Source organism: Colobus angolensis, unplaced genomic scaffold, assembly GCF_000951035.1.
Source record: "Colobus angolensis palliatus isolate OR3802 unplaced genomic scaffold, Cang.pa_1.0 Scaffold68, whole genome shotgun sequence".
Lineage (NCBI taxonomy): Eukaryota > Metazoa > Chordata > Mammalia > Primates > Cercopithecidae > Colobus > Colobus angolensis.
In genome coordinates this window covers 7,988,954-8,059,326 of record NW_012120487.1, presented here as the reverse complement: position 1 = coordinate 8,059,326, position 70,373 = coordinate 7,988,954, and the positions used below count along the sequence as shown (strand labels likewise).

The following is a 70,373-nucleotide window of genomic DNA, read 5'->3' as shown; positions in this document are numbered from 1 at the left end:
CCAAGATGCCACCATTTGTGAGTTGTTTTTTTTTTCTTTTTTTTGCTTTCTGTGTTTTTAAAACTCTTCTGCTTCTCTGTGTATCAGATGTCTCCCAAAGGATAGGCAAATCATTCATACCAATGCTTGCCATTAGGGAGGGGGAGGGGAGTTGAGAGTGGGTGGGGAGTGAGATCAGGTCATTTCTAGGAGGGAAACAGGGTCAGGAATACGCAGGGAGGCTTAACCTTTGTACTACAGGGATTTCTGCTGTGGGCATGTGTAGGTCTTCCAAAGGTAACCAAGAAAACAATAAAAGCCATGCTATTTATTGAGCTCCCATTGCATGCCAGACATTAGCAAAGGCGGCAGGATCTAACAGAAGCAAGCAGGCAGGTCCCTGACTTCATGGGAGTGGTCTGGCGATGCCAGGGGAGTGAGGGAAAGGGTCACTCAGTCTTCAGTGCTTACACACGTGGCTGCTTTGGGGAGTCGCCGTGTCTCCTAGTCTGATGTGGACCCTTTCATGTGCTGCCCCAGCCTCTGTTTGTCCCCATTCTTCGCACACTGTCATCCAGTGGCCTGTGTCTTCCACACCTGGGGGAGTGGGCATCTTAAGGACAGAGACCGTGTCCCAGTTATCTTGGTTCCCCAGTACCCAGCATAGAACCTGGTTCCTGACCTCAGAGGCCCCTCGGAACTGTCTAATGAATGGAGGAGCGGCCTTGGCTTCAAGGGCTCACGGAGCTGTGAGAATCGGGTAACAGTGGACACTGGGGACCCTCAGGAAGATGGCAGGACTCAAGCAGGGAGGAAGATTGTGAGCCAGGGGCCAAAGTCTTCTCTGTTGGAGGTGGGCAGAGCTGGAGGGGAATGGGGGGCATCATCAGGAGGCTGCAGTGCTAAGCGAGGAAGCTCCCGCCTCATGGCAGTTTGAGGCGTGGAAGAGAACAGCCTCTGCGCAGGAGGGTTTCCAGGGAGACTGAATCGGGGCAGCCAGGCAGGTGGTCAGGCTGTGAGCAAGGGATGCTGCAAACCAAGAGGCTCCTTTTTGTACCTGAGCCAGACTGCACCCACCCGATGACAGCTGTCTCTGGCTGTGTGCCCTTAGGGAGACTGCTTAAGTTCTCCGAGTATCACTATGCTCATTCAACAGCATTCGTTTTTCAAACATTTATGGAATGCCAGCTCTATGCCGGCCAGATCTCAACAGCTAGACCAGGAATGATAGCTACCTCATCATTGCACTCCAGGCACGGTCTCATTATCCTCACAAGGCCCATTTTACAGATAAGGAAACTGAGCTCAAAGAAGTTAAGTAACTAGCCCGGGGTCATCACTGCTGGGGAATGCTAGAGCTGAGAAGCAAACCTAGATCAGACTGGTAAAGCCCTAGGTCCCATCACACCCCCTCCAAAGAGGGGAATTGGACCCAGGCATGCTTCTGTCAAGCACAGAATGGGACCTGGCCCTTGGCCCCTTGCACTTGGAGACATTCAACCCTTGTTGGTTTTTTTCTCTCCATCCCTAATCTTTGTTTTCCAGGACATCATCCCCTTTGGCAACAACCCCATCTTCCGCTACCTCTTTGGCTGGATGGTGCCTCCCAAGATCTCCCTCCTGAAGCTGACCCAGGGTGAGACCCTGCGCAAGCTGTACGAGCAGCACCACGTGGTGCAGGACATGCTGGTGCCCATGAAGTGCCTGCAGCAGGCCCTGCACACCTTCCAAAACGACATCCACGTGAGTGGGGGAGGGCAGGGAGGGCGCACCAGGTGTGTTCCCTTGGAATCCATGGTCTCCTCCCCTGAACCGTGTGACCGACCTTGGGCACACCTGCCCTCTGGGTGTTTTCCCAACTTTAAGATGCGGTTCTTGTCCCTGTGCCTGCTGAGGCCTCGGCCCACTCAGTGATGGCCCCCCTGGGAGAGGAGTCATAGGGTCTGGCATCGAGTACCCCCATGACCTGCTCTGATTGTGTCCTCCAGGGTGGTGGAGTCAGGGTGTTCTCAGCCAGGGCTGGGGGGTGGGGAGCGAATCTGAGGGCACCTGAGGGGGTGCTGAGAATGCTGCAAAGCCTTCATTTGGGTGGGTATGAGTGGGCCAGCCATGAACCTGTCACCTGTTGGAGAAAAAGCACCAATACCCACCTCCCTGGTCTACCCAGGTCTACCCCATCTGGCTGTGTCCGTTCATCCTGCCCAGCCAGCCAGGCCTGGTGCACCCCAAGGGAAATGAGGCAGAGCTCTACATCGACATTGGAGCATATGGGGAGCCACGTGTGAAACACTTTGAAGCCAGGTCCTGCATGAGGCAGTTGGAGAAGTTTGTCCGCAGCGTGCATGGGTGAGTGGCCCAGAGTATAGTATGGTCCCTCTAGCTGACAGCCCCAGGGTACTGCTCCAGGGGAATGAGGCCAGCTCTGTGGAGAACCAGGAGCCCCAGGCCTATTAACTGGTTCCTTAGGGCCCCTGGAGCTATGGCAGCCTCTGGGTCAGGAGGTAAGCTGTGAAAGATGGGCAGCGGGTGGGCTTGCAGGACTACTTGCCCTCTTCTTCCTGCACCCCCGCCTCCAGTGAACACATCACACCCTCCCAGCTGCTCCAGCCAGAAACCTGGGAGTCACCCCACTTCTCCCCATGGGACAGATGATGGGTGTGGGCTTAGCTGTGTCCAGGGGCGACTGCTCCAGATGGAAAGGCCAAAGCTAAGGAGAGATGGATTCCTGACTATGAAAACCACGGAGAGGCCCAGGACAGAGGATTGCCCAGAAAACAGCCTGGATAAACTATTGAGTAGAACCTGGACAAAGCCAGGAAAAAAGAATACCATATGATTCCTTTCGTATAACATTCCCAAAAACACACACGAATCCATACTGATAGAAAGCGCATCAGTAGTTGCCTGGGGATGGCAGAGGGGGACGGATAACTGAGGGGCCCGGGGAAAGTTTGGGCTGCTGGTTGTAGCCACGATCTGGACCGCAGTGACTGGAGTCCTTGGTTGCATGCATGTGTCGAACTCATCCAGTTGTATACTTTATGTCCAGTTTATTGAAAGTCAGTAACAGATGAAAGGAAAACAGCCCCACTGCTCCATTAGGGTGTGCCTGTGGCCAAGCAGAGGGGCAGAAGCCCAGCAGTCTGAGCTCTACTGCTGACTGCCTCGACTGCTAAGCTACCTAACCCCCAAGCCCCAATTCCCTACCTGCAAAAGGGGGATAAGAATACCTGCACCATCTTCTTCATCAGGTTAAGGCGGTTAAACCAGAGAAATCCTCCAAAAGCTCTTTCTGGGCTGCAGAGTGAGCAGTTGGGTTTCTCTCACACCTTGTGCTCCATGCGCCTCCTGGCGTCCTCACCCACTTCTCTGCCTCTGCAGCTTCCAGATGCTGTATGCTGACTGCTACATGAACCGGGAGGAGTTCTGGGAGATGTTTGATGGCTCCTTGTATCACAAGCTGCGAGAGAAGCTCGGTTGCCAGGATGCCTTCCCCGAGGTGTACGACAAGATCTGCAAGGCCGCCAGGCACTGAACTGGAGCCCGCCTGGAGAGACAGACACGTGTGAGTGGTCAGGCATCTTCCCTTCACTCAAGCTTGGCTGCTTTCCCAGATCCACGCTTTCAGAGAGAAACCCCTCCAGAAATCCCACCCTGACAGCCCAACACCACCTTCCTCCTGGCTTCTAGGAGCAGCCCAGTGGAATGGAAAGAATGTGGGATTTGGAGTCAGACAAGCCTGAGTCCAGTTCCCCGTTTAGAACTCATTAGCTGTGTGACTCTGGGTGAGTCCCTTAACCCCTCTGAGCCCGGGTCTCTTCATCAGTTGAAGGGGATAGTAATAGCTACCTGCAGGCTGTTGTCATCTGAGTTGAGCACCGGTCACATTGAAGGTGCTGGGTAAGTGGTAGCTCTTGTTGCTTCCCGTTCAGCATCACACCTGCAGTGGAGTCTGAAAAGGCTCCACATTAGGTCACCTGTGCACAGCCATGGCTGGAATGATGAAGGGGATGCCCTGGAGTTGCCCTGCCATCGCCTCTATCAGGCAGACAAGGTCCTCACAGGAGACGGACAGTTCTTCCCCACCCTGGGATCTCAGGAGGGCAGCCACAGGGCGGGGAGGCCCAAGATGCGCCGTGCCAAAGCCAGGTCCGAGGCCAAAGTTCTCCCTGCCATCCTTGGTGCCATCCTGCCCCTTCCTCCTTAATGCCTGGGCCTGCAGACCCACCCCAGCCACCACTGAGTCCGCTTGGAGAGCCCTGTGTTCCTGGAGAAAGCATTCCCGGGTTGGATCCTGCCCCAGCCTCAGCCTGGGACACCTAGGTGGAGAGAGGGCTCTCTGCTCCGATTTGGATCCAGGGGACCTGGGCTCATTCTTCTTGGCTCACCAACCCTGCAGGCCTCATCTTGTCCCAAAACCCACTTTGTCATGGTGGGAATGGGTCCATGCTGCTCTGCAGCATGAGGGCTGGGGAGTGGACAGCATCAGGTGGGAATATGGAGTCCACTCTCATGTTTCTGTAGGATTCTCACTGTGGGGCTGGAAGAAAAGAGCATCGACTTGATTTCTCCAACCACTCATCCCTCTTTTTTTCTTTCTCCCACCACTCCCCACCCCAGCTATAGTTAATTTCAGTGCCTTACAAATCCTAAGCTCAGAGAAAAGTTCCATTTCCGTTCCAGAGGGAAGGGAACCTGCCTAGGTCCTTCCCTGGCTTGTTATAACACAAAGCTTGGTTGTTTATGCAACTCTATCTTAAGAACTGCCCAGCCTCAGCTCAAAACCCGAATCTGAGAAGGAATTGTGTCACGTAAGGGAAACTGGAATTAAGGGAGCTGAGCCAGTCATGGTTGTGGCTTGTGAGTCAGGAGACCTAGGTTTCAGCCCCTCTCTACTGTCAGCGAGCTGTACAAGGTGGGCAAGTCATTGTCCTTTGAGCTGCAGTTTCCTCATCTGTCACATCGCTACAGACAAGACCTCCCTGGAACCCTTCTGATTGTCTTAGACACTGTGGTTGCAAAACCCACGGAAAGCCTCATTTGTGTGGAAAGTCAGAGGAAAAATAAATGATCCAGTGGACACTTGGGGATTATCTGTCATTCAAGATCCTTCCTTCAACCCCAAGACCAGCTCTCATCTCATTTTCAGAAAGGCTCATACCTGGCTTGCAGGGAAGCATCCGTCTTGTCATTCCAGGTGCCAGAATCCTCTTAGAGTCACGCTTTGACTGAAGGGTGTTCACCCATCCCACCCAAGGCTTGGCATACTGCCAGTGTCTTAGCAGGGTCCTGTGAGGGCTGGGGGCATCCAGGCACTCAGAAGGCAAAGGAACCACCCTACCCATTTGGCCTCTGGAGGGGGCAGAAGAAAGAAACAAACCCCATCCTCTATTTTACAAAGCATGTGAATTCTGGCATTAGCTCTCATAGGAGACCCATGTGCTTCCTCGCTCAGTGCAAAACTGATGATTCTACTTGCTGTAGATGAGTGGTTAACACGAGCTAGTTAATCAAACAGTGCCATTATTTCGCCAGTGAAGCCTCCAACCCTAAGCGCCTGGGACTGTAGCCAGAGATGCCAGCAGCCTTTGTCGCCCTTAATCATATAACCAAAATCCAGACCTTATCCACAACCCGGGGCTTGGAAGGGTAGGTATTTTGGAATCACACCCTCAGGTTATGTTGCTCCAGTAAAATCTTGCCTGGAAAGAGGCAGTCTTCTTAGCATGGTGAGCTGAGTTCATGGCTTTTTTTTTGTAGCCAGTCCTGTCCCTGGCCAGCCATGTGATGGTTTTGGGTGGAGTTAAACCTGATGCCAGTGGGCAGTGCATGTGGAAAGTATCAGAGTAAGCCCCTCCCCTCCAGAGCCCCGAGTTTCTTGGCTGCATGAAGGTTTTCTGTAGAATCAGAATTGTAGCCAGTTTCTTTGGCCAGAAGGATGAATTGGATGTTACTGAAAGGGAGGGGTGGAGATGGGTGTGGCAGTGTATGGTGTGTGATTTTCATTTTCTTCTTTGGTCATGGGGGCCAAAGAGAAAGGCATGAGTCTCCCCTGTCAAGCTCTTACAGCCACAGGCACTGTGTCTACTGTCTGGAAGACATGTCCCCGTGGCTGTGGGGCTGCTGCTTCTGTTAAAATAAAAGTGGCCTGGAAGCTGGTGTTTGTCGTTTCTTGCTTGGGGGACCAAAATGTGGAGTCAAAGCTGGGCTCGGGTGCAGGCTGTGCCATTCCCCAACTCAGCTGCCCTCACTGAATCCATGAGCCCATGGTCACGGGCTGGAAGAACATGCAGAAACTGATAGGTTTATTTCTATCACTGTCAGAGTGTGATGGGAGTAAGTGTTGAAAGGGTCCCTCTCTGCAGGGTGGCAAGCAGACCAGTGAGAAGGCCCCCATTGCAGTCCAAGTGAGAGATGATGGTGGCTCTGTTAGGGTGGAGGCCTGGCTTTGTCACTTGGTTGTGACCAATTAATTTTAGCAAGTTAATCCTGTTGAGACTATTGTCCTCATCTACAAACTGGTGGACCCACTAGCTGTCCACTAAAATGCATTCGTCCATTCTTTGGACACATAGCTAGACTACCTTTCCCAGCCTTCCTTACAGCCAGTTGTGTCCTTGTGTTAAGAGTTTTCCAGTGGAATGTAAACAGAAGTCATAAAAACCTGTATGAGGTCTCCTGGCTCTCCCCTTCCCTTCACTCAGTGCAAATGACAACCAGGCCATAGGTGGTTGGAGAGTCTTATGTCAGAAGGAACCTGGATTCCTGAGTCACTGCAGGAGAAGCACTTGTGGCCAGAAATTCAAGACCAAGCTGAGCAACATAGTGAGACCCTGTCTAAAAATCAGCTAAGTATAGTGGCAAGTATCTGTAGGCCCAGCTACTCTGGAGGCTGAGGCAGGAGGATTGCTTCAGCCCAGAAACGAGGCTGAAGTGAGCTATGATCATGCTACTGCACTCCAGCTGGGGTGACACAGAGCAAGACCCTGTCTCAATCAATCAATCAATCAATAAGGCATTATCTGGTTGGCTGAGCTTATGCTCTAGACTGGACAATCTGTATGTTGCTGTTCCCAGTTCCAAATCTGAATCTTAGCAGCAGCTGCCTTACAAGCCTCAAGCCATGAAACTGGCATCAAGACCTATGAGAAGCAAGAGGGCCACCTGAGGGGCCTTGGCTTGGTTTACCAACCTCCTCACAGGAGGGTGTCAACAATCTGTTCACTACCTGACCTCATGGAAGCTGAAAGTAGAAGAGAACTCACATGCGTATCCTTGGAACTTCTAGTTACCCCACTGGCAGACCTGAAGTCTGATCCCCCTGGGGGAGGGGTGAGAAAGGTGTTTGTGGGAGGGGGTCAGTGGTGTGCTGGATATGGCTTGTACCAGCTTACAAGGGCCATGATACATATCTCCTTCCACTTCCATGGACATTGGCAACCTGAAATCACCCACAGGGGGAGCATTTACACCACAGAAATTAGCAGCACTACGAATCAGGACTTGTTCTATCAATCAGTGTTCTCCAGAGAAACAGAACCAATAGGAGATACACACACACAGGCACACATCCCTTAACAACGAGGATAAGTTCTAAGAAATCCATCATTAGGTGATTTCATTATTGTGTGAATATCACACAGTGTAGTTACACAAACCTAAATGGTACAGCCTACTACACACCTAGCTATATGGGAGAGTTTATTGCTCCTAGGCTACAGACCTGTACAACATGGTACAGTACTGAATACTATAAGCAATTATAACACAATGGCGGCCGGGCGCGGTGGCTCAAGCCTGTAATCCCAGCACTTTGGGAGGCTGAGACGGGCGGATCACGAGGTCAGGAGATCGAGACCATACTGGCTAACACAGTGAAACCCCGTCTCTACTAAAAAAAAACCACAAAATACTAGCCGGGCGAGGTGGCGGGCGCCTGTAGTCCCAGCTACTCGGGAGGCTGAGGCAGGAGAATGGCTAAACCCGGGAGGTGGAGCTTGCAGTGAGCTGAGATCCGGCCACTGCACTCCAGCCTGGGCGACAGAGCGAGACTCCATCTCAAAAAAATAAATAAATAAATAAAAATAAAATAACACAATGGTAAGTACTTGTATATCTAAACATAGAAAAGGTACAGTAAAAATATGGCATTATAATCTTATGGGTCCACCATTGTATATGCAGTCTGTCATTGACCAAAATGTTATATATCACATGACTATAGAAAGGCAGACACATGCACAGACAGAGAAACAGACTTATAAAGTATTGGTTCATGTGATTATGGAGGCTAGGAAGTCCCAAGATCTACAGTAGGCAAGCTAGATACCCAGGAAAGCCAATGATGTAGTTCCAGTTTGAGTCCAAAGGGCTGAGAACTAGGAGAGCCAATGGTGTAAGTTCCAGTCCAAAAGCTGGTAGGCTTAAGACCCAAGAAGAGCCCACTTTTCAGTTCAGGTCTGAAGGCAGGAAAAGCCTGATGTCCCAGCTTAAGCACTCAGGCAGGAGGAGTTTCCTCTCATTCAGTCCTTTTGTTCTGCTGGTGTCTTCAGTTGATTGGATGAGGCCTACCTGCTTTAGGAAGGGCAGCCTGCTTTGCTCAGTCTGATTCAATGTTAATCTCATCCAGAAACACCCTCACAGATACACCTGAAGTAATATTTGGTCACATGTCTGGGCACCCCATAGCCCTGTGAAATTGGCACATAGAATTAACGATCATAGGAGGGCTTTCTTTTGTTTTGAGAGACAGACATTTACCAACACACCACTTAACAGAGACCTCCCCTATTGAGCCCTCCAAATCCAAGCTTAGCAGGAAAGGTGGCTCCTGCACCCTGGCTCTGGCCTCAGTACATTCGCCTCTCAGGCTTCTGAACCTTAGGCATCTCTGGGATCATCCCCCGCTCCCTTGTTAATCATTCTCATTACTGGTGAACCCCCCATTCCCTGGCTAATGCTGCAGTAGGTCCAGGAAGAGGGAGTAGATCAGCTGAACCTGGGAACAGGTGTAAACTGCTTCTGAGAAGGAGGAGCTCCAAGGGTCAAGTTGGAGAAGGTGAAACTGCCTTCAGGGCCAAAAGACTATGGCAGGGCCCGAGTGGGACCTGGGCTTGCTCAGGCCCAGGGCAGGCATCGAGCAGCCGACAGCGATGAGGATGGCAGGACCTGAACTTTGAACAAAGGGAGCTTCCCAGAGCTGGCCTGGCTGGTGTGCTGAGGGATGTTGTGAAATCAAGGTAAAAAGCCAAAGACAGTACGGTACAGCGTTCACAATGGTCAGAACCATCACTCTTACATATTGATAAGAACCTAACACAGCAAATGAAGTCCCATTCTATTAATGTTTACTAAAGCAACCACGCCATGCAACCTATGTAAACTTGTTCCTCCTGTGGGCCTCAGTTTCTCCTTGTAAAGTGAGCAGCTATGCCAGTCGTGCTTCACCTTGCCAGGACATTGCAGATGACCAGCTGCCCATGCCTACTAGCTGTTCTTTAGAACCTGGTTGCAGCAGGACTGCCTATGTGTGACACCCACTCATTGTTACATTACCTGTGGTCCATGTTGCAAGGTGGTGCTGAAGGCATAGTAAGAACCTGGATGTTAAGTCTGGTGGCATGGCTTGTAAAAGGCTATTTTTGGTCTGCTCAGGGCTTCCCACAACCTGGCAGCATCTCACACTGGAGTGGGAGAGATCACTACCCTCCTGAGCAACCAGGGAGGTGCTAGAACCTGCTGTTACTTTTTTAAGTTGTATGTGCTAGAGGGTTCAACCCAGTCACCTGCAGGACCATTTCAAGAGATGGAACTAGAATCTGGTGGTTATTAAATATTTATTCATTTAATTTTTGGCTGTGGAGCTTTTTTCCCCAAACAGAACCTTTTAGGGAAAGTCCAGTATATAACAAACATGGAGATACTTTGAGTCAAGCTGGGTGGGGCCAGGAGTCCAGCCCTTGTGGCCACGCCCTCGTGCCCTCCTTCCCCAGGGATTGCTGGAGGCCCCAGCAGAGCCCAGTTAACAACCTGCAGAACTCCATGTCCTCTTATGGCCCTGCCCAGGCAGGAGGGCAAGGGTCACAACAAGCCAGATTTCAGCTCAACATCCAAAGGACTCTTTTACAATCATAGCTGCCCTGCACTGGGAAGGGCTGTCTTGGGGGTGTGCAAGGAGAGCCTGGACAGACAGATGGAGTTACTGTCGCAGAGCAGAGCAGAGCAGTGGTCACCAAATGAGGTTCCCAAGCCCAGGGTGTAACAGGATGATCCATCGGGATGCCTGAAAAAATGTTAGTGTTTGTCTTGGTTTGGGTTTCCCTAGAAGCCAACCCTAAGACAAAGATTTGAGTGCAAGCAGTTTATTTGGGAGGTGTAGTAACACCAGCAGGGGAGTAGGGAAGGGATGACAGCCAATAATGGGTTCATTCTCAAGCAGGTTACCAGTGGTGGCCACTACAGTGTAACTGCACTCGGAAAACTGGAAAACAATGTAAAACATGCGTTTCAAAGGTACATCCCACAAGGGGTGAGGGAGCTGGTATTTATAACCAACTTCCCTTAGTGAGGGTAGCTCCAGAGGGGTGTGGAGTCCCTGGCACTTCTAGCCCTCCATAGGCAGCACAGCTGGCTCTGGCAGCCAGAGAGCCTTTTGCTCCATTATAGATGAATGTCCCTCCCCAGCACACATTATTTTTGTAACACACATGAACTCATTCTTATCTCATGGCAAAATATTTAAAAGAATTGCCTAATTTAAAGTTGTGGCCAGGGGCCAGATGCAGTGGCTCACACCTGTAATCCCAGCATTTTGGGAGGCCGAGGCTGGTAGATCACTTGAGGCCAGGAGTTCGAGACCAGTCAAAAACCCCATCTCTACTAAAAATACAAACATAATCGGTCATGGTGGCTCATGCCTGTAGTCCCAGCTGCTTGCGGGGTTGAGGCATGAGAATCGCTAGAACCCGGGAGGCAGAGATTGCAGTGAGCTGAGATCCCACCGCTACACTCAAGCCTGAGCTACAGAGCAAGACTTTGTCTCAAAAAACAAACCTTGTGGCCAGGCTTGTTGACTCACGCCTATAATCCCAGCACTTTAGGAGCCAAGGTGGGAAAACAGCTTGAGCCCAGGAATTCCACACCAAGCTAGGCAACATAGCAAGATGCTATCTCTAAAACAACAAAAACATTAGCCAGGTGTGGTGGTGCAGCCTATAGTCCCAGCTACTTGAGAGGCTTAGAGATGTGAGCATCGCTTGAGCTCCTCGACCAGGAGGTCGAGGCTATAGTTAGCCATGATGACGCCACTGTACCCCAGCCTGGGCTGGACACAGCAAGACCTGTCTCAATAAATAAATAAATAAAGTTGTTACACAGGTTTCTCTTATAAAAAGGCAAGCGTCACAAATTTACTGACCTTTTTTGTTGTTTTTTTTGTTTGTTTGTTTTTTTGACACAGAGTCTTGCTATATGTTGCCCAGGCTGGAGTGTAGTGGCTTGATCTCTGCTCACTGCAACCTCCACTTCCCAGGTTTAAGCAATTCTCCTACTTCAGCCTCCCGAGTAGCTGGGATTACAAGTGTCTGCCACTACGCCTAATATTTTTTTTGTATTTTTAGTAGAGACGGAATTTCACCATATTGGCCAGGCTGGTCTGACCTCAGGTAATCTGCCCGCCTTGGCCGCCCAAAGTGCTGGGATTACAGGCATGAGCCGCTGCACCCGGCCTTGCTGACCTTCTCTACAGTGACAGTGACTGTCTGTAATATAATAGCTGATAGAGATACTTGAACAAATGTACTTGTTTTGTAAGGTAAACAGTCTCTTTTTAAAAGTTTTATTGCATATATTTTAACTTGTTTAATTGCTTTTTATTTTTATTTGCAATTTATTCTACAGAAACGTTGCAATGGTAGTACAGCAGTCCCTCTCACTCACCTTCCCCTGACGTTAACATCTTTTTTTTTTTGAGATGGAGTCTCGCTCTGTTGCCCAGGCTGGAGTGCAATGGCCCGATCTCAGCCCACTGTAACCTCTGCCTCCCGGGTTCAAGCAATTCTCCTGTCTCAGCCTCCTGGGTAGCTGGGACTATAGGCGCCCACCACCATGCTCTGCTAACATTTTTGTATTTTTAGTAGAGGCAGGATTTTGCATGTTGGCCAGGCTGACCTCAAACTCCTGACCTCAGGTGATTTGCCCACCGTGGCCTCCCAAAGTGCTGGGATTACAGGCGTGAGCCACTGCACCCAGCCTGATGTTAACATCTTCTACATGAACTAAGATAGTTGTACCATCTTACATTTCCACCAGCAGTATACAAGAGTTCCACATCCTCACCAACACTTGGTATGGTCAGTCTTTTCAATTTTAGCCATCCTAATAGGTGGGTAGTAGTATCTCATTATGGTTTTAATTTGCATTTCCTTAATGCCTAATGACATTGAGTTTATTTTCATGTACTTATTTGCCATCCATATATCTTCTTGGTAAAGTGTCTGTTACATCTTTTATACATTTTTTATTTTGCTGTTTCTTATTATTGAGATATATATGAACTCACATATATTCTGGATATAAGTCCTTTATTACAGTGGTCCCCAGCCTTTTTAGCACTAGGAGCTGGTTTCATGGAAGACAGTTTTTCCACAGACCAGGGTAGGGAGGGGTGGCGGGGGAGGATGGTTTCAGGATGAACCTGTTCCACCTCAGATCATCAGGCATTAGTTATATTCTCATAAGGAGCGTGCAACCTAGATCCCTCACATGTGCAGTTCACAATAGGGTTCGGCTCCTGTGAGAATCTAATGCCGCCACTGATCTGACGGGAGGCGGAGCTCACCCACTGCTCACCTCCTACTGTGTGGCCTGGTTCCTGATAATCCCGGGGAAAGAGGGCACAGGGGCTGGCCCCGAGGGCTGGACTCCCGGCCTCACCCAGCTTGATTCAAAGTGGCTACGTGTTTGTTATATATTGGACTTTCCCTAAAAGCTTTTGTTTGGAAAAAAAAGAAGAAAGAGCTCCTCAGCCCCCAAAAATAAATGAATAAATGTTTCATAACCACCAAATTCCAGTTCAGTTTCTAGACGTGGTCCTGTGGGTGATTGGGTTGAACATTCCAGCACATAAATCTTAAAAAAGCAACATCAGGTTCTAGCACCTCTCTGGTTGCTTACGAGGGCAGCAGTTTTTCCCACTCTTAACCTCTAGGCTGTATGCCTTCAGCACCCTCTTGCAACATGGACCACAAGTAACATAACAATAAGTGGGCATCAAACGTAGGCAGTCGTGTGGCAACCAGGTTCTGAGGATCAGCTACTGGCGTGGGCAGCTGGTCATCTGCAATACCTTGGCAAGGTGAATAAAGACGGCTTTACTTCTTCAAAAACATTTGTTTTGACACTGGTGAATAACTGCTTTTTGTAAGACATTCGCGCACTGAAGAAAGTGTTTCAAGTATTTTTTATCATGTGAGCTTTGTGGATGAAGCTGTGGTATGCCAGTCTCCTCTAGGGACAACCTGCTCCCCCGTTCTCTATGACATAAAACAGTGAGGGAAGGGTACCCACAAGGGCTGACTCAGGGGTGAAGCCAATGTTCCCCATGGCTGGACATTGCCTGAGGTCAGCAGTTTCCTCATCAGTGAGGCCCTGCTAAGCTTCCAGAGGCATCCTGGGATGGCAATGGGGTGTTCCTGGAGAGTCCTAGAATTGCCGGGTAATACATGCTACACTCTCCCACCACTTTCTGAACTTTAATAAACAAGGAGCCAAGCACTCTGGCTTTAGAATAGAAAGGGTCACACGAGTGTCAACCACGTCCTATCCCTTCAGTCCATCTGCTCTCTGGCCCCCATGTTCATGTCACTGACTGAGTTGAGTTCTCAGGATAATTGATCTCCTGCAACAAAAGATACCTGTCCCCAGCTGTCCTGGAAGACACTGTGACCTTCAGGTATGCAGCTCTGGCAAAGGTGATCCCCATACATCTCTCCCTTCTCCCAGGCCCATGTGTCCTTTCTCTGACACCCCACTCCCACACCCATGCCTCACCCCCAGATTTGTCTTCAGGCCTTTGGGCTCTCCAGTCACTGTGGGCGGTCCTTCACATGTGGCTTTAAGAAGTAGGATCTGAATTGTAATCCACAGTTGGAGGGCACTTCCCCTTAGTAAATGGTGTGATCCTTTCCCTTTAAAAAGACAGAAAAAATTAAAAATGGAAGTGATCCCTTGGAAGGGAGTGGGCTCCTCATCCCTGGAGGGACACCCATAGGGGATGAACAGGGACCTGTTGGTTCTGCTTCACAGGAGGTCCTACATTCGTGAGAGGCCAAAATTGATGACCTCTAGACCTTTCCAACAAAACAGCCTGATTCTAAGGATAGGATTCCAGCGATTCATACCCAGTTCAGCTCATTAAAGCACCCAAGTTGGCTTGTAAGAACTTCAGGCACAAAATCATAGTGCCTGGAAGATTATCTGACCCAACCCTGAGAGGAAGAAAAAGGACCAGAGAGAGGAGGGAACTTACCTGAGGTCACCTGAAGGCCAGCATCAGGGCTGGAATGTAAGCCCTGACCTCAGTCCCACTTTCCCTCCACTGCTCCAATTCTTTCCCATGAGTGGAAACCCGGAGGACTCAACCTCCCATCCCATGAGCCCTTTGGAAGATGGCACCTCCATAAGAACCCCTTGCTGTGTGTGTCAAACAGCATCCGCCAGCCCTTACATTACACACTTGATATATCTGTTTGTTGTCTGTCCTCCCCAACAAGATGTGAACTCCATGAATGCAGGACTTGGACTTCTTCATTGGTATTTCCCCTATGCCTAGATCATTACCCGTGCTTAACAAATATTTGTCAAAGGAGGGAGGACTCACCAGGGGAAGAAAGGTCTTTCCCACCATCCAGTGGGTCTCCACGCCTCCTGTCTCTCCATTCCTCACCATGTTCATGGCCCCTGGCCCGGCCCCATGCCTCATTTCTCATCTCTACCATTGAGGCAGCCTCCTTGTCCCTATCCCCGCAACAGTCCATAATGCCATAAGTATGTTTATTAAACACAAGAATTACTTCCCATTAAAATCCTTCTGGATATCTGGGAAAAAAATTTGCAAAACACATATCTGATAAAGGTCTTATGCTTAGAATATCTAAAGAACTCAAAGCTGAATATAAGAAACCAAGCAGCCCATTTGTTTAAAATGTGCAAAAGATTTGAAAACACTTTACCAAAAGAAGACATCAGAGGACACATATGAAAAGATCCTCAACATCTTGTCACTGAAGAAATGCAAATTCAAACCATAATGAAATATACTATTAGAATGGCTTAAATTAGAAAAGAAAAAACCCTGACAATACCAAGTGCTGACAAGGATGCAGAACCCTTAGACCCCTCATACATTGCTGGTGGGAGTGCAAAATGGAGCAGCCATTTCAAGATAGTTCAGCAGCTTCTTGCAAAGTCACACACACACCCACCAAATGACCTAGAAATCCTACTCCTAGAGATTTACCAGAGAAAAATAAAAACGTATGTCTACGTGAAGACCTGTATGTAACTGTAGCAGCTTTATTAAAAATTCCCCAAACTGTAAACAATCCAAATGTCCCTCAACTTAGGAATGGATAAACAAACTGTGTCACAACCATACAGTGCAATCCAACTCAGCATTAAAAAGGAACAAACTATGGATACACACAACAACAGCATGGCTGAATCTCAAGAGCACTGTGTAACATGAAAGAAAAAGATACAAAATTCTACATACAGATGATTCCATTTATATGACATTCTGGAAAAGGCAAAACTCCAGGGATGGTAGATTTGCCAGGGATGGCAGTAGGAGGAGTAGACTGACTACAGATAGCATAAGGGGGATAGGAATATTCTACATCTTGCCTGAGGTGATATGTATGACAACTACATGCATTTGTCAAAACTCATAGAATTAGGCTGGGTATGGTGGCTCATGCCTGTAGTCCCAGCACTCTGGGAGGCTGAGGTGGGTGGATTGCTTGAGCTCAGGTGTTCAAGAACAGCCTGGGCAGAATGGCAAAAACACGTCTCTACAAAAAATTTAAAAATTACCTGGGTGCAGTGGTGCACACCTGTAGTCCCAGTACTTGGGAGGCTGAGGTGGGAGGATTGCTTGAGCCCAGAAGGTCGAGGCTGCCATAAGTCATGTTCATGCCACTGTGCTCTAGCTTAGGTGACAGAGTGTTGACACTATCTCAAAAAACAAGAAAAAACCTCCTAGAATTGTATACCTAAAGAGAATGAATTTTACTGCATGTGAGTTATACTATAATAAGTTCAACTTTAGGCTGGGCACGGTGGCTCACGCCTGTAATCCTAGCACTTTGGGAGGCCAAGGCAGGTGGATCACCTGAGGTCAAAAGTTTGAGACCAGCCTGGCCAACATAGTGAAACCCGTCTCTATTACAAACACAAAAGTTAGCCGGGCGTGGTGGGAGGTGCCTGTAATCCCAGCTACTCGGGAGGCTGAGGCAAAAGAATCACTTGAACCCAGGAGGAAGAGGTTGGAGTGAGCCGAGATCATGAGATCCAGCCTGAGCAACAGAGCAAAATAAAACTCTGTGTCAAAAATAAATAAATAAATAAATAAATAAATAAATTCAACTTTAAAAAAATTATGTGGCTTTTCACATACAAGATAAAGTCCAAGCAGCTTAGCTATGCATTCCAGCCCTCTAAGGACTGACCAAATCACCTCTCCTGCCTTATTATCCACTATTCCCCTCTACACACACCACACATCATTCAAAATGCACCATTTAGTATTGCCCAGATATGTCCTGAACTTTTTGCTTCCTTTCCTTCACTCATGCTATTCCCTCTGTCCTAAATATTTTTCTTCTCCCTGGAAGAAGAAAACCCTTGAAGAAACAACACAGTTTGGAGCCAGATGGACCAGAGACCCAATCCTATTTTGTGACTGTACTAGACAGAGAGCAAAAATGGCCCAGGCCTCCATAGCTCCTTGTATTGGTGGCCTTTCCAATGCGTTGCAGCCTCTCCCATCAAGAGGTGGAGTCTACTCCCTATGCACCCCCACCCTGCTTGAATCTGGGCTGGCCATGAACTTGCTTTGGCCAACAGAATGTGGTAGGAATAATGGTGTGGCTGGGCTGCAAAAGGCCTTGCACACTTCCTCTCTCAAACCCCAGCCTCCTTCATAGAGGCAAGCCTGGGCTACACTGCTGAAGGCTGGAGTCTGTGTGGAAGAGAATCTAGTTGTTCCATCCAAGATCATCCCAGACCAGCCAGCCCCCAGCCAACCCATAGACTCATGAACAATAACAAATGGCTATTGTTTTAAGCCACTGAGTTTCTGGGTGGTTTGTTATGTAGCAATAGCTAACTGCTACAGTCAGTAACTCGCTGTGGCCCTGGGAAAGTTACTCAGCTTCCTCATCTATATAATAAAGGCAGTTATTACATACCTCACAGGGCTTTGTGATGCTCATGAGAGATGATTTTTTTTTAATTGAGATGGAGTCTCATTCTGTTGTCTAGGCTGGAGTACAGTGGCGAGATGTCAGCTCAAGCGATTCAACTTCCACTGCTGGATTCAAGTGATTCTCCTGCCTCAGCCTCCTGAGTAGTTGAGACTACAGGCACCCGCCACTGCACCCGGCTAATTTTTGTATTTTTAGTAAAGACGTGCTTTCACCATGTTGTCCAGGCTGGTCTCAAACTCCTCAGGTGATCGGCCTGCCTCAGCCTCCCAAAGTGCTGGGATTACATGCATGAACCACTGCTCCCGGATGAGAGATGTTTATACAGAGCTGAGTACAGTGCCTGGCACACAGTCAACCTTTGATTAACGGTTGTTACCCCTTTCCAAGCCCAACTCTTATCCAGCTTTTCAGAACCAGATCAAATGCCACTTCTTCCAAGCAGCCCTCCCTGCTTGGACAGCTCCAAATTCAATGTAGTATTTGCCTCCTCTGAACTCCCATAGTATTTCTTCTTTCCCACTCCAATATAGTCTATCTTCAACTATAAGCAATTTGGAAAAAACAGCCATAGCCTTAAACATAGGTATCCAGTATAAATGTATACTCAATGCCAGAAAAAGATGAAATGATCTGCATAGATTAGGGACAGAAAGTCTGTTCTGCCTCCCAGGCCTCTGCTCCTTCCAACCATTACACACAGACCCCTTCAAGGGTGATCCCAGCAGACTTCCTTGCACGTTCTTCATGCTCAGTAAATGTATCCTGAATGGAATCAGCCAAATTGGGGGTGGCATTTTCCCCCTTGGGGGCAATGAAAACATGCAGGAGGGTTTTGGGGTCTTCCCAAAGACTGGGGACCACTACTTCCCAACCAGTGGGCAGGCACCTGGAATGCTAACCGTCCCGCCACTAGGCAGGAGAATCTGGCACCATGAAGAAGAGGCACCTCACTCCCCCCCACATGCCAGCAGTGCCCTGCTGTGTGGTGCTGGGCTATGGGGAAAGAGTTGGATGGCAAGTCTTCCACATAGACCCTGGCCTGTGAGACAGGCTTCATTGTGCCCATTCTACAGCTAAGAAAAGAGAGTTGTGCTTAGTAGCCCAGGGTCACACAGCTAAGAGATGCCAAAGTGGAGACTTTAACCTGCATCTTCTCCCGATGTTCACCAACTCGTTGGAGCCTCAAACGGGCCATGTCAGGGTGAAAAGTCCATGCTGATCTGAAGGCCATCAAGCAGATAACACAGAGCGGAGTCCAGGCTACCTATGGGGACATGGGCTATGAATGCTGACGTCATTTAGGGAACAAAATATTCAACAGGAAGGTCACATGACTTGTCGATAGCACATGGCTTGTAAACAACAGAACCGCAGTCCCCTACCTCAATATAGGACACATTTTTGGGGGGTCTATTGCAATATTTTATAACCCCCTAAAGGTTTCCTACCTAGGCAACTGTTAATTCAGATATGAGAAGGCAAAGGCGAGTCCCATCCCAACATTACATCTTCCAAGTGGCGTTTTCCAAAGATTTCCTGCCACGTCAACTGCACTTTGAAGAACACTTACCGGCTGCTTGATTTGCGGGTATTCGTCAGCAAAGACACCAGACTCCTCCATCAAGACTCGGCTGATCCCACCCCACCTGATCCACCTGGCTTTGTTCTTCCATATCCCCTGCGAGAGCCCACCCTCCCGCTGCTCAGCCATTCCTGATCAGGCCAGGCTCGTTTACCCCTCACACCCAGACTGGCTGCCTGGAATATCCTCCAACTCTCCAGGCCACCTTTCAGGTTGGACATGCCCACATGCTCATGGCACCTGGCTGAGCCCTCCTTCATGTACCTGATGCTAAATCAATCCTTCCCTTCTGCCCCGTTTGCCTGAGACCTTCTGTGTTCTGACCCCTAGCAAATATCCACTAAAGTCAATTAAATCATCAACCCTTTTTCTCCCCCACCCCCTACCCCATCCAAGGCCAACGTTTCTCCCTGTGCTCAGGGGATCACCCCTCCAGCCCAAGCAAAGAGCATGTTCCACCACCTCACAAGGAATCTCCCGCTCCTTCCCTGCCCATCAGCCCAGAAATATGCTCAAGTTTCTACCCCATCCACCTCTACCAGAAATAGAGAGCGGAATAAGGAGAGAGAGGGGGACAGAGGGAAGGCAGGAGGGAAGGCAGGCAGGCAGGAAGGAAGGAAGGAAGGAAAGTGGGGGAGGGAGGGGGGAAGGGAGAGAGGGAAGGAAGGAGAAATGAAAAAGTAGGGCCTTCTCTCCCAACTGCCTTCTCTTGGAGCGAAGCCCAGTTTCCCCTGGTGCCACACAGTCTCAATGGCAAACAACTGACTTCCGTGTCCCAGAGTAAACGTGCAGAGGGGGTTGAGGGGAGAAGGAGGGGACTCCATATGCTGAACTTCCTCAGTCCCTCTTTCCTACCCAAACTTCCAAATCTCTCACCAAAACAGCATGCACAAAGGGTAAAAGGAAAGTGATCAAATAAGGTCAGGTGGAGTAAGGGCAGGAAGATGGGTCATGGTGAAGGCCAACTATGCCTCAGCTTCCCTGGGTTGAAAGAGCCTTCCCTTCTGCTCTCATCTTCCAGAAAGCTTCGGGGGAAAGAGTGGGCAAAGTGTTCTGGACAGAGAGAGAGAAGTCCTGGGCTCCATCTGCCCTCATCTCTAGGGAGGTGGGTGAGTGCCCCCCCACCATGAAGCTGGAGCCACTCTGGACCAGACTGCAGTCTGGTTCTCTTCTGCAGTGTCCTAGGAACCAGCAAGGTGCCTGGCACACAGTAGGTGCACAATCAAGTTTTGAGAAATATATGCATCAATGCCGTTTACTAACAGTGACTTTGGAAAATCACTTTTTCTCTTCAAACTTCGATACTCTCAACTGAGAAGCATTGAAAGTAATCCCTACCCTTTAAAGCTATTGTATGCAATAAGTACATACAAAATCACTTTGTCCAACCAGGCACAGTGGCTCATGCCTGTAATCCCAGGACTTTGGGAGGCCGAGACGGGCAGATCACTTGAGGCCAGGAGTTTGAGAACAGCCTGGCAACATGGTGAAACCTCCTGTACAAAAATTACAAAAATTAGCTGGGCATGGTGGCACGCACCTGTAGTTCCAGCTGCTTAGAAGCCTGAGGTGGGAGGACTGCTTGAGCCCAGGAGGTCAAGGCTGCAGTGAGCCAAGATCGCGCCACTGCACTCCAGCCTGGGTGACAGGGCAAGCCTCTGTCTAAAAAAAGAAAAAACAAAGCAAAACGAAAACAACAACAACAGAAAACCCCATCACTTTGTCCATTTTAAAGATAGTCCAAGAATACAAAAATGTATTACTATCATTACAGAGAATAGGCATTTATGATTTCCATTTCAGATTTCTGGACAAAGAATATGCCTTTTAGCTTCAAATACCAAAAATGCAGTATGCATGTTGGAGCACTTAGGAGAAGGTGTACTCATGGCTGCCATTTCCTTTGAACTTTATTAAAAATGAAAGATAATTAACAGATGGATCGACAGGTAGAAAGATAGGTCATAAAGCAAAAAGAGTAAAACATTAGTGGTACAGGTTGAGCTTCCCTTATCTGAAAATCCAAAATCCAAATGCTCCAAAATCTGAAACTTTTTGAGCACTGACATGATGCCACATGGTGAAACCCCATCTACAACAAATACAAAATTAGCTGGGCGTGGTGGCACATGCTGTAGTCCCAGCTACTTGGAAGGCTGAGGTGGGAGGATTGCTTGAGCCTGGGAGGTCAAGGCCGCAGTGAGCCACGATTGTGCCACTGCACTCCAGCCTCTAGCCTAACCCTGTGTCAAAAAAAAAAAAAAAAATTCATGGTTATTATAATTTCTTCATGTCATGAATTTTATTGTTTACCATGATTAAATACTCATCTTTGTTCCACTTACCATTTTTGCCTTGAATTCAATTTTGCTTAGTGTTTGTGTTACTACTCTTCCCTCTCATTGTTGGTTACATTTATCTGATATATCATAGCCAGATGTATTTTTACATGCAAGTCTTTCCCTTTTTTTTTTTTTTTTTTTGAGATGGAGTTTCGCTCTTGTCACCCTGGCTGGAGTGCAATGGCACAATCTTGGCTCGCTGCACCCTCTGCCTCCCAGATTCAAGTGATTCTCCTGCCTCAGCCTCCTGAGTAGCTGGGATTACAGGCGTGTGCCACCACGCCTGGCTAATTTTTGCATTTTTAGTAGAGACAGGGTTTCACCACGTTGGCCAGGCTGGTCTCAAACTCCTGACCTCAGGTGATTCACCCACCTCAGCCTCTCAAAGTGCTGGGATTACAGGCATGAGCCACTGCACCCAGCCATGTCTTCCCCTTTCTTAAGCTCTCCATGTTAATTCATTTTTCATTTGACTGGAGTATATCCTTCAGTAATATTTTCAGAAAACATGCATTTCATATACATTCCAATATTTGTGCATCTCTCATTTGCTTTGCACATGAATGACTGGTTGGCTACATAGAGGACTCTACATAGTCCCAATTCTTTTCCTTGAGAATTATATAAACAGTGTTTTCTATCATTTATGTTTCAGAAGAGAAGTATGAAATATGCCTGATTGTCTTTTATTTAGATTGCAGATTCAGTGTCATTTTAGATATGATACTAGCAAGATTTTTGTTTTACCTTTGAAACCCAGAATTTCACCACACTTTTCATGGACTGGATGGGTATATTAACCTCTCTCCCTCCTGAAACCTCACTAAAACAAAGTAAAGGAATAAAAATGTTAAAGCATATACCCACAAGGGCAAAAAGAATAGAAGAAGCAGCAGGAAGAAAAAATATTTTGGAAGTTGAAAAGCAGATGGAAGAATGGTGACTAACCTAGTAGACCTAAGAAAGCTAAACCCCAAATCAGTAGAGGGTAAAGCTAAGAATCCCCCGACTCCAAAAGACTAAGGAATTGGCAGCACCAGGTACCTCTGGAAGTGGGAATGAAGATGAAACCGAAAACAGGGATCGGTCTGTATAATATCAGTTTGATAATCTGTATAATATCAGTTTCTCTCCCCCACTGTCTGCAGCCAGATGAGTGCCCTTCATTTAGCCTGGAAGAAGATTGGAGATTTATTCTCTGGAGACAGATTCTTTGTTCAGGATGGCACCAGCCATAGTTGAAATCATGAGTACCATATTTAAAACAGGGAATTGGGCTGGGCACAGTGGCTCACGCCTGTAATCCCAGCACTTTGGGAGGCCAAGGCAGGCAGATCACCTGAGGTCAGGAGTTCGAGACCAGCCTGACAAACGTGTAGAAACCCTGTCTCTACTAAAAATACCAAATTAGCCGGGCATGGTGGCACATGCCTGTAACCCCAGCTACTCAGGAGGCTGAGGCAGGAGAATCACTTGAACCCAGAAGGCGAAGGTTGTGGTGAGCTGAGATCACGCCATTGCACTCCATCCTGGGCAACAAGAACAAAACTCTGTCTCAAAACAAACAAACAGGGAATTAAATAGAAGTTTAATCACTAAATATTGAGAACTGTAGCCTCTTCCCTTCGACTTAGATTCTAGAGCTTGGACAGCCAAGCTTACACCCCCCAGAGAAGCTTGCTCTGGCCAAGGCCAAGAGGAAAGCTCTAACATTAGTGACATTGGGAGTTCACCCAGTGAAAACACCCAGCTTGATCACTCTGTGGTGGAGTCCATAATCAACAAGTACCCCAGAGCCTTCAGAAGGATTTACAGCTGGACAGGGATGCAGAGCCGAGGATCACCAGGCATTTGAGGAAAAACCTCTGATATGGAAGACTGAGGCCAAAATGAACATATAGAAAAATGAGGTTTGGAAAAAAATGGGGACAATGTCAAGCAAATAGTCTTAATATCTTCAAAAAGAAGATATTAATCTTTAATCTTTTGAAGATATTTGTCTTAATATCTTCGAAAGATGAGGAAGCACCGCCTTCGTGAAACCAGAGCATATTGTTATCAAAGGAACATTCAGAAAACAAAAACTAACTCTTAAAACTTAAAAATATGAATGCAAAAACGAAATTTTCAGTGAGGGAATGGCAGACTATTTCTGCTCACCTGAAAACAATCAGTAGCTCAGAAGCACTCAAGACAGAACCAAGCAGAGGGCAGGTTTTTCAAATGAATCAGTCAGTGAAAAAGTGCATAAAGAAATCCTTCACACCTGTGATTGATCTTCTGGGCCTCCTGGCATAATTCTCCTGAGCCAGGAGCCCAAGTAGAGTAAGGGCGTCATGGACGATGCCGAACTTGAGCCTCAGAGAGAATCATGCCCCAACCTAACAGTCTGACACCCATGGGGACCTGCTGGTTGATTTCAGTTTGGCAGCATTCATAAGACTTAGGCCTCACCAGGTCTCCCAGGGTATAAATTCTTCTGTTTTTACAGATGGGAAAACTGAGGTCTGGAAGACAAAGGGTAACTCTTGGTTGGAGATGGATCTAAAAGGGGAACTCATATTCTGTGTAGGTTATCTCATGCACTCTTGTCCGGTATTTGTACCATTTTTTCTGATTATAAAACAATATATGCTTATTTTGAAAAACTCAAACATTTCAACAAGGTAGAATATGAAAGAATCTGGTAACCCTGCCCTCCACACATAATCATGGCCAACAGTGTGGTGCTTAGTCCTCCATATTATGCTATCTACACACATGTCAATGGATTTTAAAGTGGGATCATTATTCCTCTACCTTAAAATATATTTATATGTATCTTACTCTTTCAGATGAAGCTTATAATCAATTTATCCAGTTTCCCCCTCCGGCCCCATCAACCTCTTTAGGATTTGACTTAATATGTGGACATCACTGGGAAGATTTAATATTTTTCCAGTATCATGTCTTTTCATCCAGTTATTCAGGCATTCTTTAACATCCATTAATGAAGATTTCTATTTTTCTTCATTTATGCCTTAAATATACCAAATTAAGTTTATCCAAAATGTATTTTATCATTTGTGTTGCTAATAAGAATGGGATCTTAGTAAAAAGAACCCTCAAAAATAAAATCAAAAAAAAAAAAAGAAGAAGAAAAGAAAGAAAGAAAAGAATGGGATATTGGCTAGGTGCAGTGGCTCACCTGTAATCCCAACACTCTGGGAGGCCAAGGCAGGAGGATCACTTGAGCCCAGGAGTTTGAGACCAGCCTGGGCAACACAGTGACACCCCGTCTCTCTACAAAAAATAGAAAAATTAGCCAGGTGTGGTGGCACATGCCTGTAGTCCCAGCTACTCAGGAGGCTTAGGCAGGATGGTCTATTGAGCCTGGGAGGTGGAGGTTACAATGAGCCATGATCGTGCCACTGCAGCCCTGGGTGGCAGAGCAAGACCCTGTCTAAAAGAAAGAATGGGATCCTTTTTTTGCCTCAATTAATTTTCCATTTGTTATGGCTGCAGTATAAGAGGAAAATATTCATTTATACACTTGTTGCCTGTCTTTGCCTTAGCTCTACAGTTTTAAAATTAACTCTCTTGGAAATTTTTAGTAAATACACATATCATTATCAATTGTAATAACGTTGCTCTTCCTTACCAATGTTTTCTATTTCTTATTTATTTTTCCTGTCTTACTGCTTTTGCTACAACCTCCAAAACAATGTTAAATAATGCCAGTGACACAAGCATCCCTATCTTGTTCTTGACTTCATTGAGAAACCTCTAGTTAGTCAATGTTTTTGGCCTTCTCTTTCAAAGCCCTCATCCTCCTCAAGCCTCAAAGGACCTGCTATTTCTCCCCCAGTCTCTATATAAAAATCTCTATCTTACTAGAGGTTTTTGCTTGGGTCTTTGGTGACAGAGGGTGATTTAAGTAATTGTAGTTTCTCTTTCTGGATGTCGTGCATTTGAAGCCTCTGCAAAGAACTTTTTCCTTATATAAATAAGTACAACGGAATTCTGCCAAGGCAGGAGCAGCTGCTAAGGGAAAAGGAAGCTAGCATGTGCAACATGCCTCCAAAACAGCATCGACAGGGGCAGTGTACATTCACCTGTGTCATTCATTCAGTCCTCATAATGGATTCTGAAGGTGATTATTAGTTTACCCTCATTTTTCAGATGAGGGAGGTCTTCTCCGAGCAACTTGCCCCAAGTCACACAGCTAAGTGGCAGACATGGAATTCTAAGCCAGGGTTAGAAATCCTGTAATTCTCACTGACCTGAGTGTTGGATGTGTTAACAGTGGTGAAGGAGAATGCTGAACACAGGAGAAAGACAGATGTCCAGAGGGAGAACACAGATGTCCAGGGGGAGGTCCTGTGGGGATGGGGCACCCTTCCCTTCCTTAGAGTGTTTTGCTAAGCAAACGGCATATAGACTGGACTTTGCAAAAGAGCAGCTGGGAGGAGTGGCCCTGCAGGAGTCTGGGCATGGTACTTGCCCTAGCACCCCCAGATCCTCACATGGGTGTTGATAAAAGGACATTGCCCATGAAGGGGAAGGACCAGATTCTAGTGCCAGCTCTGTCACTCACCAGCTGTGTGACTTTAGGCAAGTTGTCCTCCTCTTTTCCTCTCTCTGGTTCTGGTTTTAACACCCCTAAAATAAGGCTAACTACCTTGACTAGAAAGGGGAAGAAAATGCTTTTGCACCCCAAAAGTATTTCATTTCATATGATTTACCATTGAACAAGGCAGATGAATATATGCATTTATCTCTACTTCCTTCTGCAACCCACTAAACGTATAAAGGAATTTTTTAAACATAGACAAACAGGAGGGGGGCTTCAAGATGGCTGACTAGAGGTGCCGAGCACTTGCCTCCTCCACAAAGAAGGACCGAAACAGCAAGTAGATAACCACACGTTGAATATAGCAAATGAGAGAACATGGAATTCAGCATAGAATATCTGAGGCATGGAAGGAGAAGGAAGTGGAGCAGCTGGCCTGGCCGGGATCAGCTCAGAGCCAGGAAGAAGTCCCCAGTGTGGAGAAAGCGTGAGCAAGAGATCCCCCGTGGTCCACATTCCCCCCACAGGCTCCTGCAATCCTACCCACAGGAGAGCGCTCAGGCCTTGCAGGCCCTGAGACTAATACAGGGGACTTCTGGGGGGTCCATGTGACAGCATTGCAAACTGCCAAGAGGGAGTTTGCACTGGTCCCACCTATCCCCTGATACCCAAGCAGTTGCAGCACAGCACCATTTTGAGAGCTCAGTCCCCACCAGTCTACATCCTGCTCTGGAGCCCTACAGATCCTGTATCTCCAAATTCCTGGGGCCCTGCTGACATCCCCTCATGTCCACTCAGAGAGCTGCAGTGTTCCAATGCCAGCTGGACCCAGCAGTGCAGACAGATCCCCAGCATTCTAGCCCATGCAGTGTCCTATGCCCTGGGGAATGGGCAGGGCAGTGCACTAAATAAGCTGACCTGGGGCAAAGAAAGCTGAAGTTTGTGCTCCCCAGAGCCTGAGAGCTAGCTGCCTGGAACCATTGCCACTAACAGCAACCCTACCTCTTCCAGTGGCAGAGCTGCTGCACACCTGCACACGGTTCCAGGGCCTGAGGACAGGCCCACCCTACCTGAACTCTGGTGCCTAAATGTGCCATTTTGGGGCCTAAGGATCCACCCACCCCACTTGCCACTGCCAGAGCCCATGTACACTGTCAGGGAGCCCTTAGACAGGCCCACTCTACCTGTAGCCACTGCAACCAGGGCTTGTGCATGTTGTCCAGGGACCTTGAGGTAGACTAATGCACCTACCCACTGCTCATGCATGCATCTCCCAGGGGCCCAGGTACCTGCCTACTCAGCCTGCCATCACCACTGCTGGCACACACACACCACCCGGGAGCCTGGGACTAGCCCCTCTTGCCCACCACTGCCACTGCTGGCACCCACACGAACCACTCAGGGGCTAGAGTAGAAGTGTGGCCCATTGACACTACTGTCACCACCGATGCCACGCATATCACCCAGGGGCCCAAGGACCCACTGGCTCAGGCCACCACTGCCAACACCAGCACCCAAACACACCACCTGGAGGCCTGAGGACCAGCCCACCCAGACCTGCCTCTATCAGCACTCACATATGTTAACTAGGGGCCCAAGGACTGACACACCCAGCCCACTCTGCCACCACTGGTTCCTGAGGACTAGCCCACCTGGCACCCCCACCCCCAGCAAAGCCTTGCCATAGCCTCTCCTAACAACCGCAGCCTAAGCCACTAAGAAACCCAAAGACACCACTGATGCTGATTATAGCTGAAGAAATCATACAGAAACTACATTACTGCATCCACACAGAATCAAAGCCAAAGTACTGTACCCAACCAACACTATATATACATCTACAGGTAAGAGTAATTCCCTATGAAAGACAGTCATAAAATTGGAAAAAGTGACTGTTATACTAGATGCACACATATGAACACAGGGACACAAGAAACATGAACAAGCAAGGAAACATCATACCTCCAAGGAATACAATATTTCTCCAGTAACAGACCCCAAACAAAAGGAAATCTATGAAATGCCCAAAAAATAATTTAAAATAATGATATTTTAAAAATCAATGAGATATAAGAGAAAACAGATAAAAAATACAAAGAAGTCAGGAAAATAATTGATGATCTGAATGAGATTCAACAAAAAGATATCACTAAAAAGGAACCAAACAGAAATCCTAGAACTGAACAATTCAATACAGGAAATTAAAAATACAATCAAGAACTTCAATAATACACTACATCAAGCAGAAGAAAGAATTTTTGAACTTGAAGACAGGCATCTTGAAATAATCTAGTCAGACAGAAAAAAGAAGAAAAAATTTAGAAGATAAAGAAAGTATATGTAACAGAACACCACAATGGAAAAAAAATTCTAATTTTGAGAGTTCCAGAAGGAAAAGAGATTGGAAAAGACATAGCAAACCTATTTAATGAAATAATAGCTGAAAACATCCCAAGTCTTGCAAAAGATATAGACATCCAGATACAGGAAGCCCACAGAACCCCAAATAGATACAATCAAAAGGGCCTTCTCCAAGATACATTACAGTCCAACTGTCAAAAGTCAAAGACTGGTCAGGCATGGTGGCTCACACCTGTAATCCCAGCACTTTGGGAGGCCAAGGCAGGAGGATTGCTCAAGCTCAGGAGTTCAAGACCTGCCTAGGCAACACAGTCATACCCCATTTCTACAAAAACTAAAAAGTAAAAAAATATATATCTAGGCATAGTGGCACATGCCTATGCTCCCAGCTACTTGGGAGGCTGAGGTGGGAGGATTGCTTGAGCCTGGGAGGTCGAGGCTGCACTAAGCCATGATTGCATGACTACACTCCAGCCTGAGTGACAGAGTGAGACCTTGTCTTAAAAAAAAAAAAAAAAATCCAGAACAGCAGAAATCTTACAAGCCAGGAGAGCACAGAATGATTATTCAAAGTACTACCAAAAGAAACAAACAAAAAAAACTACCAACCACAAACACTATACCCAGCAAAGCTATCATTCAAAAATGAAGGCAAAATAAATTATTTGCAGCACAAGCAAAAACAGGGAATTATTCACCACTAGACCAGTCCTACAAGAAAAAATTAAGAGAGTCCCACATCTGGAAGGGAAAGAACAACATCTACAATCATGAAAACATACAAAAGTATTAAACTCTCTGGTAGAGCAAATACACAAATGAGAAAGAGAAAGTAGTCTAACGTTATCACTACAAAAACCCACCAAATTGTAAAAGTAAACAATAAAAGAGGAAGAAAGGAACAAAAGATATATAAAACAATCAGAAAACAACAAAATGACAGGAGTAAGTTCTCACTTATCAATAACAACTTTGAATGTAAGTGGTTTAGATTTCCCAATTAAAAGATATAGACTGCTGTCTAGAAGACAACTATCTGCTGCCTACAAGAAATTCACTTCACCTGATAAGACACACATAGATTGGAAGTGGAGGGATGGAAAAAATATTCCACAAAAATGGAAACCAAAATAGTGCAAGAGTAGCTGTACTTGTATCAGGCAAAATAGACCTTAAGTAAAAAAATAAGCAAATAAAAAGAGACAAAGAAAGTCATTATATAATGATAAAGTGATCAATTTATCAAAAGAATATAACAATAGTAAATATATATGTACCAACACCAGAGCACTTAGATATATAAGGCAAATAATATTAGAACTAAAGAGAGAGATAGACCTCAATACAATAATAGCTGTAGACAAGACCCCACTTTCAGCACTGGAAAGATTATCCGACAGAGAGTCAACCAAAAAATATGAGACTTAATCTACACTATAGACCAAATGGACCTAACAGACATTTGCAGAACATTTCAACCAACAGCTACAGAATACACAGTCTTCTCATCAACACATGGAACATTCTCCAGGATAGACCATATGTTAGGCCATGAAACAAGTCACAACAAATTTTTACAAATCAAAATCATACCGAGTATCTCCTCAGACCACAATAAAATAAAACTAGAAATCAATAACAAGAGGAACTTTGGAAATTGTACAAATAAATGGGAATTAAACAACATGTTCCTGAAAGACCACTTGGTCAAGGAATAAATTAAGAAGGAGGCCAAGCTTAGTGTCTCATACCTGGAATCCCAGCACTTTGGAAGACTGAAGTGGGTGGATCACTTGAGCCCAGGAGTTCAAGATCAGCCTGGGAAACATGATGAAATCCTGTCTCTACTAAAAATACAAAAAATTACTTGGGCATGGTGATGTGCACCTGTAGTTCCAGCTACTCAGGAGACTGAGGTGGGAGAATCACCTGAGACCAGGAAGTTAAGGCTGTAGTGAGCCATGGAAACATAACATACAGCAAAAGCAGTGCTAAGTGGGAAGAAGATTATAGCAATAAATGCCTACATTAAAAAAAGTAGAAAGATTTCAAATAAACAACAAGGAACCTCAGGGAACTAGAACATCAAGAACAAATCAAACCCAAAATTAGTTGAAGGAAAGAAATAAAGATTAGAGCAGAACTAAACAAAACAGAGACTTAAAAAAAAAAATACAAAGGATCAACAAAATGAAAAGTTGATTTTTTGAAAACATAAAATCAATAAACATCTAGGACTTCTAGTACTATATTAAATAAGAGTGGAACAAGACAAGGATGCCCACTATCACCATTCCTATTTAACACAGTACTGGAAGTCCTAGCCAGAGCTCAGACCAAAGAAAGAAATAAGAGGCATCTAAATTAGAAATGAGGAAGTTATTATAAATTGTCCCTCCTTGCAGGCAACATGATCTTATATAGAGAAAAACCTAAACACTCCACCAAAAAACTCTTAGAACTGAGAAATGAATTCTGTAAAGTTGTCAGAATACAAAATCAACATACAATAATTAGTGGCATTTCTATACACCAGTAACTAGCTGAAAAAGAAATCAAGAAAACAATCCCATTTACAATAGCTGCCAAAAAATATACCTAGAAATAAATGTACCAAGGAAGTGAAAGACCTCTGTAATGGAATCTGCAAAACACTGATGAAAGAAATTGAAGAGAACACAAACAAATGGAAAGATATCCAATGTTCATGAACTAGAAGAATTAATATTGTTAAAATGACCTTACATAGAATGGTATTATTCTGACACCATTCAATAAATGATGTTAGAAAAACTGAATATCCATAGGAATGAAACTAGACCCCTTACTATATACACAAATCAACTCAAAATTGATTAAAGACTTAAATGTCAGACCCAAAATTATAAAACTACTAGAATAAAACATAAAGGAAAAACTTTAGGATATTGTTCTAGGCAACAACTTTATGACTAAGACTTCAAAAGCACAAGCAACAAAAACAAAAATACACAAATGGGGACTATATTAAACTAAAAAGCTTCTGCACAGCAAAAGAAACAATAGTGTGAAGAGACAACGTGTAGAATAGGAGAAAATGTTTGCAAACTACTCATCAGACAAGAAACTTATGTCCAGAATATTCAAGGAACTCAACAGCAATAATAATAATAATCCCCTTTAAAAAGTGGGCAAGGTGGGTGCAGTGGCTCATGCCTAAAATCCGAGCACTTTGGGAGGCCAAGGCGGGCGGATCACCTGAGATCAGGAGTTCAAGACTAGCCTGGCCAACATGGTGAAACCCCGTCTCTACCAAAACTACAAAAATTAGCCAGGGGTGATGGTGTACACCTGTAATCCCAGCTACTCAGGAGGCAGAGGCAAGAGAATCACTTGAACCCAGGAGGTGGAGGTTGCAGTGAGCCAAGATCAACCCACTGCAATTCAGCCTGGGTGACAGAGCGAGACTCCATCTCAAACACGCAAACAAAAAAAGTACGCAAAGGACATGAGTAGGCATTTCTCAAAAGAAAACATACAAATGCTCAACAGGTATACGAAAAAATGCTTGACATCACAAATCATCAGGGAAATGCAAATCAAAACCCCAATTGAGGGATATCATCTCACCCCAGTTAAGATGGCTACTATAAAAGACAAAAAGTAACAAATGCCGGCAAGGATGTGGAGAAAAGGGAGCTCTTACATGCTTTTGGTGGGAATGTAAATTATAACAGCCATTATGGAAAACAGTATGGAAGTTTCTTTTAAAAACTAAAAATAGGCCAGGTGCGGTGGCTCACATCTCTAATCCCAGCACTTTGGGAGGCCAAGGTGCGAGGACCACTTGAAGCCAGGAGTTTGAGACCAGCCTTAGCAACATAGTGAGACCCTGTCTCTACAAAAAAAAAAAAAAAAAAAAAAAACTTTTAAAATTAGCCAGGCGCGCTGGTGCACACCTGTGGTTCCAGCTACTAGGGAGAGTGAGGCTGGGGAATCGCTTGAGCCTGAGAAGTCAAGGTTGCAGTGAGCTGTGTTCATACCACTGCACTGTAAAAAAGGAAAAGAATAGCGAGAAAGAAAGGAGAAAAGAGAAGGAAGGAAGGAAGGAAAGGGAAAACTGGGGAGACACTTGCCAACTCCTGCCACAAAACCTCAGAAAGATCTAGGAATGGGACACACAGGTATCTTAAAAAACAGGTGAGGCCAGACATAGAGGATCATGTCAAGAATCTCAGTACTTTGGGAGGTCACAGTGGTAGGATAGCCTGAGCCCAAGACAAGCCTGGGCAACATAGTAAGACTCTGTCTTTACAAAAATAAAAATAAAAATGTAGCCAGGCATGGTGGCACACACCTATAGTTGCAGCTACATGGGAGACCAAGGTGAGGATTGCTTTGGCTCAGGAGTTCTAGGCTGCTGTGAGCTATGATTGCGCTACTACACTCCCGCCTGGGTAACAGAGTAAGATCCCATCTAGACATGACCTCCCGCTGACTTCTCACCCAGCCAGCAGTAGACTGGAGGTTTGGTTTATGGATAGATTCCAGGGGGCTAGGAGGAGGCGCACAGTGGAATGTAGGCAGACAGGTCCCACAATGAGAAGAGAGGGGGTAGAAGGCAGTCCATACACTGTATGAGACAGCCCTGTCTCCTTCCTCTAATCACCAGCAACCACAGTTACCCCCACCCAGGACAGAGGATTATTTTCTAGAGAAGCTGAATAGTCCCACAGAAAACACCTAGAGACACTGGCAGAAAGACCAGATCCACTGCCAATCCCTCACAGCGACTGACAGGCCCCACCCAGACTCACAGTATTATTTAGTGCTTTCCTCTTCAATATGAACAAACAAGCAAAAGAAAAAAAGAAACTTGGAAGAACTGGAGATAACACAGGGGGCAAAAGAACTTCAGGAAAACTTAATTAACATCCTTAGATAAAAGAACATACTGCAGCCAGGCACAGTGGCTCACACCTGTAATCCCAGCACTTTGGGAGGCTGAGACGGGCAGATTACTTGAGCTCAGGAGTTCCAGACCAGCCTGGGTAACATGACGAAGCCTGGCCTCTACAAAAAATACAAAAGTTAGCCGGACATGATGGTGCATGCCTGTAATCTCAGCTACTTGGGAGGCTGAGGCAGGAGAATCGCTTGAGCCTGAGAGGCAGAGGTTGCAGTGAGCCAAGATTGCATCACTGTGCCCCAGGCTGGGAGTCAGAGTGAGACCTCATCTTAAAAGAAAAAAAAAGAACATACTGCACACTGCATACATGACACAGAACTGGGTGCTATTAAAAGAAGAAAGAAAAGAGCAATCCACAACAAAAGAACTCTTGGAAACTAAAAAATATGATAGCCAAAATTTTTAAAGTAATAGTAGGGTAGATAAGGACAAGAAAATTTTACCAGTAAGTAGAACAGAAAGGTAAGATGGAAAATAAGAAAGGAGAGAAAAAAAAGGTAAGAAAACTAGGGTGCCAAACCAGGGCATCTAACATTCATCTAAAAGAGATATCTGAAAAGCAGCAGAGAGAACACAGAGGAGAGGAAATCGTCAAAGACAAAACTCAAAAGATTCTCTCAGAATAGAAGGTGCTGAGTCTCCAGATGGAGGGAACCCACTAAGCACCCAGCACAAAGGATGAAACAGACCCATGCCAAGACGCATCAGAACAGGAAGTACGAAGAGAAGATCCTGAAAGCTTCCAGGAAGGAAAATGCAGGTCACATACACAGCACGGAAAACCAGAATGGCATAAGACTTCTCAACAACCATATTTGAAGCTAGGAGGCTACGAAAGGCCTGCAAAATTCAGAGGGAAAATTATATCCAACCTAGAATTTTATTTCCAACCAAACTATTGATCAGATATGCAGAAGGAAAAAATAAACTTTTTCAGGCATACATTGTATCAAAAATCTTACCTTCCTCAGCCCTTTCTCAGAAACCCACCAAAACAAGCGGGGAAGTTGAGAAGGAGGAAGACACAGCACTACTTTGATAAAAAATAAAATATTTTTTGAAATTACATTTAAAAGCTGATTTCTTCTGAGAAATCTGGTCCTCAGAATCTGGTCCTCATGTCGTCACCATAATTTAAAAAAAAAAAAAATACTGGATTCTAAAGCACATGTTTGTCAACATTGTAACATTTCTGAAATTGTTATTATATTGCAATTGATGGCCTCTTAGGTCAATAAAATATGGCAGCAGCTAACATTTACAAGTTGTTGTATAGTTTGCCACAGTATTTAATGTACTTTTCCTTTCTTAGGCTTTGCAACCTCCTGAAATGAGTTTTAGCAACCCCCATTATGAACACCAAGAAACAGATTCCACGTGGTGAAGCCACTGAGAGCCAAGACCGGACTGTGTGGGCTCCAAGTGGCAGATTTAGGGTTGATTGAGTACCTTTTCCTTACCAAGGGTTTTCAGCAGATCATTTCATTTGGGTCTTCTCAAATATCTGCTCTTTTGACAGCTGAAGGAAATGAGGCTCAGCGAACTTATGCAGCATGCCCAACCTCACACGTCCAGTAAGTGGCAGAGCCAGGATCTGAACGTGAACATCCCTCCACTGCCTCTGCTATTTGGCTGGCATTAGGGGCAGAAGCTGTGTTCCCATGGGAACCAAACATGGGGAGCTACCAACCCACCCCAGAGTAAGAACCCACCACCACCCTCACCCCTTCGCCTGCAGCTCCAGCTGCACTCACTGCATAAGCATGTCCCGGGCCAGGTCTGAGAGGTAGCGTTTGGATCCACCCAGGAATAGGGACCGGTATCGCTGCCGCCTGTCCTTTGTCTCCATCAGCCAGGTGTTGAGGTAGCGGCCCACACCTACTGGGTTCTACAACAGGGAGAGGATGGCAGGACATTAGCAAGCCTGGCTTGGAGACTGTGTCTCAGCTTCCTCTCCTCCCCTTGGACACTTCCCTACTCCATCTGTTATGAACTGAATTGTGTCCCCCAAAAAGATATGTTGAGGTCCCAACCCCGAGCAACCACAGTACCTCAGAATGTGACCTTATTTGGAAATAAGGTTGCTATAGACATAATTAGTTAAGATTAAGTCATACTGCAGTAAGGTAGGCCCTTCATCCAATGTGACTGGTGTCCTTTTAAGAAGAGACACACAGGAAGACAGCCATGCCAGGATACAGATTGGAGTGATGACTACAAGCCAAGGAACATCAAGGATTGCTGGCCACCACCAGAAGCTACAAAGAAGCAAAGAAGGATTCTTCTCAATAGGTTTCAGAGGGAGCACGGACCTGCAGACGCCTTGATTTCAGACTTCTCGCCTCCAGAACTGTCAGAGAATATTTCTGTTGCTTTAAGCCACCTAGTTTGTGGCAGCTCTAGGAAGGGAATACAGCATCCCACCCAGATATCGGGATCACAGATCTTAGAGGCACCAACAAAGAGGTTGGGAAAGGAGATGCAACTTGCCCAAGGTAACACGGCAAGGGCAGAATAAAGGCAGGACAAGAACCCAGCCATCTGCGGAGCAGTCCTGAGGGGTGGGCTGGGGAGATGTTAGAACCCAGGAGCTAGTCCCGTGCTAAACAGAAGTTGCCTCCTACAAAGGAGAAGCCTGTTTCATGAGGCGCCCAGGTTTCGGGGGTACAAGTAGAGGGGCTCTCCCACCCTGTGGGGTGTGGCCAACTGAGCCACCAGAACCCAGACCTCACATCAGCCCTTCCCACTTCACAGTGGCTGGCTCTGTGGTAGCAGCAGGGTCATCTGGCTCTGGTCTAAACATTTCACTTGGGGGCTCTCAGGTAAAGACTTTCTCCCCTGCAGGGGGTGCAGGCTAGAGGTGAAAAAAGGAAGGATTCAGGGACAACCAGCCGGTCCTCACAAGAATTGGTCACTGGGGTCTGGGTACGCTGAGGACCTTGCCACCATGTGGGAAGGTAAGGAGGTGAGGTGGCTGACCTGTGCTACTGGAAGTCAGTCAGGACAACAGGCTATCTAATTGGGGGTAGGGGTGGGAACGGCAGGGATTCTTGGGGTGCTGGAAATGAGAGCTGTTAAATGTTCCGGGAGGTAGTTACGGCCATGATGTAACAATTCATGGAGCTGTGCACTTAGGACTCAGCGCCTTTCTCTATGATTATTAGACTCCAATAAAAGGTGCATTTACAAACTGAAGAGGGGTGGAGCAAGAAACAGAATGAGGTCAAAGCCCAAGGCCAAGAATTTAGCTGGTTTACAAGAACACTAACTAAAGATTACATTGCACACTTGCGGATGGCTGCCTCTGGAGATGAGGAAGAGAGTGGGAAAGGGAAGGGGACAGAAGGGGGCCTTGCTCAGCGAGGGACAGGAAATGCACCAGCTTCACCAGCTGCCCCTGAGGCCCAAGAAAAACATAGAGAATGGAAGGAGCGTTTCTCTGGGAAAATAAGAGAATGGCATGGCTGCAGTGGGATGTTTCTTAGCTCATTGGTTCTCAAAGTGTGGTCCCTGGAATAGCATCATCCCCATCACCTGAACTTGTTGGAAATGCAAATTCCCATGTCCCAACCCAGGCCTATTGTACCAGAAGCTCTGGCATGGGGCCCAGCCATCTGTGCTTTAACAAGTTCTGCAGGTGAGGCTACTATCAGTTCAAGTTTGAGAACCAATGCCTTAGGAAAATAAGACAGTGGGAGTGGACCTCAGGTCCCTTGGGGAAAAGAAAGGGGAGGCATATGGCTCACTCAAAGCATCGGTTACCTGGGGACAAAGAGGCTTTGGTGTTGGCTGTAGAGGCAGGAGACAGTTCCCACGTATCCCTCACCCCAGACCCACTCACCCAGCTTCCCATAATCATCTGAGAGGCCTTTGCGCCTGACCCCTTGGAGGTCAACAGGAACGGGGGCTGGTTGACGGGTTTGCATTTCTTCTCTTGTGGAAGCCAGAAACTGGGGCCAGATGTGGCCTACAAGTAAGGAAGGCAGGCTGAAATCTGAAGAGGCTCTGGCAGTGTCAGCCTGGGCCCAGGGCAGGTGAGGACTCTGGCCAGCTGACTCCATCCATCCAGCAGCCTGGGTCTTGAGCCAAGGACGGTGGAGGTACCCAGCTACCTCTGAGCAAAAGGGCTCTCATGACCCATGCCACCCACTCTAACAAATACCCATCACAGCCTGATGCCTCTTTTTAGGTGCCCAAGGGTCTTCATTGTCTGGTGAGGCCCAGAGAGCTGAAGACCCCATTTCTGAGGAAGGAGACCACACCACACCACACCACTCCAAGTTCCAAGCAGACTTGGAGCCAGATGAGTTGGGTTCCAATCCCAGCCCCTTCTCACCCTTGCTGGGGGAACTTGGCAAATCCCTCTCCAGATCTGGGCTTCAGTTTCCTTTAGTGAAATGCAAATGATAATTCCTACCTCAGAGGGGCTGTAAAATGCCTAGCAGGGGCAGACCCTGCTTTGGGGGCCTGCTCAGACCCCCAGAGGACTGCTTTGACACCAGGGCCCAGCACACCACTCCCTTGAGTGGAGCAGGTAGGCAGGCCCTCCAGTGGGTAGACTGTACTCTGCCCTGCTCCAGTTTCCGTTGCCCATCCTCCAATGCTCTGAGGCCAGAGGAGGGAGGCGCAGGGGTAAGGTTGGCACTGGCTGGATGCTTCCTGGGTACCAGGCACCATGCTGTAGGCTCCGAGTACAGGGCCCCAGCTAATTCTCACAACCACTTCACCATCTTCATAGGACAGGGGTGTCAACCGAGGCCCAAGCAAGGTCTCACCTAATGTGTCCCAACGTGCAGGACCAGGATTGGAAACCAAGTCAGCCTGATCCCAAGACTGAGTTATTCCCCATGAAATAAGGCACAGTACCCCATACCCAGCCCCGGAAGGAGAGCTGCCCTCCGAGAGAGGAAGGCCAGCCACAGGATCGAACTCACCAGTGTGCGGGGGCACTGGCTGAGGCTGGCCCAGTAAATCCTCTCTGTAGGGATTTTCGGGTTGCGGGGAAGTTTAGAAAAAACCCCATGCTTCTTATTGTGACTTGAGTTAAGTTCTTCTACGAAGCTCTTGAAATTCATCAGTTCCCTGGGCTTTTTTTTCTGAGAAAAGGAGAGTAAAAGGAATCTGTTATGCCAGGAAAATCAGAGCTCCTTTCTCAACCCTCCCCCGTAACCAGAGAAAAGCATTGGGGCATCACTTACTATCCTGCTGTGCAGACATCCAGCCTTGAGGCCCCCCTGACCTGGGCTGGTGGAAATAGTCTTCCCCCAACCAGTGGGTTGGGGCGGTGTTAGTCTCTTGTACCATGCACCTGCCCCACCCTACTGCCCAGCTCCTTTTCATCCATTTCTTCTTTCTTTTATTTGTTGGACATGTATTGAGTCTGGCACTGTTCTAAGCAGGAACGATGTCTTAAGTACTTAAAACCAGAGTGACTGGAGGAGCACAGAGGATTTGGGGGGCAGTGAAACTATTTTGTATGATACTAAAACGGCAGCTGCATGTCACGCATTTGGCGAAACCCACAGGAAGTCCACCACGTGAGTGAATCCTAAGGTATGCCACGGACTTGCAGTGATAATGATGTATCAGTGTAGGTTCTTCAACTGCAGCAAACGGACCAGGCTGCCGTGGGATGTTGATGGTGGGGGAGGCTGTGCGTGGTATGGGGAAGGCAGTGGGTACATGGGAACTCCTTATACTTTCCACTCAATTTTACTGTGAACCTGAAACTGATTTAAAAAAAAAAAAAATTCTAACAAACAAAAGCAAACAGCATGGCCTGGGCACTGGCCAGTCAGAATGGGCACTGGCCACAGTGCCTGAGGAGGGTCCCTTGACCCCTGCCATAGTTGGTCATGGGGAGGTCTGGGGGGCTCCAGGGAGCCTCCAGGTCGAAGGCTGAGAGCTCAGTGGCTACCTGCCAGCTGGTCCTGAGGTCCTTCTGCGTTAACCTCCACCCTCCTAAGCACTCCTGAGCTCTGCCATAGCACTCATTGCCTGTCACACTCGAGAATTTTTTTCTTATTCATTGATGACTGAGTTTCTTGTCCCACTAGAATGTAAGTTCCGCAAGGGCTGCTTTCCCCTGCACCTCGCCTACTACCTGACTTAATCATACCCACTGAGAGAATGCATAATGGAGACGAGACAAACAGGCAGTTAGACAAAACTGAATTCCAGTGGCCACGAGCACAAAGCAAGCGCACTGTGAGATCACATCACAGGGACTTGACAGGGGTGGGAAAGGAGGCCATCAAGATAAAATTCTACCTCAATTTCCCCTCCTGGGCCTCCTGTTCTCTGCTTTGTTAACAGCACTGGCACTAATCCAGCCAGCTTGGTCTATAACGCCTGCTGTTTCCAAAATAGGAGGGCACCCCCACCTTGTGCCATCAAGGTTCCTCATGACCAAACTCCCCTGGCACTGTAGGCCATCTTCACCTCCTGGGCACTTCATGCCAGTGCAGAGGAGAGAGCTGGCAGTGAAGTCAGACAGATGTCCTTGGGTTCAAATCCCAGCTCTGTTCCTTCCAGCTGGGTGGCCAGCCTCAGTTTCCCTGCCTAACATGGGAAGCCAGATCTGGCCCTGGCTGTGAGGGTGAAGTGAGGGGGTGTGGGAACGGCCCGATGTAGAGCCTGGCGCACAAGCTGGTGTTCCTGGTGCTGACTAGTGAGGCCTGTCATCCTGCAGGGGCATGGACTAACACCCTCCACCACCCCACGTACACACCTGCATGGAGTAGTGCCCATAAGGCAGTGGCTTGCTCCGATCACCAGAAAAAGTGTCATAGGGGCCGCGGGTGCCGACGGATCGTGCCACGTATGTCTCAAGGCCACTTTTGAAGGAGTAGGTGCCGGGTCCCAGACCACTCCCCTAGAGCAGAGCAGAGGTGATGAGGCCTGCAGGAGAGCTCAGCTTCCCCCCCTGCCCTGGGAGTGCCCCTGCAGGACGGGAAGGCAGGCAAGGCCTGGCCAGCCAAGGGGATACCTGATGAGACCGGGGGTCCGGCTTGTTGCTCATCCTGCACATGAGGCCCTCGGAATGGGACCGATTCCAGGCATTCTCCTCCAGCTTGGTGTATGGGTTGCCCTTCTCCCCATAATTTCCAGGGCCTGGATAGTAGTTCTGTGGAGCAGGGGTGGGGGCATAGAGGCTGTCAGAACCACTCCTTGTGCCTGAGGAACAAACACCTGAGATTGCCATCCCCAAGAAGGGAATGGGATTTTCAGGGTGCCCGCTTGCTACCTGCCCTCCGACACACAGCATTGCTTCCCGTGAGCGTCCACCACTGCTCACACCTTCACCTCCAAGTTCAGCCTCTTCCCCGGGGCTCCACTGGCCTGACCAAGTTATATCTCACTGCTTCCTCCTTACATTGCACACTTTGGCCAACATAGTGGGCTTCTGGCTGCTTCTCAAGCACATGCCATTCTGCCCAACCTTCTTCCCTCATTGGCTCATGCTGTAACCACCACCCGGAATGCCCTTCCTGCTCTCTTTGCCTTGGACAGTTCTACTGCTCCTGCAAAGCCAGCTCAAATGTCATCTCTCCTGGGAATGAAGTCTTCCTCCCACTACCACCTGAGATAGTTGCCTGCTTCAGTGGATTCGGCAATTCCAACCTTCACACCCCTGCACCACAGCCCTGCGTGACATGCGGGCTTTCTCAATGTGCTGTGAACAGCGCTGTGACAGGGAAGGACTCCCATTCTGGGTTCAGATTCTGGCTCTGCTGCCTCCTAGCTGAGTGACCTTGGGCCTTCTGAGTCTCATGGTCCATACTGGTACCATGGGATAGGAATACTTTCTTCTAGGTAATGACGATGAAGTTAAATACTGTCTGCAAGCAAGGGAAGGAGGTTGGGCGGAATGGCATGTGCTTGGAGAGCAGCAAGGATCCCACCATGTCAGAGTGTGGGATGCAGGGAAGTGGCAGTGAGACATAGCATGGACGGGCCAGTAGGGCCCTGGAGAAGAGGCTGAACTTGGAAGTGAAGGTATGAGCAGTAGTGGAGGCTCACAGGCAACAGTGTCTGGCACAGAGTAGACACTGACACACGGTAGGGTGGGGTGGCTGAATGTCTTGAGGGGCAGGAGGAGAGGTTAGGAACTGGTTGGAATGACCGTCTGGGACCTGGCCGGCCTGCCAGGGTCAGAAGGGTGATTTTGTAGGCCGAGTGAAGAGAGCAGTCCACCTGGCAGAACGCTTTCTGCTGCTCTGCATCTTTTAGCCACGCGGGGTCACTGCTGCTCCATAGATGGCTTGGCTGTGCCCTACCTCTGAGCCTGGAACCTGGCCCTGGGGAAGCAGGATGGGGCAGGGAGGGCAGGGACCTCTGCATGAGGAGTCAGGTCACTAAGGGCATCAGATTTGTTTGCTCCCAGAGGAATGGGACTACATGTCTCCTTCTCGGGTTCCCATGTATGTTCTGGAGAAAGCCCCTGAGGATAGCTGGATCCCTGCATGGTATGTTAGGTGCTTCACAAGCCTTAACATCTTGGTCGTGGCAGTGACTGGGGGAGACCAAGTCAGCACCATCCACAATTAACAGATGGGGAAACTGAGTCTCAGAGAGGCAAACTGTATGTCTCAGGTCCCACCTCCAGAAAGAGACAGCATGAGAGTTTCAGCTCCAAAATCGATAACCTTTCTGAGCCTCTACTGTTTGCCAGGCTCTGTGGAAAGCACCGGGGTGGGTGGGCAGTGAGCACCACAGGACCTGGGAGACTTTGAAGATGAGGGTTATACCAAGGGTGAGAATGGCCCTGCTCCTGGAGCCCAGAGGCAAGCCCAGCGCTGGGCACTTTGTCAAGATAATCCCATTTCTTCCTTAAAACCTTCAGGTTCAGAGGGTCAGCACCACACTTGGGCTGATGGCAAAGTCTATAGTTTTAACTAGAATGTTATGTTGTCTGAGCTTCGGGGATTCAAACAGGAATGATGAATTGAAGAGGGGGAGTGTGGAAATGAATGAATCATCGCTTTTAAGTTTTGTTTTGTTTTGTTTTTCAGGCTGGACTTTGAAAAATGAGAAGGATCCCCAAAAGACAGGTATGAGGGAAGGTGGGAAGGTCCTCCACTCAAAAAGAGCAAAGGCAGGAAGGAAATAGAGTCATGCTTGTCCCCCTAGCTCCCCTGCCATCAGCTTGGCTGAGTTCCCACACCCAGGCCCTGGCCTCCGAAGAGACACAAGGAGCAAAGTCCAAGAACTATGGGGGCCAAGCCTGTGGATGAAATGCAAGGTAGATGTTGGACACCTGGGATTCAAAAGTCTGCTTCTGTCAGTTGATAGCTTCATGACCTTGGGTGCTAGGTTACTTAACCAATCTCTACTCCATTTTTCTCATCTGTATAGAATGGACATAATCATAGGGTTGTCATAAATATGAAATTAATTAGTACGTGGTAAGTGCTATGCTACACGTCCACTATTATTACTTTAGATTGGATGGTAATGACATTTTCAAATGCTCCAGGTATCCCCTCTCCCTAAATTACAGTTACAGCTTCTGCACCTGAAGATGCATCTGCTCATCCCCAGACCGTATCAGGAGTAATTTCCAGCCTTCATAGAAGCATTCCCAGTGGCAAGGTGTAGGAGAAAGACCCTGGCTCTGGGGTTGGACATTCCCATGCCTGCATCCCAGCTTGCCCACTTGGCAGCTGTGCATCCTGGGGCAATTTGCTTATCTTCTCTGAGCCTCCAGGGCCTCATCTGGAGTGATTGCAAAGAATTAGACAGATTGTTTTGGAGCACCTGATACTCAGGATGCATGCACTTATTCAGTCCACAAATACTTATTGCGTGCCAGGCACTGCTAGAACCTCAGAATGCTGCAGTGAAGGAACCAAGCCGACGTGGTCTGCCCTCAGGGGCTGCTGTCCAGTGGGGAAGGGACGCTAAACACACAACCACAGTGGAGACTCCTAGGAAGGGAGACACCACCTAGCGGGGCCGAGGGAAGCTTCTGGAAGCTGAGAGCTGCGGGATGAGTAGGTGTGCCCAAGGAGAAGAGGCTGCCAAGGAAGGAAGGGCATTCCTAGCAGAGGGAACAGCAGGGGCAAAGCATGTGAAAGAGCATGGCCTATGTGAGGGGCTGGGAGAAGGATAACAGAGTGTCCAGCACAGAGAGGTCGAGGCCAACAAACTGCAGCGCTGACTCCCTCAGTGGGGGGTGACTCCTGCCTTCTCCCTCATGCCCTTACTGAGTGTCAGCCTCACTCAGTGTCCTCCTGATGGGATCATCCTCCCCTGGTGCTGCCACCCCCACCTCTCAGCACCATTGCCTCCTCCGAATCCTGGCCCTCACAAGGGTATTCCTCTAAAAAGGTAAGTCAGGTCCTCCTCCTGTCAAAGCCCTCCACTGCCCTCTGGCAGCACCTAGAATAACACCAAGTCCCCACCTTGGCTGCAGGGTCCTCATGACCCAGCCCTTCACTCCTCTGCCCTCTTGCTTGCCTCCTCTCTCCCTCAGCCAGTGCCCTCTGGCCACACTGGCCTCCGGCCTGCTGGTCTGATTCGACAAGCATGTTCCCACCTCTAGGCCTTAGCCTCTGCTGCTCCCAATGCCTGGAATGCTCTACCAGACATTGCAAGTCTCCATTGCTCTGACCTGTAGGTTTGCTCAAATGTCACTCCTCCCAGAGCACTGACTACGTTCTATCAATTGCACCCCCATCACTGCCTGTCCCTTCCCTAATTTGTGCTCATAGCCCTGTTATGTATGTATTACACTTCCTTTTTTGTACTGCTGTTTCTACTGCTAGGACATCTACTTCATGAGAACAGGGACCTTGTCTTCATCACTGCTAGATCCCCAAGGCCTTGGACAGTGTATGCCACTTAGGAGGTGCTTAATCCTTACTCCTGGCTGGTCGGATGGACATACAAGTGAATGAATTTGTTGAGCACCCATTGTATGCCAGGCTCAGGACTCCAGAGATGAGAACACCTACCCCAATGAGTCCTCGGAAGCGAACCTCCCCAGAGCTGAGCAGCCCCCGGGTGCTACATGGTTTCTCCCGCAGCTGTTCTAAGAAGTCTTTGAGATTGTAGGAGCCGGGCCCCAGCTTTTGCTCCTATGCCAAGAGAAGAGAGAAAATGAAAGCCTTAAACTTGGGAAAGTCCACGCAGGAAGAAGCCCAAGGCGTGATGATGTTCCTTAAAGGGTAATCTCCATCTGGCCTTGGAAGGACACTGAAGGCCACACGGAGCAGCCGCAGTGGACAGGAAGTCCTGGCACCAGAGAGGGAGCGGCATGGCCCCAGAGGCCTCACCTGCAGCCGCTTCTCTTTCATGATGGCCTGGTACTGGAAGTGGGGTAGCTGGGTCAGCCGCGTAGCTTCCTGGGCCTTGGCCCAGCCTGTGTCCACCTCCTTCATCAGCTTCTTCTTGCTGAAGCAGGTCTCCTTTGAGCTGTAAGTCCCCGGGCCTACGTGGGACTGAGTCAGAGTGTGGTCAGAGCTGTGACAGCCACGCCCGCCCAGTCCACCCACAGAGCAGGCCCTCACCAAGCCACCACCCTGACCCGGAGGAAGGGAGTAGGCAATCCCCCCTGTGGTTCCCACCCTCAGCACCAAGGCTGGCATCAACAGGCTTGGCACTCAAGGTGCAATCATGACATCCTCTATCACTGCCCCCTCACACTGCAGGGAGGTATAATAGCACCTTCAAGAGCCCAGAGGTAGTCAGTGCACAAGCTGGGAGTGGTGCAGTCCCTCGTTTATCAAACACACTGGAAGCCCCCACGGTGGGCCCAGCTCTGTGCTGGAAGATGGTAGAAGGTACGCCCCTTCTACAGCTCAGCTCATCCACCACAGTAGGCAGCTCTAAGGGGCCATGCTCAGGCCCTGTGGGAGGAGTCAGGGAAGCTGTGCAAACTCACCACTTGGGTAGAATAACGCATGGAGTATGGGGCCTCAGTGAAGGTGCTGAACTTCTTCCGGTTGGGATAAACAGCAGAGATGTCAAACCTAGGGAGGGATGGTGGCCCACTGAGAGCCCCGTGCCTGGCACCCGGCCCTGGCATGGGCAGTTCTGGAGCATGGGGGAGTTGGCTGCCCCGGAAGGTGACTTTGGAGCAAGCTCATGAAAGAAAAGTAGTGGAGTTGCAGTGGCTTCGAATGTTCCAGGCCGCTCCCACCTCACCCCACCCGTCAGCTCCTCCTCCCAGCTTCATTTTTCTCCACAGTCCTTATCAATACCCAACGTTTTACAGATATACATACTTTTGTTTCTTATTCACCCCCACCCCTCACAGATCCTAGAACCGTGCCTGGAACATAGTAGGTTAGAGAAAGAGACAGAGTGGAATATGAATGAACCGAAGACAGACACCTGGGCTGAAATCCCACCGACCACTTGTGAGCTGAGTGGCCCCCTATGGACTAGGCCATGTGATCTCTCTAAACCTGGCACATAGTAGGTGCTCTTGAAATGGTTTTAAAGAACTCACTTAGAAGGTAAAAGAACCCTGGGCAGGAAAGAGCAGTAAGTATGAGGGGGAGAGAAAGCCCAGCCCCTCCTCACTGCCGGCCCCCCTCCCCTGGTCCCCCTCCCTGCCAGGCTCAGTCCGGTGTGTAGGTGGACACCCTCTCTCCGGAGGCCAAGGGTGGCTTCGGGGTGGACAGCAGCTGCCTTGGACCATGGGCGTGAGCCCAGGACGCAAATGGGCCCCACCTGTGGCTCTGCACCCCGAAGGGTGCCCCGGTGAACCATTTAGTGGCCATGGAGCCGGCGCGGTTCCAGCCACGAGCTCCCGCGGCATACTGGCCTTCCGTCATGGCAGGCCCGCGCGCCGACCGCCTCCGCTGCTGCCAGGGTAACCCGGGCCTTGTGATGAGCCCCGGAGCTGTGGGCCGCGCCCTCGCCCACGTGGCGCCCCCACCGGCGTGCGCACGTAGCAGGCTGATTTTTCCCTTGTGCATACACATTTTCAGGGTCCTTCCCTGGCCCCCGCAGATATAATGGCCCTTCTTGTATTTAATATGGATGCCAGTGGGTGGGGTCTTACAGTCATTTGTTGAGGAAGTGTTTCTGATTTTTGGCTTTATCCCAGAGCCCTGCATGGAGCCTGCCTAGGCTCAGAAAGAACCTTTTAATGTTCACCTTGTGCTGATGGCAAACAGGCCCACAGAGAGGGCAGACTTGGGCAAATGACATCCCAGCTCCTTCTCCACTTCGGGAGTCAGAGGAGCCGAAGTAAGGGGGAAAGGGCAAGGAAAGCCAGAGGGTGGAGGGCTGGGCAAGGCTGCAGGGGCAGTCAGGATTCAATCGGCCCCTAGACGTCCCTGGCACCCACTCTGGGCAGACACCGTGCAGAATGCCTGGGACTCAGATGTGGTCCTTGCCGTGAAAATAATGGGGGAAGCAATGACCACATACTATGGTCAGGTCCATGAGAGAGGGGGGCCTCTGACCCAGCCTGTGGGTAGGTAGGTCAGGGAAGACTTCCTGGAGGAGGAGAATTCCAAACTTAACATTGAAGCATATGGATGACTTTCTTTTATTTGTTTGTTTTTTTTGAGACGGAGCCTGGCTCTGTCTCCCAGGGTGGAGTGCAGTGGTGCAATCTCGGCTCACTGCAAGCTCCACCTCCCAGGTTCACGGCATTCTCCTGCCTCAGCCTCCCGAGTAGCTGGGACTACAGGCGCCCGCCACCACGCCCGGCTAATTTTTTTGTATTTTTAGTAGAGATGGGGTTTCACAGTGTTAGTCAGGATGGTCTCGATCTCCTGACCTCGTGATCCGCCCGCCTCGTCCTCCCAAAGTGTTGGGATTACAGGCGTGAGCCACTGCACCCCGCCCATTGGATGACTTTCTAAGTAAAGAAAGGAATTGAGGATGTGGACCCCACATAGGACATAGTCAGTTCTCTCTTCCCTCCTTCCTTACCCCCCAACCAGTGCTCCACAGCCATGCTCTGAGATTGTCTAATTTCTCCCACGATGGCCTGTGATCTTCCCAAGGGTCTTAGGCCCAAAGGTGGGGCAGAGATTCATATCCCATTCCATGATGACAGGATTGAAGCCAGAGAGGTGTAGGTTGTACCAGAGGTCCTGCTTCCAGCCCATGGTGAAGCTGGACCACAGGCACAGTGGGTCTTCTGCCAGGCCCCACCCAATGCCCTTCTGACATCCCAAGCTAGTATTTAAATAAGAAGTGTGGCTCCCCAGCACAGCTGAGAGCTGGACTCTTGGACTCCAGGCCTGGCGGGCACATGGCCACCACTGGCAGAGCATCTGCACTGCACCACCGAGCTGAGGGTCAGAGGTGGCAGGCCTCAGGAACACGCACAGAACAGAGAGCCTGGGTCATCTAAGCAGACTCTGCCCTTTCCAGCTGTGGGAACTTGAGCAAGTCACTTCTTTCTCTGAGTCACAGCATTATCGGTTTCATTCTATAAAATGAAAGTCATCATCTCTATCTCCCAGGCTGCTGTGAGGATGAAATGACCTGATTTAGGTAATACTCTTGGCACACAGCAGGAGCTCAATTGGAGGTCATTCCCAGCCCTTGGTTAGGGACCTTTACAGATGCCTGAGGACAGACACTTGTCTCATTTCCTCCTGGTGCAGCATCTAGCACATAGTAAATGTTCAGGAAATATTTGTTGAATGACAAGGGAATGAATACATGCATCTAGTCCAGCTACCCAATAACACATAAATCCTCAAAGACACATTTAAATCTGTCTCTGCCACTTCCTGAGTGCTGACCTTGGGCAAGTTACCCTTGCCAACTTCAATTTCCTCTTCTGTGACATGGACCTATGACTGTAGCTTCCTGGAAAGGCTGTTTTGAGGGGTCAGTGAGGTGTGGATGTACACACTCTCCAGTCCTGTGCACTTCAGCCAACCCTGGGTCTGCTCGGGTATTCTCAGGGTGGTCCAGACATGCCTACAGCTACATTGCTGCTTCTCTTCTGGCCTGACCCCCATGGCTCCAGGACCCATGGAGGAATGACGAAAGGCTATAAGCCAAGGTCCACTGGGCTGGGAGTCCTGGCTGCCAGGAAGGCCAGAACGGGCCAAGTGAGTCAGCTCTGCAGCAAGGCTGCCTGCTCTGGTCAGCCCAAAGTTTCCCATCACAGCAGCTTCCTTGTCTAGCACCTCATCCATTTTCTTTTATAGGCACCATTGCACCCTCATTGTACACAAGAGGAAACTAAGGCTCAGATGGGGAGAATAACTTGCCCTGGTCACATCCCATCAGGCATAGGGTCACACCATGAATACGGGACTCATAAGGACATTTGAGAGCTCCCTAGCTGCAAGACTGTCTAACCCGTCCAGACTCCAGAGCCACCTCTTATGTCAGTGGAATCAAGTCAAGCTTCTCAGCTAGGACTTGAGCCTCTGTGATGGGGCCGTGGCCCCTGCCTTCAGTCCTCATCTCCTGCCATCTTTGCCCCATGCTCTGAAACCTCCAGCCACGAGGCTACTCTGTCCTCAGGACACACCCTCTCCTGGAGAGCCTCTGGCCTTTTCATACCTTTGCTGCTGTTGATATGCGCCTCCCACCAACCTACCCTTCCCACCCAACTCTTACTTATCTTCTTCAGAGTCCAATCAAAAGCCAAACCCACCCATTATGATGGCTATTATCTTTAAAAAATAGAAAATAACATATGTTGGAGAGGCTATAGAGAAATTGGAAGCTTTGGTCATTGCTGGTGGGAAAGTAAAATAGTCCAGCTGCTATGGAAAACAGTATGGCAGTTTCTCAAAGAATTAAACATAGAATTACCATATGATCCAGCAATTTCTTTCCTGGGCATATACTCAGAAGAATTAAAGGCAGAAACTCAAACGTGTATTTGTATGCCCACGTTCATAGCAGCATTGTTCACAACAATCAAAAGGTAGAAGCAACACACGTGTGCATCGACAGATACATGGATAAACAAAATGTGATATATTCATACAATGGAATATTTTCAGCCTTTAAAAGGAAGGAAATTCTAACATGTGCTACCACATGGATGAATCTCGAAGACATTATGCTAAGGGACATAAGCCAGTCACAAAAGAACAAATATGATTCCACTTATGTAAGGTAACTAGAGTAGTTGAATTCACTGAAACAGAAATAGAATGGTGGGTACCAGGTGCTGGGTGGAGACAGAATGAGGAGTTATTGTTTCATGGGTATGGAGTTTCCATTTGGGAAGATGAAGAAGTTCTGGAGATGGAAGGTGGAAACAGTGGTACAACAGTGCCCTCAGGGACAAGGACAAGGCCAGGGGAGCATTCATATTCTTAATGCCACTGAACTGTACACTTGAAAAATGGTTAACACTGTAAATTTTTTGTGAAGTATACGTTGTCGCAATTTTTTTTGTTTGTTTGAGACAGTGCTTTTTGCTCTTGTTGCCCAGGCTGGAGTGCAGTGGCACAGTCTCGACTCACTGCAACCTCCACTTCCTGGCTTCAAGCGATTCTCCTGCTTCAGCCTCCCGAGTAGCTGGGATTACAGGCACGCGCCACCACACCTGGCAAATTTTGTGCTTTTAGTAGAGATGGGGTTTCTCCATGTTAGCCAGGCTGGTCTCAGACTCCCGACCTCAGGTGATCCACCTGCCTCGACCTCCCAAAGTCCTGGGATTACAGGCGTGAGCCACCGTGCCCGGCCTGCAATTTTTTTTTCAAAGCCAAACCCTCTGTGAATCCATCCCTAATACTCTCAGGCAGGTAAGAGAACAAGTTTCATCACAGGATCACCAGCAATTTATAGCAAAATTTTCAATTAAAAATTATTAAAATTAATTTTATATTTAAAAATCAACAGGTGAACCATGGCACCAGGATGTTGTTTTAATTTAACTTTTTTGTTTGTTTGTTTGCTAATGTCAAATATATTTTCAAGTTTCCTAATTGGCTCTATTTCGAAATGCTGGTCTTTGTTGCTTCATCTTGAAATATATAGATATTTCATCTATATGAAATATAAATATTTACATCTATATCTTTAGAGATACTCTGACTATATTTCACCTATATATATATATTTCATCTGTCTATCAAGATGAAACAACAGGGATAGCAGGAGCCAGGCCCAGGTGGAAGGAAGAGCGGGAGGAACTGGCCCCTGCAGCAGGGAGCACTGCCAGCCAGCCTCCAGGCTAGAGGTTAGGGGACCACTCTAGACCTGGAAGGAACACTGGCCAAAGCAAGAAAACTGAGACCACAGGTGGGGTGCAGGATGGGATGGGAACCAAGCTAGAGGAGTGGGAGCTAACATTTATCCAGTGTGGCCATTTATCAGGCTTACCTGATAAATGGGGAAGGATTGTCATCCTCATGTCACAGGTGATGAAAGTGTGGCAGGTCATACTTTATTAGGGTTGGAGAAGAAGGATTAGAACCAGCACATGCAGCCCATAGTCTTTGCACAGGAGCTCACTGCGGAGCAGAGAGGGCGCAGAGAAATTCCAGGTAGGAAGCCTCATAAATAATGGTCAAAAAAGAGAGGAGGGAGGTGGCAGGCTCCATTCAGAGGAAGAGCACTGAGGACCTGCGGACAGGATGCGACAGCGACAGGAGTGAGGGTGGCTGCCGCAGCTAGAACGGCCAGTCCTGACGCAGCTCAAGTAGACAGGGCGGAGGAGCGCCCCTGGAGGAAGGGCCTGGCCCTCAGCAATCTGGAGTTCCAGGCCTACCTACTTGGGTACGCCCAGTTCTGTGACCTGGGCAAGTTCTGTTCCTCCTCTGAGTCTCAGTTTTCTCCTCTGAGCCTCAGTTTCCTCCCTGCTTAGCAAAGTAAAAACACGCCTTTTGCCTTGCACCGAAGTTTGCGCGCCTCGTATTTGACAATGCGCTTGTTTTTCAGGCACACCTGGTTGTGCAATGTCAGCGTCTAGAAGCAGCTGAGCAGCGAAAGCGGAAACACCCACAGGGCACTCCTCGGGCCCACCCACCTGCGGGAGGCGCCCTGAGACCGAGAGGCCGCCGGGCCCGGGGCTTCTGCCGGCTGCCCTTCGCCTCCCGCACGGCGCTCGCTTGGGGGACGCCCCCATCCACTGCCCTCCGCAGCCTCAGGGACAAGGGCAAGGCCAGGGAAGCAGAGGGGCAGCCATGGCGGAGCCAGAGGCTGTGGCCGATGACCTAGACGCCCTCATCGACGACCTAGACTACCTGCCGGGCCACTTTCACCTGGAGATGCAGTTGAACTTCGAGCCGCGCTCGCCGGCCCCGCAGCGCGCCCGGGATATGAAACTGCAGCGGGAGGGTCTGCGGCAGGAGCTCGAGCTGGCGGCCGCCCCGCAGCGCCCCGCCGTGCGTCACCTCCTGGGCGCTTTCGCATTCTACCTGGAGGAGCTGGACGAGGCCCGCGAGTGCTTCCTCGAGGTGACCCGTGAGCACCCGGGCAACCTCAACGCCTGGGCCAATCTGGCACACGTGTACGGGCGGCTGGGCCAGGAGGAAGAGGAGGAGGCGTGCGCCGCGCGGCTGGCCGGCCTCATGGGCCTGGCCGAGGAGCCCGAGGCCGCCGGGGACCCCCAGCTCCGCGCCGCTCGCTGCCTGGCCGAGCAGGGCTACGCGCACGGCTTCGACGTGGGCTGCGCCAGCCCGGAGGAGCGTGCGCGGGGACTGGCGGCAGGCATCGCGCTCTACGACAAGGCTCTGGGCTACGGGCAGCAGGTGGGTGACCCCTGTCTCCCTGCGTCCCGCTGGGAGGACTGTGACCATGGTCCCTTCTGTCTGCAGAGATGCCCCGGTACCCCTGACTCTCACTCAACCCAGGTCCTTTGGTCTCCCAAATACCTTTCCAGTGTGCATCCCCCGCCTGCCCCAGCCACGCCTGTAGCTCTCTCCTGGTCTAGGGAGTGGAACCGCTTCCTAGTGGGACTGCCTGCCCAAGCCTCTCTTTTGGAAACAGCACAGGCCCAACCTGCGCAATTCATCCTTCTTACCTTGCTCCTCCCAGCAAGTGCCTGTTCCTGCTCCTGTGCACACCCCCCTAAGTAAAAGGCAGAATCAGGCATCCTGCCAGAAACTTGGGCACATTCCCACCTCTTCTGTCCCCCTCACCTCCATCCCCATCCATTCGGTCCCCAAATCTTGTCCCTTCAACCTCCTGTTATCTCTGAGGTCTCTCCACACTTCTCCAGCCTTTCTCTGCCAGCCCAGCTTCCATATCTTCCTGCCTGCACCAGTGTAGCAGCCGTCCCCCATCCTTGGGGTCCTGCCCTCCAGCTTGACCCTTCTGCCTCATCTTCCCGTCTGCTGCCAGTGTGGTGGTGCTCCATCTTGCTGGCCATGTCCCCACTGCCTGGCAGATAAGTCCTAGGCTCTTTGATGGGTATGTGACATCCTCCATGATCTATCTCTCTGTCCTCCCTCTGCCACGTTCCCCCTTCCAAGCCACTGTGTGTCACTTTGCCACACTCTACTTTCCCTTGTTCCTCTATGGGCCAGCTCTCCATACAGCTCACCTTGTCCCTTTCTCAGCCTCTTCCTGGGGTGCGCTTTGGCTCCACCTTTGCCTGGAAGGTTCTCTTTAGTCTTGGGTTGGTCTCAGACATCCCCTCCTCTAGGAAGCCTCCACTAACTCCTCAGGCTGGGCTCCCATAGCACGGCTCACACTGTCTGTTTCCCAGCCTCCAGCTCAACTGTGAGGTCTCTGAGAGTGGGGACAATGTCTGTCTGGTTTACCACTGTAAACCCAATACACACTGGCACAGCACCTGGCACACAGTGGCACTCAATAAATGTATCTAATAAATGAATGGATGTATGTGCAGCATAGGGCCTAGCACTCAATAGGCAAATACTAGGTATATTATCTACTGCTGCATAACAAATACCCCCAAAATTTAGCAACCTAAAATATTAAGTATATATTATGGCTCAGTTTTTGTGAGTCAGGAATCCAGGCATGGCTTCACTCAGTGCCTCTGGCTGTGGTCTCATCTGAAGGCTTGCCTGACTAGGGAGATCTACTTCCAAGCTCACTCACATGCTGTTGGCAGGATTCAGTTCCTCACTGGCTCCTGCCAATGGCTTCCCTCTTTTCCTTGCCACATGGACATTTCACCACTTTTGCTATTTTCTGCTCGTTAGAAGCAAGTTACAGGTTCAGCCCACACTTAAAGGGGAGGATTACACAAAGACATGAATACCTGGAAGTGGGGATCACTGGGGCTATCTCGGAGGCAGCCTGTACTGAATGACAGACAAATGATGTGGTAGAGCATTATTCTCTTTTACAGAGGAGGAAACCACGGTTCAGAGGGGTTCCATGAAGGCACAGCACAGACAGGGTTGAGCTGATAACAATGATGTTTTATAATGTTTTAGATTTGTGATATGTAAATAACAAGCCTTCACACATGGGTAGCACAGCTCCCTTCACAAAGGCTCTGCACACTCCCCTTAGTGCTTTTTCCATGAATGTTCATGGCTTCTATAAGAGAAGATGCGGGCCAGGCGCGGTGGCTCACGCCTGTAATCCCAGCACTTTGGGAGGCCGAGGCGGGTGGATCACGAGGTCAGGAGATCGAGACCATCCTGGTTAACACGGTGAAACCCCGGTCTCTACTAAAAATGCAAAAAAATTAGCCGGGTGTGGTGGCGGGCGCCTGTAGTCCCAGCTGCTCAGGAGGCTAAGGCAGGAGAATGGGGTGAACCCAGGAGGCGGAGCTTGCAGTGAGCTGAGATGGTGCCACCACACTCCAGCCTGGGCGACAGAGCAAGACTCCGTCTCAAAAAAGAAAAAAATTAAAAATTAAATTTAAAGAAAAAACAAAAGAGAGAAGATGTGAGAGTCAAGACCTCAGAAAGTACAGGTTGGAGGGCATGGACCTGACTTAAGGACAGCATGCAGGGTAGGGGTTAAGAGAGTTGACTCTGAGTCAGATGATCTGGGTCCAAATTCCAGCTCCTCCATGTTCACTCACTTCAAATCAGTGCTTAGCACCACCAAGCTCCTTTTCTTTCTCTGTAAGATGGAGACAGTAATGTTACATATGTCATAGGCTTTGTTATCTGTAAAAGAGGGACATCCTTCACTTGGTTGATGTCATAATTAGCAGTTAATATTTGTAAAGCACCTAGAAAGAGCCTGCACAGGGATGAGCAGGGTCACAGATGACCCCTCCCTCTCCCTGGCTGGCAGAGCTTCCTCTGCTCTTAAGCTGAGTGTAGACATGACCACTGATTGCATGAGGTCAACGAGAACCCAGGTCTCTTGTTTCAATCTTGAGCCTGTGGCCCTGAATGCCAGGCTACCCTCAGTGGAAGGCACAGCCGACATTGATGTGTTGAGTGTGGTCATGGCAGCAGAGAGGAGCCTGAAGAGCCCTGGGCTAGGAGCCAGGAGGCCTAGGTTCTTGTCTCAGCTGCAACACTACCTACAGTGGGGCCTTCTCCTCCCCAGGCTTTGCTTTCCTCATCTGTAAAATGGGTGCGGGAAGCAGGGGCTACATGGTCTCTGAGGCACTTTCCTGCTCTTAGGAGGCCATTCACTGGGGGAAGTCTTCCTGGAGGAGGTGAGCAGGAAAGCAGTGATTCGGGGGTAGCTATCAAACAGAGGCTGGCTCTTCCCTCTCTGGGAACACGGCCACAGTGGGGATTCCCCAGTGAGTGAACATCCAGATGAGAGAGTGCTAAGCAGGATGCCCAGCACTCCAGGGAGGGAGCCTATTGCTTCACGGGGGTGTGGCTGCCAGCTCTGTGCTGTGTCCTGGGGCTTGGCCCAGCAGCTGCCCCACAGTTGTGCATAGAGCAGCTGTGGTCGGCCCCCTACACAAACCTCCAGAGAGAGTTTGGGATTTGGAGACTCCATTTATCATCTGAGGATTAGATGACATGCTTCTGAAGCACCTGGCACAGAGTAGGTGCTCAAGAAATAGTTGCAGGCAGGATGACAGTAATGATGGTTGCATCATTTTTAGAGTCCAGAGGTTTGGTTCTGAGCACCTAGTTCTGTTATTATTTTGCTGCGTGGCTGTGGACAAGTCCCTTGTCATCTCTTGTCACTTGCCTGAGTTTCTGCTTCATAAACATTGATCAGCTCCAGTTTTATTGGTATTATGCAACAAACGATGGGAGTAAAAATGCCCATAAACTGAAAAATTCTGGGCATGTCTGAGAGGCATTTATTGAGCATTTTAACATTTATTGAACACCTACTATGTGCCAGACTCTGTTTTTAAGAAGTCCCTGCCTTTAAGAAGCCCGTGAACAAAAGGAGAAGCAAACATTTGCTTCTTCGTTAACTATGCTTACCTGAGCCCCTCTTCTGGGAGTGGGAGCCAAAGGGACAAAGCAGAGACGTATCTACCGTTGGCCGAGAACACAGGCATTCATCACAGGCCTGTGTCATTGGCAATCATCTCTAAGTACTGTACACCCAGAGGTCACACTTTCTGAACCCAAAACAGGGCCCCAGGGGCTGACAATGAAAGTACACTCTGGGGATATGGGGACCGAAGGTTGGTATCAACAGAGACCTGGAAAGTCTGAGCCCTGTGGACAGAGTGGGAGTGACTGAGTCAGAGAGGGAACACTCCCCTTCAGCAGGAGTTCCCAGGCAGGAATGAGTGGGGACACACCCAGCAGGGGCATGGTGCGTGCACAGGCCCCGTGGTGGGGCCTGCAAAGCACGGGGGCTTGAGTGCTGGCTGAACTGGGGCAAGGAATGAGGCTTGCCCAGGGTCACAGAGCTAGTAAATGGCAGTTAAATCTATGCCACCCTGGTTGACTGCAAAGCCTTTGCTCTTTCTGGAGAGTTCAGATGAGTGGGGTATAATGCAGATGGCTAGCAGGATGGTGAGGGGAGACCTTCACAGGTGTAATCCTGGAAATCTAAGGCAGAGGAGTATGGAGAGAGAGGAGGTGGGTGGGTTGCCATGTGTCCAGAGACTGGGAAGGATGAGGTAGAAGGTGAAGTCAGAGTCAGACCAGAAGAGGAGGAGGAGGAGGGGCCCCCTGCAGTGAGAGATTTTCCATCTTTGTGGGACTGGGACTCTCCCAGGTGGGGAAGAGCCTCTGGAGCTCAAAGGACAAAGAGCTGCTGAAGAACTGTGTACAGCTGCTCATCTGCTAACCTAAACTACAAAATAATAATGACAAATTATAAAAGAAAATGTTATAAAAGTTAATCATTCAGCCCATAATCAAAAAATAATCAGTGTTTGTATAGGAGGGGCTTTGTTTCTGTGACTTCCTTTCTTTGCTCTTCATTCCCTATTCCTTTCTTTCTTTCTTTCTTTCTTTCTTTCTTTCTTTCTTTCTTTCTTTCTTTGAGACTGAGACTGGAGTGCAATGGCATGATCTCAGCTCACTGCAACGTCCACCTCCCGGATTCAAGCAATTCTCCCACCTCAGCCTCCCAAATAGCTGGGATTGCAGGCACCTGTCATCATGCCCAGCTAATTTTTGTATTTTTGTAGAGACTGGTTTTCACCATGTTGGCCAGACTGGTCTTGAACTCCTGATCTCAGGTGATCCGCCTGCTTCCACCTCCCAAAGTGCTGGGATTATAGGCGTGAGCCACCGCACCCAGCCACATTTCTCTTTCTTAAATTACAAAAAACTATGAGAAGACAGATGGCTTTGATCACTCCCCTCCTCCTCCCATCACCCCTGTAAATATACACACATGTGTACACACGCCATCTCTCACACACATATACACTCACAGATGGGCCGTCAGTGGCAAATCTCTAGATTGAGTAGCTATTAAGAGAACAAGCTTTGGAGTTAGACCAGGTGAGAATTCTGCCTCCATCACTAGCTGGCTACAGGCAATTCTTTATTCCTCTGAGCCTCAGTTTCCTTCTCCATAAAATGGGGTTCTAACATGAACCTCACATGGTTGCTGTGAGGATTGAGAGAACATGAAGAGCCCCAGGCAGGGGCACGTGAGGTCCTGCCTGGGGCTTCTCCCTGCCTGCTGTGGCCCACAACACTTCACCCCTGCTCTTCGACAGAGCCTTCCAGCCTCTGGTTTACCCCCATGTGGTTTCTGTCTTGCCCTTAGAGTGTGGGCACTCTGTCTCGGGCTTTTCTCTCTCTTCCCCATCCACCCTCCTCAATGTCTGATGTAGAGCTGAACACCCAAGGGGAGTTTGCAGCCATTGTTTAATTTAGTCGAATAACTGGATTTTGTCTTTAAAATCCCTATTTTTTAAAATAAGGAAACTTGAACTTACTGTCTAAGAGAAAAAAAAAATCCCTGTCCCAAGCCAACTCAGTTATGTTATTTTCTTCTCCTTTTCCCAAAACACTGGTGCCTTAACACACACATGCAGTCACACACACCAGGGCAGGCCCTGAGTGATGACAGGAACCACACCCGCAATGGTGTCTGTGCACCGGGCACTGAGCTCAGGATCTTACCTGCCTTCGCGCATTTTAATTTTATTCAAACCTCACAGACACACTGCCAGGTACTGTGATTCCCCCTCACACCCCGGGCATAACAGGCTCAGGGAGGGCAAGGGACTTGCCCAGGTTGACCCAGTGCACGCGAGGCTGTCCACACTTCACCAGCCAGCTGAGGCGGCTGGGGAGGGAGGTGGCCAGCCTCACAAACAAAGGTGTGGGCATTCCAATCCATCACTGCGTCCAGCGGGGTGGGGACCTGGCAGGAAGGCCCAAGAAAGTGTCAAAGGTCAGCAAGCCTAGGATCCCTGGCACGCATGCATGTTCACACACGCGCACCCACGCACACACACACACACACATACACACACACACGACTCCACGATTCTGAGTGGTTTGACTTGGTTCAGCTACAAGAGGAGGTAGATGAAGCTGGATGATATCTCAGGCACTGTGCACACAAGTGCTTTTCATCGATTATCTCATTTGATCCTCACAGAAATGCTGGCAAATCCACATTGTTATTAACCCCATTCTATAGACAGCAAACTAAGGCTCAGAGAGGTGTTGTGACTTGCCCAGGGGCACATGTGGCTGGCAGGAACTAAACTCAGGAGTATGGGACATCAAAGCCCAGGAGGATGGACAGCTTTCCTAAGGGTCTGGCTTCAGCCTTCTGTGGCCTTGGGGCGCTCACCTTTGCATGTCAGTGCCCTCTAAGTTTGCTGCTGGTTTCTCTCCCCACTTGGCTGAGAAGTTTGAGAACTGGGTGTCCTCCTCCTCACAGATACAGAAGCCCAGAGCCAAAGCTGCTTTAAGCATCATCCGGCCCAACCACCTCTTTTACAAGAGAAAAGATGATGTAGTTAGAGTGCAGCACCGCACAGACCCACGGGAGGAGCTGAGAAAATTCAGGCATCACTGTTGTTACTGCAGAGGGTAAGAGACTCCTGCAGACCCACTCAGCTACTACCGGTGCTAGAGTTGGATTTGGACACTGGACCAGACAGGGAATGGCCGTCTCACTAGGGATAATGAAACAGAGAAGTGGCTCAACACAGTCCAGCAAGTCTGGGATCCAGCACAGAGCAAAACTGACAGGGCCTGTGTTTGCATGACAGACCTAGGACCAGAAAGGAGCTTTGACCAACAGGGAGCTGCTCAAAGCTTAAAATCCACAGGGCCGAATATTTGCTTCCATGGCATAACACTCAAATCCCAAATTCCCTCCACCTGTGCACATATCACCCCAGCCAACATGCCTGTCGATGCAGGCAGGCCACGTGGGGTCACCCCTGTTTGCAGATGTAGCTGAGCCACGCCAGTGGGCTCTCCAGGACCCCTAGAGGAGTGAGAGGCAGGGGTGGGACTCCAATCTCATCCTGTTTCCTCCCCACACCTGACAAGACAGGAGCACAAGAGCATCACCACCTGCAGCTGGGTGTGGGGAACAGCAACCCTCTTCCCTGCCTGTCTTGTACATGGCCCACAGGTGGCAGGCTGGGGCCAGGTGGGGCGGGGCTCGGTGTGCAGGAGCAGAAAGGCTATTCTGTGTCATCAGAGAGGACATTCCAGTTGTGCAGGAAGGACATATCCACAGGCCTGCCACCTTGTGACTTTTATTTCTGCAGTGTCAGCCTTCACGGAGTCAGCAGGATGAGCTGGAAACAACAGGGGCGTTGGAGGAAGGCAGATCTGAACTTGAATCCTGGCACTTCTGCCCTGGGCTATGGGGCTGGGCCGGTGGCTTTTTCTGTAGTCTCTGTTTCCTGATCTGTAAAAGGAGGAAGATGCATTATACCTTCTAAGGCTGCTGTGAGAACCCAGTGCCATGATGCACTGAGGAGCCCAGTGACACTAGAGAAATGTTCATTCTCTTTCCTGTTTGTCATTCCTCCTCCCCAGAGAGAAAATTAGTCAGCTTTCAGGAACTGACTCTGAATCCAGAGGACAGCCCGTCATCAGGGGCAAAGTTCAAAATACAAGGCAAATATTTTCCTTAAGAACCAGCAAGGTCTCTGTAGAGCCTATTCAAATGCATATATATTGTAAGTTGTTGGTGTAGTGAAAGATCTTCTATCAGAATAACTTAAAATAGCCAAGTTCCCCAACATTTCCTTCTTTGGGGGCTGTCTTTTGAAGTAAATGGGATGCTGAGGTCCAACCTTGTACCCAACCCAAGTTAAGACATGCCTGCTCTGGTAATGGCTTATCCTAATCCTACCATTTCCTGCATTTCTGCCAGGTCACTAACCTTTGTTGCTTACTCACCCAGCCCACAGGAGCTTCGATCTTCAGGCTTCCCTGAGGATCACAATTTCTGACCTTTTACTCACTAAAAAAGAGAGAAATTTTCCAGCCCATTTTTGCTCCACCTTAGGGTAGTACAGTGAGAGCCTCGTGCAATGGTTCTCAAACTTCAGCATGCAGTAGGGGGCCTGTTAAAACACAGGCTGCTGGGCTCCCACCCCCAGAGTTTTAGATTCAGTGGGTCAAGAATTTGCATTTCTATCAAATTCCCAGGTGATGCTGCTGATGTTGCTGGACCGAGGGCCACACTTTGAGAACCACTTGTCTAAGGTATTAGGAGGCAAAAACTCTGGAGCTAAGTCGCAGAGTTCTCAGCCCTACTACCTGCTAGCTGTGTCACTCTGGGTGTATGCCTTAACCACTCTGTTCCATAGTTGCCTCATCTGTAAACTTGGGAGAATAACAATCCCTACCCCATAGGTAACCCTTGAGAAAGCCTAATGGGGTAACACATGTAAATGAAGTGCCTGGTGCATAGTAAGTGTTCAAAAGTTGCTATTATTAGTATAGCAAAAGAGCATCATCTCCAGGTTTCAGTCAAGGCTGTCACACTGGACATGTGACTCTGAACATAGCATCTTGCCTCAGTCTTCCCAGCTGTATGAAGAGGGTAATGATACTCCCTTTACATTCCCTGAGGCTGTTCTGAGGATCACATGGAATCTGTGTGAAAGCCCTTTGTAAATGGTAAACACTGTACAAACAGTAGCTCCTTGCAGCTGGATCTTGTGGGAAGAGCATTGAAGTCAGAGAGACCTGGCCTAAAGTACCAGGTTAAATAGGCAGGTCTCTGCTTCGGTTTCCCCATCCCTAATATAAGGAAAGTAATAGCAAGGGCCTCAGAAGAGCTAGGAAGTGTGCTGAGAACACTTCACCTGAGATCTGTCTCTCTCACCTTCAGCTTGTACCAGGGTCTACAAATTTCATTTTAGGGTCAGCATGGGCCTCGCCTAGTTCCCTCCCATGAATCTGCCACAGAACAGCAGCCTAATGTAAGCTCCTCCAGCACAAAGCCTGGACTCACACGCTGGCCAGCCTCTCTCATAGACCACGGAATCCCCAGCCCATGGGATTGTGATAAGGATCAAATGAAAGAAAGGGGGGGTGTCCTGACCGGAGGCCACCTACCCCAGGCAGGTTCACCGTAAAAACTCCTCTTCTGGCAGAAGTCCTGTGAGCCTCCTCCCAGGCTACCTCCAAACACCTTGCCTCTGGGAGTCATAAACTCTGTAACTGAATTCCTTGCAGCCATAAGAGGTTTCACAGCAACTTTATTCTCCAGGATAGAGGTGGAATGCCCCCTCCCTTCTCCAAGAGGGGAGGGGGCAGTCACAAGCCTGCTTAATTTAATTTAACGCACTATGGCTTGCCAGGTTGCCCCTGGTAACAGCTTCAGCGGCTGCTTCAGTTACTGTTTAAGTTACAACCAGAAGGATTTTTAAAGAGACAGTCCAAGGCCGAACACAGTGGCTCAAGCCTGTAATCCCAGTAGTTTGGGAAGCCGAGGTGGGCAGATCACCTGAGGTTGGGAGTTCGAGACCGGCCTTACCAACATGGAGAAACCCCGTCTCTATTAAAAATACAAAATTAGCTGGGCATGGTCGCACATGCCTGTAATCCCAGCTACTTGGGAGGCTGAGGCAGGGGAATTGCTTAAACCTGGAGGTAGAGGTTGCAGTGAGCCAAGATTGGGCCATTGGCCTCTAGCCTGGGCAACAAGAGCGAAATTCCGTCTAAAAAAAAAGAGAGAGAGAGAGAGACAGACAGTCTATTTTAGAGCCAGAATTGCAGCACAGAATGAACATCCAACACCAGCTTCACCACAGGGATAGAGGAGTAAAGCCCAGGCACAGTGAAGCTTCTGACTAGATCTGTGTATTGCGTTAAATCTGTTCCATATCCACTGACCCCATCTGCAACCCCACAAGCCCTCCTGCAAATGCGGCTCTTAAGCGGGATCTGATGAGGGACTACCTTAGGGATTTGTCACACAGATGTCACCCAACTAGCTACTTTTTTGAAAATCAATTTTAGTCATCAAGTTGAAGGGGAGGAGAGTTGACCCTTAGGAGTTGCCCCTGCAATTCAGGCATACTGCCACCAGGTGGTGGTATTGCTTGCTTAGTGAAAACCGTAACCAGTCTCTTGAATTAATCAGTAATACTCAACAGCGTGCAGAGTGGTGGTGAAACCACTGGATTGTAAGCTCTGATGCTAACTAGTGTGGAACCTTAGGTAAGCCACCTCACCTCTCTTCTTGGTGTCCTTGGATATCTAGTAAGGAGATTGATCAGGATAACTGAGTGCTGTGGACAAGGCTTAGGAATAGGATCATGGAGGCATGAGTCTAAGCCCCAGCTCTATCATGTACTAAGTGTGGTTTGGACACATAATTTAATTTCTTGCCATTTGAATACCAAACAAGAGAGTGGCTGGGAAAGCCCTGAGGACAACACATTAATCTCCAACACTGGGGACCTGTGGAGGCAAGAAAGGTGCCTGTGACCCAACAGGGGACTGGAGATCCTGAGGTCCTGGGAGCATAGTGGGAAGAGGACAGCAGGGTGCCCCAGGATGGGTCCAGATTCCAGGGCCAAAGACCACGCTGCCTCATCGGGCACTGAAACACGCCACAGCAGACAAAGCAACCTCCTAGAGAACCCTAACCCCACTCAGCTCTCAGCTCTACCCAGACCAGAAGGAAGGGAACAGACATCTATTCTGGGCCAGGCACTGCCCTCACAACTCCTGAGAAGCCCATATGATTATCCTCCTTTGCAGATAAGGACATAACCTGCCAAGGGTAACTCATCCCCCAAGGTCGCCCATCTCATATGACCAGGCCTGCCAGGCACACGAGCCTCAGCTCTTCATATTCCCACCCCTGAAGTCTACTACACCTGTTCTTGCTGGATGCTAGGCTCCCTCGCCAGGAGCAAGGAAGGGAGAGTGGGTTCTCTTTCTCCCCACCATGACTCAGTTAGCCAACCACAAAGCAGGTGAGGGACCAGAAGTCATGGGATCACTCACATAGAAGCAGCCGGGGGCCGGGCACGGTGGTTCACGCCTGTAATCCCAACACTTTGGGAGGCCAAGGCGGGCAGATCACTTGAGGTCAGGAATTCAAGACCAGCCTGGCCAACATAGCGAAACCCCATCTCTACTAAAAATACAAAAACTAGTCGGGTGTGGTGGCAGACACCTGTAATCCCAGCTACTCGGGAGGCTGAGGCAGAATAGCTTGAACTCAGGAGGCAGATGTTGCAGTGAGCCGAGATCACGTCACTGCACTCCAGCCTGGGTGACAGAGCAAGACTCCATCTCAAAAGAAGGAGAAGGAGAAGAAGGAAAAGGAGCCGGAGCCAGGAAGCCTGAGGCACCACGTGCCCCTGATCCTTCACATGGTCAGGTTTTGACACATCATGCCAGTTTGGCCCACGCCAGGTGGTCCATAAATCCCAGTCTCCTTCTTCCTTCCCAGGTCCAGTGTAAGTAAAGCAGATAAGGGTATCCAGAGTCCTGTCCCTGCCTTTTTGCTTATTCCCACCTAAGTAACAGGATTACCTTTCAAGGTGATACAAATGTAAAAGCACACATCAATCAGATTTTGGCATTCCTGAGCTCTAGCCTCTTTTTTTTTTTTTTTTTTCTTTTTTGAGGCAAGGTCTCACTTTGTTGTCCAGGCTGGAATGCAGAGGTGCTATCATAGCTCACTGCAGCCTTAAACTCCTGGGCTCAAGCAATCCTCCCATCTCAGGCTTTAGAGCAGCTGTGACTATAAATGTGCACCACTGTGCCTGGCTATTTTGATTTTGATTTTTGAGGAGACAGGGTCTCACTATGTTGCACAGGCTGGTCTTGAACTGCTGCTGGGCTCCAGAGATCCTCCTACCTCAGCTTCCCAAAGTGCTGGGATTATAGGCATGAGCCACTGTGCCCAACCCCCAGCTCTCTCTCCTTCTATAGCTCCCCACTACCCTGCAGATGAGCTCCAAGTCCTGACCCTGGCACTCAGAAGCCCCTCCTGATTATGCCCCTGCTGGCTCTTCCCTTCACCCCTTACTATCAGGGTTCCAGTCCTTGGGCTGCAGGCAGACCCCAGCACACCTTGCTTGCTCTTCTCTGTGCTTTTGCACTTGATGTCCCATCCTCCTAGATTGCCTTTTCTCACCGTATCCACCTGAGTGATTCCTACTTGTCCTTGAGGACCCTGCCCTAGTACCTCTTCCTCTGGAAAACCATGGGGAAGTCCCTGGATTGTATAGGATACCTCCCCGGACTCCCATAGCCCTCGTGTTCCTTCTACTCTAATTGTGTCTTTGGGTCTGGCTTTCCTGCAGGACCCAGAGTCCCTAAATTTGGGACCTGCCTTCTCTCTCCTGTCTTGATTGCCCAGCTGAGAGTCACACAGAGAAGCTACTCAGGGAATACTGACTGAGAAATGCAATTAGTGGGACCCCTTCTGGGTGGTCTGACTGGGACCTGGGTTCCAGACCCTGTCCTGAAGGGCAGTCATACCAGTTGGTGGGATCTGACTCATAAGGACCCCTCCCTTTCTTCCTCCCTCCAAATTCATCCAAGGTGTCCCCGGAGCAGCCACAGCCTAACCTGCTAGCATTGGCTCCCCCAGGTCCCCATTCACACACTCTGTGCTGCACACCCATCAGCTCCCCATCCCTAACGTCTCCAGGCCTCTGCTCATGGGAGCTCTCCATCTGGAGCCCACCCTCTGAAGTGCCAGTGTGACCCAAGACCCTCCTTAAGCCCTCATCCCCCGACTGGGAGTGGCCCGCCCATCCCCCACACTCCCTCTGTACCACTCTCATGGCCTCGATCAGACCTGGCTTCATATCACAGCTATTGGCAACCCGGTGTGGGGAAGCAAGCATGGGCTTTGGAAGCTGACAAACGGGGACCGGATCCCAGCTCTGGCACTCAAAAGCTGTGTGACCTCAGGCAAATCACTTTATCTCTCTGAGCTTCAATATGTTCCTCTATAAAATGGGGATAACAGCTACTTAATAGGTTTGTTGTGAGATGGAGAAGATGGGTGTCAGGATCCTGGCACATTCAGGCACTGAGCCGCATCCTATTACTGAAGCCTGGGTCTGCTTCCCCTGCCAGCTTGTGAGTGCGTTCGGGTCAGGGTGCAGGTCCCATTCAGTGCCACATTCCCGGAGCACCCAACGCAGGGCCTTATGCCATAGGTGCTGACAAATGCATTCACCCCAGCTGCTGGGGATGGGGGTAGAGAAATGATGGGCACCCCTCCCCCACAGCTGAGGAGGCCACAGTGGGGGTGGCGAGTGCAGAGTGAAGCCTCCAGATCAGGGACAGGAGATGAATGTGGAGGGAGGGGCTGGAGCCTGAGGGAGAGCTGCTGATATGCACTGGGGGTTTTATTGGTTTTCATTAAAATTCCTTCCCGAAGTCAGAGCAGCTACTCCCATAAATAACAGCATAAATATTTTATCTGGTGCCCAAGTCGCACAGCAAGGTTGGCAGGAATAATAATGGCAAAACAGTTCGGGGGGGTCTTGGGCTTCAGCTGAGCTGGGCTCACTTAACATGCCCAAAGGGGCTTTCTCAGGAAGGTGAAGACTGCAGGGATGGCACCAAAGGGGGAGGCAGGTGGGCGTGGAGGAGAGGGTGGGCAGTGGGGTGTGCGCCCTGGGGTTGGGGAGCCTGTGGAGGGTGCGGGAGGAAATGCTCGCCATACCTGCTCTAGGATAAGCACCTCACTGGGGGCCCTCACAAAGCCTCTGTAGTCAGAGAAGTGAAGTGACTTTCCCAGCCAGTCACTGGCAGAGCCAGGACTGTAATCAAGGGTGTTTAAGGTCAAAGCCCTTCTCACTGTGCCTGCTGCTTCTTGGGGTTCAGCAAGTGTGGGAGTTTATGAACAACGGCCAGAGTACCTCAGTAATGGCAGCATGGGCTGTTCTCTCTTTTCCTAGATCCCGATGGAGGAGAAAAGGGGCTGGTATTTCACCATGGCAACACTCTACATCAGGTCAGGCAAGAAGGTGGCAGGGGTACGGGATGGTGGAGGGAGAGGTGTGGCCTGGTACCCAGCCAGCAGGGTAAGGGCAAAGGTGGCTGGGTCCATCCTGCTGGAAAGGGCTCCCCAAACCCCACCACCACCACCACCACGGGCCTGGGCAGGGCTGGCAGCACACAGGACAGCTGGGAGGGGGTGCCACCCAACCACATCTCCTTCTTGGCCACAGGCTAGATGGTATCTTCCTGGAGCTGGGCAGTGAGGAGCAGAAGAGGCTGCCCGCCTTCAACCGCACGTTGGCTCTGCTCCGGCAAGTGCTCAAGTCCGAGGACCCCCGCCACCAAGGTAGGGGCCCAGGGATGGGTGGGACAGCAGCCTCTGTCCCCCGCCACCAGCCCGCTGGCATTGCACCGACCTCTGGCACTACTTCCCCCTCTTGGCTCCTGTTTCTTCCTCTTTCGCTCTGTCCCCTACACTCATCTGTGCACCTCAAGGAGCCCACATACCTTGCCCAAGTGAACATGCCAACACAAGTCACTGTGACTGCAGGCTTCCGCGTCTGCAGCTCGTGACCTGGAGGGCGAGAGGTAGTTTCCCCTGTTTCCACTTATTTATTGTCAGAAGATTGAAGCCTCCGTTGAAGAAGAGTCGAGTCATTTTTTTGCAGGGCTAGAGAGTAAGAACAGGGACTAGAACCACCAGAGCTGATGAGAGCTGAAGTCAGAAGAGACCTACGTACCTGAAATGAGTTCCCCCAATGACACATTGAACACAGAACAAGCACTAAAACAGGTTCACTAACCCCTCACACGGCCCCTCTCTCCACCTTTGCTTCTCTCTGTCCCTGGCAAGTTGCCCTCAGTGATCTCACGCTACTGTCCGTTGCTTTGTCTTCATGGACAACACCTAGGATGGAGATGGCCCCTTCCCTCTCTCCACTCTGCTGCTTCCTAGAGACCCTCTCCCACCTTTCACCCCCAGCCCTGGCTTGGTGCTACCTCGGGATGCTGCTGGAGCGGAAGAACACCTTCTCCACCACCCCCATGGGCGTCCATGACTGCGGGTACTCGGGGACCGACCCTCTGGACTGCTTCGGCAAGGTACATGCCCCCAGCCACACCCACCCTCTAAACTGAGAAGGAGCCTGGCACCCCAGCCTCTCCACCCAGAACCCAGGCTTCTCTGGGTATCAATCCCCACTGCGTGGCCCACCCAGGAAGTACATTTACTCCAGACCTTGCTCTCCATCCTCTCTTCATTCACAACAAAAGAGACCCTCCCCATACCGAATCTGGCCCCAGCCCATTTCTCCAGCCTTGAAACAGACCCTTAGACTTTTTCCCTTGAGGCCTCCATTCACAGTACTCCCTCTGCCAGGAGTTCCCTACCTCCCCACCCCCAGTGGCATAGTAGAATGACGAGTTTAGCTGGGGTCTCCTTGCCAGTCCTGCCCATAGGCTGTGTGACCCTAAGGCAAGTCACTTACAATAGGAAGCAGTCATGACAATAGTGGGGGTAAGTGCTATCACCCAGGTAAAAACCCTGTATTTTGTAAGGTTGGGGGATGAGAGTTGCCTCTGGCCCTTCCTCTAACCTGCCCCGGGGAAGATGGGGGAGCATACACTGGGAAGGAGGGGTCTGACTGGGGTCTAGAAGGCTTTATTGGATGTGACAGGTGATGTGGTCATGGGCCGGGCTCTCAGGAGTTGGGTGCCAATGGGTTGTGCCCCAAGGTGTTGGGTTCTATGATATGACAACTTACTGGCAGGTGGATAAGGGTGGATATGGGTAAAGGGCACCGTGTTGATATGGATGTATCCAGAGATGGGGTTCCTGTGGTTTAGCACTGTTTAGCCAGCTCTGGCTAACGACCAAGCAAGTGGTTTGCTTTTGCACTCCTCCCTTACCTAGGCCATTGAGATCGCCAAGAACCAACCTCCCATCCTGAATCGCCTGGCCAAAATCTTCTACTTCCTAGGAAAGCAGGATATGGCCACTGGAACATGTAACATGGCCCTGGATGTCCTACAAGATCCAGAGCTCAACTGGCAGGCGTACTGCACAAGGGCCAAGGTGGGTCAACTTCCTGCGCCACCTCACCCTGCCACTGGGAATCACAGAACAAGGGCCATAGGCCAAGACCCTGTTGCCAGGGCCCAAGGGTCAGGGAGTCCTCATGGTGGAAGGGAGCTTAGGAGCCATCAAAAAACACAGTTGGGTTCTATACAGCCTTTCGTTTGTTTTGAGACAGGGTCTCACTCTGTCACCCAATTGGAGTATGGTGGTGCCACCATGGCTCACTGCAGCCTAGACCTCCTAAGCTCAAGCAATCCTCCCACCTCAGCCTCCCAAGTAGCTGGGACTACAGGTGCACACCACCGCACCCAGCTAATTTTTGTTTTGTTTCATAGAGATGAGGCCTCATATGTTGTCCAGGCTGGTCTCAAACTCCTGGGCTCAAGCAGTCCTCCCACCTTGACCTCCCAAAGTGCTGGGATTCCAGGTGTGAGCCACTACACCCAGCCCTGTAAGGTTTTTGAGTGAAAGAATGTAGAAGCCTCCACTCACTGCAGGAATACCTTCTACAATGCCTTGTCAGTGAGCCCCCAGCCTCTTCTGGGTTGGCACAGGTGGAATCAGACTGACCAGAGTTGAAATCTGACTTCCTCACCTTGTGGAACTTGTGGCAAGCCACTTATCCCGCCAAACCTCAGTTCCCAAATCTGTAAGATATAAATAAGAACACTCCTTAAAATGTTGTCAACAGACGCAGTGAGGTAGCATCTAAAGCACAGTGCCTTGGACATAGGAGGTGCTTTTCTGAAAGCCAGTAGAGGTCATTTAATATAGTGGATCAGAGCTCTGGCTCTGAACACAGACAGCCTTGGTTCAAATCCCACAACACCACGTGCTGTAGGACCTTTGGCAAAATACTCTTGCCCAGATTCTGAGCCTTAGTTTCTGTATCTGTAGACTTTCTTTATCAGTTTCTTTATCTGTAGATGATAATACGTCTCATAGATTTGTTATGAGAATTACATTAGATTTTGTATGTAAAACTCAGCATCAAGCACACAGTAAGATTTCATAAGAGCCTGACTGCTACTAATTTAATATTAGGCATATTTTTGAATTATCTCACTGTCTCTTGAGGCAGTCCACTGCATAATCATTTAGCTCTGCAAGTTACACACTTAGGTGAGCGCTGTCTCCCGCTAGCTTCCCGCACTGGCCCCAGACCCGCCCCCTAGAGCCCACACAGAGTCCGTGTGCTTGAGGAAGCAGACTCAGAGCTCCAAGTTTACTTCACTGCAAGCCGAAGAGTCCCCCATCCCCTCATCTTCTCCACTACCATCCACATGACCTAGTGGCAAATCCTCTCCCAGTCTTGGTCTCGGTGGCTTAATTACTTTGCCAACAGGTACGAGGCAGGAGTGAAATTCCTTCACTGTCATGGATGTGGTTATTATTATAGATAATAATATTAACCATAATAGTAAATAATAAAATATTTCTATAAAATTCTGCATTTCATCAAGCACTTTCATATTCGTGATCTGATTTAATGCTCATAAGAATCCTGTGAGAGAGGCTGGACATGTGCCATCCTACATATGAGGCCACATAGAACCAGGGAGGCAGGGAACTTCCCCAAAGAACTGCATTCAATAATCAGAAACTCCAGTTTTACTCTCCTCCCTCCGTCACCATCTGGTGTCTTATGATCCTGGTCTCTCTGTGGTGCCAAAGATCACTCAGATGACCAGAGGAGCACAGGATGGTGGAGAAGAGACAGTGAGAAGGAGGGAACTCACATTATCTGTGTAAAAGCCTCAGTCCATGCTGTGGCCCACAAGCATGGCCCTGGCCCCATGAGCTCTCTACCCCACCTCCCTCTGCTCATGCCTCTCTCAGTCTTCCACCCCTACTGGCCGGGGCCTCTGCCTGGAATGCTCTTCTCCCAGATATCTGATTGGCTTCCTCCCTCACTTCCTACAGGTCTTCTAGTGGCCATCTAATTGAAAATATCAAAGCCATGCCAACATTTAACTTTTTATATATATTTATATTATTTATATATATGTATATAAATAAATTAATTTATTTATTTTAAAAATTCTTTTAGAGATAGGATCTCACTCTGTCACCCAGGCTGGAGCGGAGTGGCATGATCACGGCTCACTGCAGCCTTGAACTCCTGGGATCAAATGATCCTCCCACCTCAGCCTCCCAAGTAGCTGGGACCACGGGTGTGCACCACCACACCCGCCCAGCTAATTTTTAAAAAATTATTTGTTGTAGACACAGGGTTCTGCCTATGTTGCCCAAGCTGGTTTCAAATTCCTGGGCTCAAGCAATCCTCCAGCCACAGCCTCCCAAAGTGCTGGGATTATAGGTGTGAGCCACCACACCTCGCCACCACCACCGTTTTATGTTTTCCTTTCCTGGTTTAGTTTTCTTAGCATTAATCACTCCCCTATAC

The 70,373-nt window shown here is 49.1% G+C and overlaps 3 protein-coding genes across 7 annotated transcripts in view; 2 read left to right on the top strand and 1 right to left on the bottom strand.

Annotated features, from left to right (window-relative positions):
- The window catches only part of DHCR24 (24-dehydrocholesterol reductase), a 37,214-nt gene extending 31,076 nt beyond the window's left edge, over window positions 1-6,138 (top strand). For 2 of the 3 annotated variants that reach the window (XM_011926360.1, XM_011926357.1), the window contains exons 7-9: window positions 1,525-1,722; window positions 2,147-2,325; window positions 3,361-6,138. In XM_011926360.1, the coding sequence (XP_011781750.1) occupies window positions 1,525-1,722; window positions 2,147-2,325; window positions 3,361-3,514 (531 nt within the window). In that variant the 3' untranslated portion in view covers window positions 3,515-6,138. The remainder of the gene's footprint in view (window positions 1-1,524; window positions 1,723-2,146; window positions 2,326-3,360) is intronic. The other variant, XM_011926358.1, reaches the window with a different exon arrangement.
- Window positions 6,139-13,704: 7,566 nt separating this feature from the next.
- On the bottom strand, window positions 13,705-46,083 carry LOC105500714 (chromosome unknown open reading frame, human C1orf177). 2 transcript variants are annotated; one of them, XM_011926356.1, is made up of 11 exons: window positions 45,932-46,083; window positions 45,138-45,225; window positions 44,530-44,694; window positions 44,209-44,331; window positions 40,239-40,376; window positions 39,981-40,124; window positions 38,185-38,346; window positions 37,092-37,217; window positions 35,005-35,138; window positions 14,264-14,350; window positions 13,705-14,165 (listed from the first exon to the last, which is right to left on the bottom strand). In XM_011926356.1, exons 1-10 carry the CDS (start codon window positions 46,033-46,035, stop codon window positions 14,290-14,292), a joined length of 1,245 nt encoding a protein of 414 aa, XP_011781746.1. In that variant the 5' UTR covers window positions 46,036-46,083; the 3' UTR covers window positions 13,705-14,165; window positions 14,264-14,289. The 2 variants fall into 2 exon arrangements, with proteins under 2 accessions (XP_011781746.1, XP_011781745.1); XM_011926355.1 differs by lacking the exon at window positions 14,264-14,350.
- A 4,675-nt stretch (window positions 46,084-50,758) lies between these two features.
- TTC22 (tetratricopeptide repeat domain 22) overlaps window positions 50,759-70,373 on the top strand; it is a 22,164-nt gene continuing 2,549 nt past the window's right edge. Inside the window, exons 1-6 of one of the 2 annotated variants that reach the window (XM_011926354.1) lie at window positions 50,759-51,894; window positions 65,847-65,902; window positions 66,120-66,235; window positions 66,872-66,990; window positions 67,802-67,963; window positions 68,304-68,369. In XM_011926354.1, the coding sequence (XP_011781744.1) occupies window positions 51,328-51,894; window positions 65,847-65,902; window positions 66,120-66,235; window positions 66,872-66,990; window positions 67,802-67,963; window positions 68,304-68,369 (1,086 nt within the window). In that variant the 5' untranslated portion in view covers window positions 50,759-51,327. Of the gene's footprint in view, window positions 51,895-65,846; window positions 65,903-66,119; window positions 66,236-66,871; window positions 66,991-67,801; window positions 67,964-68,303; window positions 68,370-70,373 lie in introns of those variants that run through there. The other variant, XM_011926353.1, reaches the window with a different exon arrangement.

Coding starts and splice junctions, on each gene's coding strand:
- LOC105500714 (XM_011926355.1), bottom strand. CDS start 46,035: ATGACGGAAGGCCAGTATGCCGCGGGAGCTCGTGGCTGGAACCGCGCC. Junction 44,332..44,529: donor TGAAAGAGAAGCGGCTGCAG/GTGAGGCCTCTG, acceptor CTCTTGGCATAG/GAGCAAAAGCTGGGGCCCGG. Junction 40,125..40,238: donor CGGACCCCCGGTCTCATCAG/GTATCCCCTTGG, acceptor GCTCTGCTCTAG/GGGAGTGGTCTGGGACCCGG.